At 39.6% G+C, this 72089-nt stretch overlaps 2 protein-coding genes across 2 annotated transcripts; one reads left to right on the forward strand and one right to left on the reverse strand.

Annotated features, from left to right (window-relative positions):
- LOC109225340 (probable polygalacturonase) lies at nt 26776-31832 on the forward strand. The gene is made up of 6 exons (XM_019389967.1): nt 26776-28489; nt 28615-28944; nt 29823-29943; nt 30056-30230; nt 30443-30513; nt 30593-31832. Exons 1-6 carry the CDS (start codon nt 28460-28462, stop codon nt 31285-31287), a joined length of 1422 nt encoding a protein of 473 aa, XP_019245512.1. The 5' UTR covers nt 26776-28459; the 3' UTR covers nt 31288-31832.
- LOC109225341 (glutaminyl-peptide cyclotransferase-like) lies at nt 31731-36365 on the reverse strand. Its single transcript, XM_019389968.1, has 11 exons — nt 35943-36365; nt 35775-35831; nt 35654-35689; nt 35441-35505; nt 34398-34461; nt 33893-34010; nt 33715-33812; nt 33164-33234; nt 33047-33074; nt 32503-32557; nt 31731-32059 (listed from the first exon to the last, which is right to left on the reverse strand). The coding sequence occupies exons 1-11, from the start codon at nt 36093-36095 to the stop codon at nt 31929-31931; spliced, it is 876 nt and encodes a 291-aa protein (XP_019245513.1). The 5' UTR covers nt 36096-36365; the 3' UTR covers nt 31731-31928.

Raw genomic sequence — 72089 nt, forward strand, 5'->3', positions numbered from 1 at the left:
ACAATGAACAATAAAAGTGAAAGAGCTAAGTATACAAAATCTGCAGTAACTCGTTCAAACTTCTAGAATTAAAAAGGCCAAGAACAGTTAAGATGGACAACTGAACTATTTAAATTAATCTAAAGCAAAACAAACTGATTACATTCTAACACTTACAAATCTGGCGAATTATAATACAATTATCAGTAATGGTAATAGACATAAATCCTTAAATATATACATGAATTGTTCATAATATTGACTAAACTTAACACAATATAATCAATCTTCTACTTAACCTCCCTCCATAGATGACTCCAAATCCACCCTTTAGCCTTAGAGTTCAACAATCGGACCAACCGGTGGTCAGATCAGCAAACCATAGCCATGTATTCAATAGTAACCATCTCCTGGCATTCCAGAATTTATACTTCTTTGAACATTAACTACCAATCTACTGAATTCATATAACTACATTCATGAATTATTACAACTTTGTATCAAGAACCATGTTAATACCCATATTACTGGAATTCAACAATTACAATAGAAGACCACTCAACTGATAAAACTTAAAATAAGGCCAAGCACTGGCCAGATTTCTAAGCTTATCTCCAACACTTCAACTTCTCACCTCTTGGCCACAAATCTAATAGGAAATCTCCAGAACTTCACATGAATCCAACAACAGCAAAATAAATTTCAGCAATCATGAGTCAAAATACATAACTGATAACTATTTTATCACTCAGATTACTAAAATGTACGAAAATTCATCAAACCATTTTCTTCAATCTAAAACTCAAACTTACAACAGAGGAATATCAACACAAATGTGACTAACAAAACAGCAAAAATTTCAAAACTAAGTGATATTCAGATAACTATTACATTATTTGAAGTTGTCAGCACATACCTTAACAACAGCAAAGAAAAAGAAGAGAATAAGTCTCTGAAAATTGGGAAGAAAGTAGCAGCAAGAAGAAACAGCAGTAGCAAATAACCAATAACAGCCTTAAATCTCAAAGCCAGAAATCCAGAAAAAATCTCAGTAATACAGCAAAGCAACAGGAGATTAAGCTGATCTTAAATCTTCATTTCATTTCTTCTTAAAATGGAATTCTAGACTGTCTTTTGGAGAAGAAAGCAGTACGAGCAGAAGAATGGAAAAATCCAAAGTGAATTCTGAATCTTTGTGAGTGAATATGTTGATGATAACGTGTGTTTTTTTGAGGGAGTGTGAGTCCCTTTTTATGGTGTAGGAGTGAGTGTCTATGAAGGGAATAATCAGAATGTGTAAGGGAATCTTTTGGGAATTCTGTCAGTTGAAATTTAGGGATAGGGCATATTTTGTACCAGAAAATGGACAGCTATCTCAACAGCCGTCTATACAGATTTTTCTCATGTATTTAAGGTCCATTTACTTCTGAACTTACTCATTTTTTACCCCAATCTGACCCAGTTTCAGTTATTTTATTACACTTAAATCCCTTCTAGATGATTCCTACACAAATACCTCAAAAACCCCTGATTTTCTGATTTCTTTTGGCCCCTTTAAAGTTTCTAGTATTACCCTTTCACCCATTTAACTTCAAACATCAGAAATCAACCACATGAAACCAAATTGAGGCCAATAAACAGAAACGAACTAACTATTTGAACCTACCTTAAATCAACTGATTCCAATAAACAAAAACACATACAATTAACTTAATTAATTATGCAACTAAATTGAATTAATCCTATTTATAATGAAATTATACAGATCAATAACAACAAAACAACAAAAAACAGAAATAAAAACTAACAAATAAACACAGAAAAACATAAATGAAGGGAAAAGAGAAGAAAGATACTGATTTTGGCCGAGATGAAGGAGCGATTGAGGTGAACCACGAACAATGATGGCGACGAACACTTTGACTGGTCAATGGTAAGTTAGGCCGGAATCTGACGACCTCGAAATGATCCAAAATTGGTATCAATCGGTTGTTCTTGTTGAAGAACAGTCGATCATTATGAATTTTAGGCCAAACGAGCCAGAAACTCAAAGAAAATAGAAAGGGAGGCGGATTAGGGTTTATATTTGTTTTTTGCAATCTCATATTTGAAATTGAAGAAGATGGGTGGGGATTCTGGGGAAATTGGTGGTAGGATAGTGATGAGGGGAGGCTGGAGATTGTGTGGTTAAATTTTGAGGTGGTTTGGGGTGTCGCCACCGTCATAGGCGATTTCCGGCGGCGATTCAGGGCGGAGGTGAGAGAGGTGAGAGACGGAGAGTGAGGGGCTCTTTGGGGGATAGGGGGTCGATTAGGACATATATAAGGGGTTGGGAAATTAGTTCCCAGCCGTTACATTTTAATTGATCAGCGGCTGAGATTAGGAGTACAGAAACGGGGTGGTTTGGTTAGTTGGGGAGACGGGCTAGGAGTGGGGATTGGACTAGGTGAATGGTTAAGGATTTGGGCAAGTGCATTTAAGACTTTGGGCCATTATTTTTTGGCCCATTCCGAACAAGACTAAAAAAAACCTTTCTTTTTCTTTGTTTTTCTTTATACATTTTTTTTTACCTTAAATCCTAATTAATTAAAACCTAAATTGAGTCCTAAATTAATCTAATTTGTAAAAGTTAAAATTATTTATCTTTTTCTACAACTAATTAACTTAAAACTAAAGAAAAAGTACTAATTTTAAAGACTAAAAGCTAAATATGTGAAAATGGCCGTTTTTGTAATTTTTGCTTAATAATGCAATTAACTCAATGAAGTTAATTCCTAAATGCAAATAAACCTAAAATGTTATGCAATGAATATTTTAGGCATTTTTGGTATTCTCTTATAATTTTAAAATATTAAACATTAAACTAAAATGCAAACAACAATTAGCAAAAAAATCCTAAAAATTCTATAAAAATCAAAATAACTAAAAACAAATCTATTTTTTTGTGAATTTGTAAGAGTATTTTTTAATCGAGCAAAAATCACGTGCTCACAATTACCGTCGGTTTGTGGAGGGGTTTTCATCTATAGCAGCCCCGTTGACCAGGTTGACCCAGAAGGGTACCCCGTTCAGATGGTCAGACGAGTTTGAGGCGAGCTTTCAGAAGCTCAAGACTGCTTTGACTACGGCGCCAGTGTTGGTGTTATCCACAGGTTCAGGATCTTATATGGTATATTGTGATGCATCTCGTATTGGACTTGTGCGGTATTGATGCAGGATAGCAGGGTGATTGCATATGCGTCGAGGTAAGCTGAAGATTCATGAGAAGAACTACGTTGTTCATAATTTAGAGTTGGCAGCCATTGTTCATGCACTGAAGATTTGGAAGCACTATCTTTACAGCATGTCGTGTGAGGTATTCACGAATCATCGGAGCTTGCAGTATTTTTTCAAACAAAAGGAGCTCAATTTGAGGCAGAGGAGATGGTTGGAGCTATTGAAAGACTATGATATCACCATCTTGTATCATCCCGGGAAGGACAATGTGATGGCCAATGCCTTGAGTAGAAAGTCAGTGAGCATGGGCAGCCTTGCGTTCATTCTAGTTGGTGAGAGACCGCTTGCATTAGATGTTCAGGCCTTGGCCAATCAGTTCGTAAGGTTGGATATTTCTGAGCCCAGTCATGTTCTAGCTTGTACAGTCACTCGGTCTTCCTTGTTTGAGCGCATCAGGGAGCGGCAGAATGACGACCCTTATTTTCTTGTCCTTAGGGACATAGTGTGGCACGGTGATGACAACCAGGTTACTGTTGGAGATGATGGAGTTTTGAGGATGCATGGTCGTGTTTGTGTGCCTAATTTAGATGGACTTTATGAGTTGATTCTTGAGGAGGCCCACAGTTTCCAGTATTCTATTCATTCGGGTGCCGCCAAGATGTATCAGGACTTATGGCAACATTATTGGTGGAGGAGGATAAAGAAAGATATAGTTGCATATGTAGATCGTCCGTCTTCACGGTGTGCTCGCGCCTATCATTTTTGATCAAGGTACGCAGTTCACCTCGCATTTCTCGAGGGCAGTACAGTGTGAGTTGGGCACGCAGGTTGAGTTGAGCACAGCATTTCATCCTCAGACGGACAGAGAGTCCGAGCGCACTATTCAGATATTGGAGGATATGCTCCACGCTTGTGTTATAGACTTTGGAGGCATTTGGGATCAGTTCTTGCCACTTGCAGAGTTTGCCTACAACAACAGCTACCTGTCGAGCATTCAGATGGCTCCTTACGAGGCATTATACGGTATGCGGTGTCGAAGCCAGTTGGATGGTTCGAGTCGGGGGAGGCTCGGTTGTTAGGTATAGATTTGGTACTGGATGCCTTGGATAAGGTTAAGATTATTCAGGATCGGCTTCACACAGCTCAGTCAAGGCAGAAGAGTTATGCCGACCGTAGAGTTCGTGATGTTGCATTCATGGTCGGAGAGAGGGTATGGCTCCGGGATTCTCCCATGAAGGGTGTGATGAGGTCCGGAAAGAAGCGCAAGTTGAGCCCTAGGTATACCGGACCTTTTGAGATTCTTCAGAGAGTGGATGAGGTGGCTTACAAGCTCGCATTGCCACCTAGTTTATCAGCAGTTCATCCGGTATTCCATGTTTCCATGCTCCGAAAGTATCACGGTGATCTGTCCTATGTGCTAGATTCCAGCTCTGTCCAATTGGACAAGGATTTGACTTACGAGGAGGATCCGAAGCCTATTCTAGCCCGACAGTTTCGACGGTTGAGGTCAAAGAGTTACCCTTCAGTTTGAGTACTGGAGAGGCCAGCCAGTCGGGGAAGCTACTTGGGAGTCCGAGTCGGACATGTGGAGTAGATATGCACACCTTTTCACCATCCCAAGTACTTTTCTATGTTTGTTCGAGGACAAACGGTTGTTTTAGAGGTGGAGAATGTGATGACCCGATAGGTCATCATATGTTTTTAAAACCCAGTTCTGTGCTTTGAAGCCCTAAATATATCATTTTAGCCTCCTCGATTTGCGTGCGTAGTCCGGGTGTTTTTCCAAAAAGCTTTTATGTTAAAAACCGATAAAATAAGAATTTAACGGTCACGGTGGGTCCGTATCGTAATTTGGGACTCGGGCGTATGCCCGGAATCGAATTCGGAGGTCCCTAGCTCGAGTTATTAATTTTTGTTAAAAATTGAAAGTCTAAAAGTTTAATTATTTTTAAAATTTACTGATGTCTGGTCTTGTTGATACCGGGTCCGTATTTTCATTTCGAAGCTCGGTACAGGTCCATTATTAAATTTATGACTTGTTTGTCAAATTTGGTGAGAAACGGAGCTGGTTAGACATGATTCGGACGTCCGATTGTGAAAATAGAAGTTTTAAAGTTTTCTTGAAAATTTTCTTTGATTTGTTGTCCGATTTGTAGTTCTAGGCGTTATTTTGATGTTTTGATCGCGAGCAAGTTCGTATGAGGTTTTTGGACTTGTGTGCATCAATGGTTTGGATTTCCGAGGGCTCGGGTGAGTTTCGGATAGGCTTCGGGTGTTTTTGAAACATAGAAAAACTGGTTTTTAAACTTCTGTTGATATCTAGTGTGTCCTTCTTCGCGTTCCCGAAGGTACTCCCGCGAACGCGAAGAGTGAACTGGGGCTGGGTGAAATTCTTCTTCGTGAATGCGGAGGCTGGGTCGTGAACGCGGAGCAATGGGGGCATTACCCTTCACGAACGCGACCAGCCCCTCGCGAACGGGTAGCTTCAGGGACCTGGGGGAGAGGACAGTCGTTCTTATGCGCGATCGCGAGCACTGGCTCGCGAACGCGGAGGCCAGGGGGAGCAGCCTTTGCGAACACGATAAAGGACTCGTGAACGCGAAGCCACTTGGGCTGTTGTTCATCGCGAACACGGCAGGCCCTTCGCGAACGTGAAGAAGGCCTGACGCCCAGACCTTTAAACATTTCAGAAACGGGATGTCTCCCTTTTTTCATAACCCTTCCATTAGAGCTCGGCCTAGGTGCGATTTTGAAGAGAAAACTCAACACCAATTCATAGGTTTGTACTCTTTAACTCATTTTCTTCCATTTCTAACATCATTCATTAATTCCTAGCCCTAATCTTTGTTCTTCCATGTAGAAAACTAGGGATTTAGGTAGAATTGGGGGTTTTTGCAAATTGGGATTTAGACCTCAAATTGGGGTCGGATTCCGAAACTAATTACATAATCGGGCTCGGGGTGAATGGGTAAATTGATTTTGGTCGGAACCTCGAGTTTTGGCCAAGCGAGCCCGGGATCGATTTTTGACTTTTTGGGAGAAAGCTTGGGAATTCCAAATTTATGCATTGTAATCGATTCCTTAGGAAATATTTGATATTATTGAGTCAATTGTGGCTCGATACGAGTGGCTTGGAGGCGGATTTAGGGGAAAGGCCCCAGTAGAGCTCTGATGTGAGGCCCCGTGAAAGATTCTTACTCTAAACCCGAAAGCTCGTAGTGCCAAATTAGGAATACGTGTTAGAAATTTGCAAACTGATGTATGCATTAAAAAGTGAAGAAATAATGTTTTCCAAAAAAGTGTGATTCTGCGGTCAAGAATGCAGTCACATAACAGCTATGCAGACCGCATAGTCGCCGCAGAGTGAAACAGTGTGTTGGTCAAATTTGAGGTCAACTATGCGGTCAATTATGCGATCGCATAATCGATATGCGGACCGCATAGTCGTCGCATAATCCCCATGGGATTTTGTAAGGGGCAGTTCTGCGGTGCATTATGCGACCGCAGAACGGGTATGCGGACCGCATTTCTGTCGCATACCCAAACAGTGTCTACAGGTTTTGAGGAGTATTTTGCGGTACATTCTGCGGGCCGCATGTCAGCTTTGCGATCGCAAATGCGATCGCAGATTTGAGTCGGGCTCCTATTTTCTAATTTTTAAAACCCGACCCCACCCCATTAAAAACACCCCATTAGACCATTTTCCTGTTATTTCACGACATATAGAGTAAGAGGGGGAGTTCTAGAGTGAGAGAGAGTAATCTTCATCAAGTCCTCTCTCAATCCTTGCCTTAAATCCTTGAAGATTGTCAATTGAAGCTACTAGGTCTTCATACTAAGAGGTAAGAACTGTACCCTCATCAATAATTTCAAAATTTCTGTTAAAATAGGTAATTAGCAAGTAGGTACACGGGTATAAGGGCTAGTAATCTTGCATGCACAAGAGATAATGGGGTATGGGGAGGATGAGAACTAAAGAGACAACAATTGGGGTATAATATTGAAGAAATTTCTTTCAAAAGGGGCCTAAAATCATAATGCAACTTTTATGTTTGATAATATGCTCAAACGAGCTAGAATCTTAATCTCGTCTCTAATTCTTGGTTCGATTGTAATTCTTATACAATAGATTGAAGTGCTAAGAGTCCCGGAATTTTATAAGAATTAGGGGAAAGCTTTATTGAGGTATGTATGGCTAAAAACCCCTCCTCTTAGAAATTGAGCTTCCATGGTGCCCGTGTAAGTGTTGTAAGTTCGAAACGTGATTGATGCAGTGCTTGTTATGTTAAGTGAATTGATGTTGTGAAAATGTATGTGGTAAGTACTTCTTTATGTGTTTAATGTGTTATTCTTGTAAATGGAAGATGTGTGGAGAACATGATTTATGTGCTAAATGCCTAACTGTCATGCCAAGGTTACTTTGGGACTAATATACCAAACTTAACGAATTCCCCTCTATGCTTATGACTTAAATTGCTTTTGTATATGCCTATGACTTTAAGTGGCAAGTTAAATGTTGAAAATAGGAACAATGTGAAACGTGAGTTATGGAATGTGGAAATTGTGGCCCCAAGTGTCGGTAAACTAATACATGTGTAACCAAAGATTGGTGTGAGATGAATAACGGAAAATGGTAACGTCTCGGGAGACGGCTTAGCCGATCGGGCCGTGATCGGACGCCATGATATATATACACATGGTGGTAATGTATTGATGATTGAAACTGGAAAGTGTGAATGAAATAATGGTAACGTCTCGGGGAGACGGCTTAGCCGATCGGGCCGTGATCGGACTCCGCTCACGGAAGCGGTGGTAATATGGATAATGATGCAACAGTGTGGGATGCTCCAATCTAAAATTTCAAGAACTATGTGAAAATCATGTGAACCTCCTTATATTGTTGGCATGGTGCTTACTTGAAACTTTGTTGTCTTTACGATTTCCTCTTTACTCTTGTATGGTTGTTCTTTCTAACAAGATGGTGTTTAGTTATACATACTAGTACTATTCCATGGTACTAACGTCCCTTTTGCCCGGGGCGCTACATTTTTAAATGAATGTAGGTGGCTCCATAGCGGATAGTGCTGATCGTGTGTAGCGGAGCATTCTCTTCTAGAAATCTTGGTGAGCCCCTTCCTCCTTCAAGGGGTTATGTTGTACACCTTTTGTTATAGATCTCAATTTTGAGGTATAGCCGAGGCCTTGTTGTCGGCGTTGTTATCATTGTCTTTTCTATCCTTAGAGGCTCCGTAGACGTTTGTGTGGGTTATGTACGGGTGTTGGATAGGTCAATGAACCATGTTGTAATCTTGTACTCTTGCTTTCTTCTAAACTATAACTGTATGGAATCTTGGAAGCCTAATTACGGTTAAGGTTGTGTTATATTAGCTTAGCTATCCATGATAAATGTGCAACCCCTCTTATTGTCTAATTAAATGGAAACCGGATTCCTTAATCACATTGAGTTGGGTAGAAAGAGTTTGATAAGGCTTGCTCAATTGGGTTCACTCGATTGTGCGCCGGTCGCGCCTCCCGAGGTTGGGGCGTGACATCTAAATTGACTACGGAGTGAGGTAAATATTGTGTCTCACCTTGACATGGGGGAATTAGGAACCCTCGAACTATGTGTTATGTTAATTCCATGTGAGCGAAATTATCTATTTTCCCTGATTTTCCGCTTTTCCTTAATTATTTCATTTACTGTCTTAACTGTTATATGATCTAAATGCTTTCCATGCTTAACTGCTACTTGTTAAACAATATCTTCTCCTGTTAATGATGTTATCTCTTTTCATAGTTCCATGATTCCCTGCTATTTGCTTAAATTGACTTACTTTCACCTTCTAACTGTCAATTACTGGATTGGTCTCGCTGTGTAGCATTACTTATGTAGATTCCTATGTTGTACAAGGCTTCCCTCTCTGGTTCAGTTCGGTATTTATTTATCGTAAAGGTTTTCTTGGTTTGAATTGTTAATTTGACTGTGTACATTGAGTATTTGGTACTGATATGGTAAGATCGGGTTGCACGTCGCAACAGGTGGAATAAGGCTGAATTGATATGGTGGAATAAGGGTTAATTTGCACTATACGATGGGATCGGGTTGCACGCCGAAACAAGTGGAATAAGGGTGGATTGATATGGTGAAATAAGGGTGAATTATGATACTGATAGTGATATATGGTGGGATCGGGTTGCACGCCGCAATATTTATATATTATCTCTATTGTTGACTTTACTATGGTGAAATAAGGGAGGATTCTATGTTGTACGATGGGATCGGGTTGCGCGTCGCAATAACCTATGCGTTTCATTTCTTGAGCTGTGTTGGTTTTCGGTATTCTCATTTGAAATGCTAAGGATTGGTAATTCTGGACGACACTTGTTTATTTCTTGTGGCTGTAGTTGTTGTTTTCAGTTGACTGTTTTATCCTGTTCCGTATGTCCATTTTCTGTCATTATTATGTACTGCATACAGGTTGTAGTATAGGTGACCCGCCTTAGCCTCGTCACTACTTCGTCGAGGTTAGGCTCGGTACTTACAGAGTACATGGGATCGGTTGTACTCATACTACACTCTGCACTTTTTGTGCAGATTTTGGAGTCGGTATCAGCAGCGGTTATCAGTGAGCTCGGATTGGACAGCGTACGGAGACTTGAGGTACAGTTGCTCAGCTTCCACAGCTCCTAGAGTCCCCTTCTCTTCCTTTTATTTAGCTGTGTATTTTCATTCAGACAGCTTTTTATTTATTTCAGATCCTTGTATGTATTATTGTAGTAGCTCGTGCACTTGTGACACCGGGTTCAGAGATTTGTAGCAGATGTTTGGCAGTTTTAGCTAACGCATTTCTAATTTGGATTATTTCAGTAATTTTAGTTCTTTCTCATTAATTATTTTTAAACTGTTAAAATGGATATGTTGTTTTAACGTTGGCTTGCCTAGCAAGTGAAATATGTTAGGCGCCATCACGGTCTCGATGGTGGGAATTCTGGGTCGTGACAAGTAACCAATATCGCATTCTACACTTCTTGGCCTTCGGATGAGGTATGTAATTCTCTCTGTCGGCGCGACGAAATCAAGAATGTAAGCACCCCATTCCTCGTCCATTGGCTCCTCCAAAGGCTCAAATGACTTGATTTCCATGCCATCATCCAAACACAATGTTGAAAATGTATGGAATGAGGACCAATATGCCCTAACTCTAGAATTGTATTACTCTTTACATCCTTATATTTACATGCACTAGACTCTTCAAATATAACATTATCTGCTTCCTCGCATGGCACTAGGGTACTTTTCTCAACATGGGCATCATCAACAAACATATGCTCGAATGATAGGCTCTCCACTTTTAGCTCCTCAATTTGGCGTATAAGCTCATTTTCACCTTGACACAACTCATTACTATTTTGTTGGGCGTTAGACGCATCAAACTTTGCATTCAATTGAGCATCTATGTCGTGAATAGCACTGCCAAATTTATCGATCTCTTGTCCCGGTTCAGCTCTTCCTTCTACAAAGTGTCTCATCCCATCAGTAATTTCCTCATGTTGAGCATCATATATTTGCCATGTTTAGCTCAAAATCTCCACTTTTTCAAACAATTTCTTCTGTTGGAACTCGCTCTCTTCATTCAATTCTTCCATATTGGCCTTTATTCTTGTGATTGCTGCCCTCATTCTTTTCATATATTTTTTGAGTTTATCATGTTGCTCTGCTACTTGCCTCAAAATATTCCTAATATATGCATCACGTTTAATATCCTGCACTTCATTTCCCCTATCAAACTCACAAACACTGTTAGAAAGATCATAATAAGGGCTCAGAGAAGGATAAAAAGAATTAGAACAATCAGCCCAATGTCCATCTTGACCACCACACATATTACAAATATTTCACTCAAAGGATTGAGATTGTGCGCACAACTGGCTCCCGGGAACATTCTGACAATTTTTCCACCAGTGGGGTCCTCCACAATATGGACAAGGATCATCAAAATAAGAATAACCATCATTCGAACAATTTTTATTCCAAGATGCCATGCTAAAATAAATAAAAAAAATACTAACTAACTAAAAAAATTGAATAGATAAAAAATAAATGTCTAATCTAGAAAAATTGCTAATTCTAAGTCCCCGGTAACGGCGCCAAAAACTTGTTGCGACCAAACGCACATGCCAGTATACACGGTCGTCAAGTAATAAAGTGATAAGATAGAGTGTCGAACCCACGAGGACTTGTTATCAACTATTACTTAAATTAAACTATCCCAATTATCTACACAGGAATTGAACCCAAAAGTAGTGATGCTAAAGTAATTAAACTAAATTGAAATAAATAATGAACTCTGAACAAAGGAAGATTAGATTTTTATGTTATCAATGTAATGAAAACGATCCAGGGTTATGGGCTATCTAACATTCCTATTGTATTCTTCAACTGAACTGACTAACTAATTCATCTAGTTCATTGGTTGACAGGGTTAATATTGCTCATAAGAATCACTCGAGTTCTTACTCTCCTATTTAAGCTAACCTAATGCCTATATGTCTATGGAATTAGAACTAAATAGAATGCATTTATAATTCCTGTAAATCAACCAAGAAGGGTAATTAGGTATATGTCTATTCTAATTGCGAATATGTTCCCCGATGCCCAGGTTCAAGAACTTGCTCTACTCAATCCTATATGCAATTCCAACTTTCAAGTTCAATTCTAGATTCGTAGATAGTATTCAATTGGTGATCAAGCAATCAAATTATTAAGTGCAGGATTGAATAAATAAACTAATACGACAAATCAAGAAATCAAAATCAATATCTAAATAACCATAGTCATGAAAGAACCACAACCCTAGAACGTGAAGTTTATCTCCACATAGACATGGTAGCCAAACAACAAATCATACAAAGAAACATAAAATTTACAAAGTTTGATAGAAGAAAGATGAAACACGGCCTCCACGACAACTCTGTGCTCTCTCTCGATCAAAAGTTCTCTCAAAAACATCCTCCCATCCAAAATAGATATAGAACCCCTTACAAGTTGGGACCGTGTAGGACCGAAATAACTTTGTTCCGGGCAAAATAGAAAAAATCCCGCAACATAGGGTCCTGGCTAGCGCGAGGCGCTGGACCTGGCGCACAAACCAGAAACGTTTCCACGATTTCAATTCCAATTCAAGAATTCTATTTCCTCCTCTCTCTTTTTGTCTTGCACTTGGGGGGACAAACACCAAAGGGTGTCCCCCCTTTGTCTCTTCTTATCTAATTGTTTTTTTTTTTGTTTTTTGTTTCTTCCACATTTTATCAATTTTACTCCAAATCTCTTCATCTTTCACAGCTTTATTCCTACACAATTAAAATATAATATTAAGCATAAAATAATATAATTAATACTCAAAAGACGATTAAAAGTACTAGATTGTAAGGCAACAATAGTTAAATATATGCATTTCTTAGCCGAACATTATGTACTATTTGAGTTATTATTGCCTGGTTAATTATTTTAATTCGCACTACGACCTGAGACTAGACTCACATAGAGTAATGGACTCGCTGTTTTAGATACTTGATTAGCCGTGGAAAATTATGCTTCCTTACAAATTTCTCCCGCATTTTGCGTATTCATCGAAAACTTTCCTTAAATTTCTTAACTCGCACGTATACTCGTGAATGGATTCAAGAACCCATTAAAGTTTCTTATTCTAATGGGATCGGGTCTTTCGCCTCGGCAGGAATATGTATCACACTCTTATGGGATCGAGTCGTTTGCCTCGGTAGGATTATGTACCACACTCTAATGGGATCGGGCCGTTCGCCTCGGCGGAATATTATTGTAATGCACTCTTATGGATCGGGTTGTTCGTCTCGGCAGTAACATGTATCACATTCTTATGGGATCAAGTCGTTCGCCTCGGCAACTTCATGAAATACTCTTATAGGATTGGGTCGTTCGCCTCGGCAGAATCATGCGTAATATTTGACGAGGATCCAGTTTATCCGTGAGTTTTCCTGACTTGAGTTGTGACGACCTATCTGGTGGGGACTGTATTATATAATCCATTTGAGGAGGTAATCGATATGTGAGGACTTGTATTTACTGTTCAAATGAGGATTGTATCATGTACCTATATTTGTTTTCACTGTTCAATTACCATGCTTCATACTTGTTTACTTTGTACTGTACTTTATTTATTGGACCACTAGTAAGTGTCGATGTCAACCCCTCGTCACTACTTCATCGGGTTAGGCTAGATACTTACTGGGTACGCGTTGATTTACGTACTCATGCTACACTTCTGCACGTATTGTGCAGATATATATATATATACACACATTTTTGTGGTCTGTTGGCGCAAAGGCGCAGCAATTGTGGGGACTTTACAGTGAGCTGCATCCCATGTTACGATCTGCAGCATACGGAGTCTCCATCATAATTATTTACATTATCCTTTCTATCTTGTATTCCATACAGATGTTGTATTGTTATTGTACTTTCTACTAGATGTTCATGCACTTGTGATACCGGGTTTGGGGGATGTTCTTGAATTTGTTTATGGTTTGCTTTACATTGACACATTATTACTTTATATTGCAATTAAATTGTAGGTATCTACGATTTTTGTTAATGCATTGATCTCTCTATCTATAAGATTCATGATTTCAAAAATAATAAAATGAATAACTAAGTTGGTAGTTCACCGTTGGCTTGCCTAACGGCGTTGTTGGGCGCCATCATAACCTATAGTGGGTTTTGGGTCATGACAGCTTGGTATCAGAGCACTAGGTTCACTTAGGTCTCACGAGTCATGAGCAAGTCTAGTAGAGTCTTGTGGATCGGTACGGAGACGTCTGTACTTATCTTCGAGAGGCTACATGGCTGTTTGGAGAACTTCCTTTCCTTGATTCCTCATCGTGCGATTTGATTTCGTTGAAGCTTATGCCTTCGGTTCCTTCCTACTTAGTCGTACGCGACATCGGGCATTTGTTATTAGTTGAGTAGCAACGAGTTGTGAAGATACTACATATGCGATGCATGTTGCTTTTCCCTACGAATGCGGGTGGACTATTATCGTCACTTTGTGGAGGAGTGTTCTGTCATTTCAGCCCAGTTTTGGAGTTGCCTACGGTCGAGATTTGATATTTCTGAATTTGGTGGAATTCTTGTTAATATTGTGGTGTCGTCGTCCTTGATTGAATGCATTGAGGATCATCGGCATGTTGGCCTTCATTTGCTTGCCTCTGGGCACGGTGTTGTGAGATAGAATGTACGAGGAAGTTATCAGAGATGGTTGTGTGTTGTGACTTCAGGATCGAATCAGCGTTTCCAGTGTTGATGGTTCGAGGGAGATGATCTCTAAAGTGGTCTCTGTTCTTAGGAATTTGAATGTGACGAGAAGGGCATGATTGGAATGTAGGAAAATGTAAGTATTTGATTATTGTTTTTTATGCAATACGGCTTCGAGTTTCAAACTCGTTGTTGGACCTTCGGGTGATGTTAATGAATGAAGGGATTCTTACGGCTGGCAAATCAGTGTGTACCCGGGGAGATTAAATGATTTCATGATGGAGGTAACTATAGCAATGATGTTAGAGGAGGTCGATATGAGGTTACGCAGGTGGACTATCTCCTACAAGCAGTTTAGTGGTTGTGTGGTTTTGAGGAGTTCCTACAAAGAGTTCTACTTTCTGCCCAACATAGCATGCATGTTGTCACGACCCAAAATCCACTATAGGTCGTGATGGCGCCCAACGTCGCCGTTAGGCAAGCCAATGGGAACCATCTAAATAATTATCCATTTCTAATTTTTAAAATCAGGAATTTCATTAAATAAAAAGAATAAAACGTGGCACTCATAGGAACATGTGCTTTTCTTTACCAATTTTCGAATGTAAATAAATCGCAAAGTGAAATGATAAAAAATAACGTGAACTACAATAATGATCATCCACTAGGAACCCCCAAAACCCGGTGTCACAAGTATATGAGCATCTACTTGGAAGTACAATAATAATACAACATCTATCTGGAATACAAGATAGAAAGGATAGAGTAAATAAATATGATGGAAACTCTGTGTGTTGCGAATCATAGCATGGAAAGCTCACCATGAAGTCCCCCCAACAGCTGCACCTACGCACCCAAATGACTACCAAATCAACCTATCAAATCCTGCACATTTAGTGCAGAAGTGCAACATAAGTACGTAAATCAACGCGTACCAAGTAAGTATCTATCCTAACCCTGAAGAGGTAGTGACGAGGGGTCGATATTGATACTTACTATGGTCCAGTAAAGCAAATATAATAAAGTAGACAGGTATGAAACATGGTAAGTAAACAATGAGTGCAGATATAGGCAAATAATCCGGTCTACAGGTGAACGGTGAACTCAAAGTCCTCAATTATCGGATACCTCTTCAAAGGGAATACATAATGGTCAATACCAAATCAACGGTCACATCTCAAGTCAGGAAACTCATGAGTACACGAACTTCTTATCAAGTATTCGCATGATTCTGTCGAGGCGAGCGTCCCAATCCCATAAGAGTGTTTCATAGAAACGCCGAGGCGAACGGCCCGATCCCATAAGAATATGATACTGGCAAGGCGAACGGTCCAATCCCATAAGAGTGTGTTACAATATCCTGCCGAGGCGAACGGCTCGATCCCATAGGAGTGTGTTACAATATCCTGCCGAGGCGAACGGCCCGATCCCATAGGAGTGTGCTACAATATCCTGCCGAGGCAAACGACCCGATCCCATAGGAGTGTGTTATAATATCCTGCTGAGGCGAACGACCCGATCCCATAGGAGTGGTAACATCCCATAGGAGTGTGTTACAATATCCTGCCGAGGCGAACGACCCAATCTTATAGGAGTGTGTTACAATATCCTGCCGAGGCGAACAGCCCGATCCCAATAGAATAAGAAGCTTTAACGGGTCCTTGACCCCACTCACGAATATACGTGTCAGTTATGAAATTAAGGGAGTTTTTCGACGAATATCCACAACACGGAAGAAATTCATAAGGGAAGCACAATTTCTACGGCTAATCAACTAGCTCGTCAAGTATCTAAAATGGCGAGTCCATTACTCTACGCAAGTCTAGTCTCAGGTCTAATGCGAATTAAAGCATTAAACAAACAAGAATAACTCAAATAGTGCAACTAAGGCATGGCGTGAGTCTAAGTCCACCAGGACATGATCAGGAATTCTAGCATACACATGGGCACTCGTCACCCCATACGTGCATAGCTCCCACAAAATGTAGCACATAATAGATATAACACATATGGGGTATATTCTCCCTCACAAAGTTAGACAGGAGACTTACCTCGCTCTGAAGTTCCATAACCTTCTCCAACGCCTCTCTAACACCTCAAACCGATGCCCATCGATCCAAAACTAGTCAAACAATCTGCAAACCAATAAAAATATACTCTAATACTCATAATTAATCAATTTGTAACATTTTCCAACATCGCTTGAAAAGTCAACAAAGTCAACCCTCGGCCCACATGCCCGGATTTCAAATATTTTTATAGAAAAATATTACCCATAACCTCACGAGTCCATGAATGCATTTTGTTTCAAAATCCGAGTTCAAATCGACTCTCAACACTCAAATCCTCATTTCTCAAAACATAGCCAAAGTTTCTCAAAATTTCACTTTGATTCTCAAAATTTTGATGTTAAATCTCATGTATAATCATGTAAAATAGTAGGAAGTTGAACAAAATTACTTACCCAAAGATTGTAGATGAAAATCCCTCTTCAAAATCGCCTCTTACCGAACCTAGGGTTCCAAAAAAGAGAGAATGTCTCCAAAATCCCGTCTCCCAACCCTTTTACCAGGTGCAAATGTCGTATTTTGTAATGACCTGGCCGGTAATTTTTAGAATTTATGCCCCGATCCCCTATTAACTGCTTTTCCCGTGTTTGTTTCCGCTATTGTGAGTTGCTGGGAGGAACTATTTGGAGTTTCGGAGAGTTTTGGGACACTTAGTCCCTAAATGAGAGCTTAAGTTTTGGAAATTTGACCGTAGTCGGAACAGTGTGAAGACGGCCTCCGAATGGAATTTTGATGGTTCAGTTAGCTCCGTTGGGCGATTTCGGGCTTAGGAGCGGGTTCGGATTGTGTTTTGGAGGTCTGTAGCTAATTTAGGCTTGAAATGTCGAAAGTTGAATTTTTGAAGTTTTCGGTTCGATAGTGAGATTTTGATCCGAGGGTCAGAATGGAATTTCGGAAGTTGGAGTAGCTCCGTATTGTTGAATGTGACGTGTGTGCAAAATTTCAGGTCATTCGGACGAGGTTTGATAGACTTTTTGAACGAAAGCGTAAATTTTGAGTTTTTGAAGTTCTTAGGCTTGAATCCGATGTTAAATTGGTGTTTCGATGTTGTTTTAGGTGTTTTAAGGATTGGGATAAGTTTGGATAGTGGTATATGACTTGTTCATGCTTTTGGTTAAGGTCCTGGGAGCCTCGGGGTGATTTCGGAGGGTTGTCGGAAGGATTGGAAGTGCTTTGAAGTAGTTGAAGCTGCTGATCTCTGTCATAACCGCACCTGCGGTTAGGTCCCGCAGGTGCGGAGCCGCAGAAGCGGCGCTAGGATCGCAGAGGCGGAAAGGGAGAGGATCAGCAGGAGCCGCAAAAGCGGATCCGCATCTGCGTAAGGGCAATCGCAGGTGCGGAAGCCAGGCCTTAGTGAATTGTCGAAAATCGACTTTTGGTCCGCAAAAGCGGGACCGCAGGTGGGGTTTCATGGCCGCAGAAGCGGATTAGCTGGGCAGATCATATAAATAGTTGCCTTCGCGAAATTTAGTTATTTTTACCTCTTTTCAAACGGGAAGAAGCTTTGGGGAGCATTTTTCAAGGGGATTTCCAGAGGAATTCATTGGGATTTGGGCCATTTGGAGTCGAGTACTCGTGGCAAGAACGTGGTTTCGGGTTGATTTTGAGCTGGTTCGAGGTAAGTGGCTTGTCTAATCTTATGTGCGGGAAGCTCCCCTTAGGATTTGGTTGTTGATAATTGAAATGCCCTGTAGGTGAGGTGACGAGTGCGTACTTGTGCCAATTGTTGAAAATCCGTTTTTCCTTAAGTAACTATAAATGTGATTTCTTGTTTCCTGTTCATATCGTGTGTAATTTAAGCCTGCTACTAGCTTAGGGAAGCATGTTTAGTTGACTTAATTGCCTTACTTGCTCAAATTGCCTTATTTGGATTATGTGCAGCATGCTAGGCTAAAAATACCAGTTTTATTTGGTATGGAAATTTGAACCGAATTGAGTATTCTTTTTGTGTTGTTGTTGTGTGTTTACTTTGGGACTACGGAATTGTATTCCGGGAGATCTCCCTGCACTTTTATATTGGAACTACGGGACTGCACCCGGTAGATTCCCCCAGTATTGAGTATTTATATTTGGTACTACGGATGTGGTATTCCGGTAGATCCCCGCGCATTTATGAGTTCGACTACGGGACTGCACCCGGGAGATCCACTGGATATTTATATTTGGGGACTACAGGATGGTATCCTGGGAGATCCCCCGGTTGTTATCTCTGCGTTGAGCTGTATTTATTTTTTCATGATTACTTTGTTTCTGTTAAAAGTTGTTGTTGTTCCTCTATCCTGTGTTACCTATTTACCGTTGCACTTAAGTATACTGTCTTATTCTACACTGTTATTATATCTTGTATTTCATTTAACCTCAGTAGGGACCTGACCTTCCTCGTCACTACCCGACCGAGGTTAGGCTTGGCACTTACTGAGTACCGATGTGGTGTACTCATGCCCTTCCTGCGCATGTTTTTCATGTGCAGATCCAGGTTCTTCGACTCAATCCTACCATCCTTGAGGCGGAGCGATCCATCAGAGACTTCGAGGTATGTCTGCCGCGTCCGCAGACCGAGGAGTCCCTTTCCATTCTAGCTCATAGTATTAGGCCTTCTGTATTTACTTTTGTTTAGACACTCTGGAGTTAGAACACTGTAGTTATTCCATAGCTTGTGATTTCATGAGATTCTGGGTTTTGGGAAATTAGTTCATTATAAGAGTTTGATTTGTATTATTTCTGTAGTTTGGATAGTTTATTCTGTTTTCTTTTTTCACAAATTGTTAGGCTTACCCAGTCGTTGAGACTAGGTGCCGTCACGACAGTTCACGGAGGGCGAACATGGGTCGTGACACATTTATGACATAGGGTTCGGATTTGTAGACCCTCGCAATTGCGGACAAGTGTTTGCCATTGCGAACCAAGGCAAAAATCTACAGGCTTCGCACTTGCGAACAAATGTTCGCAATTGCGAACCAAGGCAAAATTCTACAGGCTTTGCAATTGCGAACAAATGTTCACAATTGCGAACCAAGGAAAAAATCTACAATCTTCGCAATTGCGAACATTTGTTCGCAATTGCGATACCTGAGCACTAGCAACACCAGCAATCTTTCTCGACACCGAAATGGGCATAACTCTCTCATACCATACAGATCTACTGGTTCAATCAAATCACAAATCAAAGGTCGTTTTCTCAATATAGTATCCTTTATACCGAAGAAAACGATGTCGAACATCAAATAAGAGCGCGACACAACCCAAATACATTCGAGGCCCTCGAGACCCTATCCAATCACAAAAACCAATCTAAAAGTATAACACAAACTCGCTCGCGCGATCAAAACACCAAAATAACCTCTAGAATCACGAATCGGACGTTAAAACGCATGAAAATCGCAATGAACTTCAAGAATTTCTAAAATCGCAACCAAGCGTCCGAACAACATCAAATCAACTCCAAATGACACCAAATTTTGCAGACAAGTTCCAAATAATGAAACGGACCTATTCCAAGTCCCAAAACAAAAATTCGAGCCCGAAAGCCTTAAAAGTCAAACCATGGTCAAACTTAGGAAAATTTCCAAACCTTTAAATGTCAACTTTCCACAATAAGCGTCGAAATGCTCCCAGACCATTCGATACTTAACCCGAGCATACGCCCAAGTCCAAAATCATCACACGAACCTATTGGAACCTTCAAATCCCAATTTCGAGGTCGTTTACTCAAAGTTCAAACCTTGGCCAACTTTTTCAACTTAAAACTTCCGAATTGAGAATTTTCCTTCCAAATCAACTGCGAATTACCGAAATTCAAATCCGGCTATACGTACAAGTCATAATGCATGAAGTGAAGCTACTCAAGGCCTCAAGCCACCGAACAATGTGCTAGAGCTTAATACGACTGGTCGAGTCGTTACACATGTATTGCAATGCGAGCTTGGGTCGCTTGAAGAAGATGGTATGACCCCTAGGAGGTTAAGGGTGCGATGGTGGCTGATAATTCGGGATGTGGTATGATTGGTGCAACAAGATCTTGCGAGAAGTTGGCCGAGTAATGGTGCAGGATCATGGTAACTAGGAAGAAGAAGTCGTTGTGGGGTATGGATCTATGTGATTGTAGCGTGAAACTAAGTGGGGGAACCCACTGTCTACAATTGGGTCACGTGGTTTTGTAATTGTGCAGTTTCTGGTCATCGGTGCATTGATGGATTAGTTATGACCAAGAGAAGAAAAAATATCATGGGTATATGTGCTAATATCACCTTATCGATTCATGTGCAGATGTTGGGGATGAATCAGAATTTATGTTTCTTGTGGATGTGATGTGCAAGGAATATAATTCATCTGGTTGCTTCTTTGGAAGTGTTCATGTGTTAGCAGAGCACTAGAGTTTGATTATATATTCGGGACCAGGTCAGAGTGGGTGACTCTCAACAATGGTTCTAGTGGATACAAGAATTAAAGTGCGGTGTTTAAGGATTTTGGGTTCGTTATGTGGTTGAGGACTGGGTTTTGCAGCAAAGTATGAAGAATACTTGGGGAATTTATATGTTATCATCGGGTCTACGGTGAGAGGCAGGAGAAACAGCTTCTGATTCGCAGGAGGGCTTCCAGATGGGTGTATCAGTGGGAGATACTATTGAGTGCATGTGGATGATATGAGATGGATGATGGGTATTGAAACGATTTGGTCTTGTAATTTTGGTCACTCGTGAAGAGTGTAGTTTGGGGTCCATTATATGTTTGAATAGAACTATTAGTTCGAAGGCAAGTCAAGAGTAAATTGGGAGAAGTAGAGTGAGTTAGTAATGGTTTGAATTAGCAGGGTTGTAGAAATAATCAGTTCCTTCGGTATGGTAAGGCTATACCAGTGGTTTGTTGTTGTACGTATAGGTTTGATAGCTACAGTGGTTCGATTGATTTGGAGGTATTTGATTCTGATGGCTTGGTTATGTGTGAATGGATCCCGAAAGAGTTAAAGCAGTTTAGACCGCGACTTGAGGTTTGCGTTTTCTGCGGTTATGGGAAGTTGGTTATGAGTGGTGATTCTTCTTCTAAGATGAGTTAAGTGAAAGGTATCGAGCTGATGAAGTGTTAACTCTACTGATGGTTCGGGAGATTATGATGAAATTCTTGTACTCCCGAGTAGCAGCATGATATGTGTAGTGAGCGGTATGGAGATTAAAGTTGAGGATCAGGGTTGCGGTTCAGTTTTAATAAGAATGTCACGAGCTCGAAAGAGCAGAGAGGGGGGGAAGATTTCAGATGTTCAGAGTATGTTGGTGCTATCTTAGTGTCGCCTGAGAATGGTGTTCTGTGTAAGAGGCATGGAGTATTGATTTGGGAATTCTTGATTTGCATTACAAGATTTGTACGGTTTGTGGTATGGATGTTCAGACCTTGCTACCTAGTGCAGGAGGTCGTGGAGTGACTCATGCGGGATGGTTGTATAAGGGTGGCGTGTCGGCCATTTATGTGGTAGAGATTGAAATTAGGTATGGAGATTCTAGTACTGTCACAGATGGGAGAGTTTATGTCTGAGAGGCGCTCTATTTCTCTGGTTGCCGACTGTGGAAGTTTATTCCTAATCTAACGGTTGATCGTATGTGTCATGGATATGGTCATTGTGGATCTTTGGGAGGTTATAGACCCATTTGAAGATGATCGGAATCGACTTGAGGTCCGTTGTTAGGCCTAATATGAACGTATATTTTATACCGGATCAGATATACTTATTCGGCATAGCATCACTTATGGACGGGTCTTCGGGCGTAGTGGATGGTATTCCTGGCGTCATTTATTTCAAGTGCTACTCTTTTATACCACGTGGGTTGTGAGACGACTTGATTATTCACACCTGTGTTGTGGTCCTGTGTAGCTTGTCGTTTATTGCACCTTAGTCAAGCTCGAATTTTGTAGCGCATGGCGCTATCCGTCTCCCCAAGGTTGTATTTACAAACTTAGCATGCTCGTGGTCGATATTCGGGCATTTGTGGGTATGAGCATTTTGGCTCGATGGGTATTTCCTTATTGATAGCTATGTGTGGATCGGGTGGCACGCCGTCACGGGTATGATGTGTAGATTGGGTTGCACGCCACAACAGTGAGATATTGAGTATGAATCCTTATACCTATTTTGTATGCCTTGTTTCTCATCTCTGAGATAGGCTCATAGCATCTATTTGGCCATTTTATTTGTTACGCGGGTCGGGTAGTTCTTTGCCAGAGTTCATTCTTCCTTATAAGTCATATTCGAGTTGTAGTTTATTGGTGCATTGATGTCGTCGTAGGAGATTGTGGGTGGTTTTGATGTGGCTTGTTAGTCGAGCAGCTTGTACTGGGTGAGATGAGGTGGTTGGACCTGGAGTTAGTGCAATCAGATTTATATGATGTATATTAAAGAGAAAAAAATGTCATTATTCAGTTCAGAATGAGGTAATGGTTCTTGTCAAGTGGAGAGACTCTATGATTTATTAATTTGGCAGGTGGTTATGAGCTTCTACGAGGTCGCTTTCATCGTTGCAGTATCGCGAGGGTTGGATCAGGGCTTATACGCGTTATGAGGTATACTACGGGCATCAGGTTAGTGAATTTGCAGCTTCTACGATTGGAGGATGTTATTATGGGCATACTTGTTATGCGGTGCAATGTGTGGTTTCTGCATGGGTGCATGATCATATTTGGTACAGCAGGTTGAGATTGATACGGTGTTCGTATGTTAGAATCAGACGTGGTAGAGGATTCCAGATGTTAGAATCTAGTTTTAAGGCTTAGGGGCTAAGATGGCAGGAAGGATCTTCAGTCTGGCTTGAGCTAATGTGCTCACATGGGTTTTGGTGGCACGGGTAGGTGCACGAGGTGTTAAATAGTGGTTTTGGGCAATTCCGGAGTGGTTCTTGGCACATTCGAGGACGAATGTATGTTAAGTGGGGGGTAATGTAACGACCCGATCGGTCGTTTTGAGCTCTAGCGCGCCTTGAGTAGCTTCACTTCATGTTTTATGACTTATACGCGTAGTCGAAATTACATATCGGGAAGTTTGGGGTTGATTCAAATGGAAAATTCTCAATTCGGAAGCTTTAAGTTGGAAGAGTTAACCAAGGTTTGACTTTTGAGTAAACGACCTCGGAATCGAGATTTGAAGGTTCCAATAGGTTTGTATGATGATTTCGGACTTGGGCGTATGTTTGGGTTGAGTATCGGGTGGTCTGGAAATTTTGGCACTTATTGTGGAAAGTTGGCATTTTGAAGGTTTTAGAATTTCCTAAGTTTGATTTGAAGTGGACTTTGGTGTTATCGATGTCCGTTTGGGATTTCAAGCCTTGGAATAGATTCGTATTGTGATTTGTGACTTGTACGTGAAATTTGGCGTCATTCCGAAATGTTTAAGTGTAATTCGGACACATTCGGCGAAGTTTGAAAGTTTAAAAGTTGAAAGAAGGGGTTTGATTGTCGATTCGTAGTTTGGATGTTGTTTGGTGTGATTTGAGGCCTCGAGCAAGTTTGCATCATGTTTTGGGAATGATTGGTATGATTGGACGGGGTCCCGGGGGCCTCGGGTGTATTTCGGATAGGCTACGGGTCATTTCGCCATGTTTGAGCTACTGTTTCTGAGATCTGGTGCATCCTTCTTCGCGATCGCGAAGAAAGGGCCGCGATCACAAAGAGCAAAGTGTTGTTCCAGGCCTTGTGAATCGCGATCGCGGAAGGAAATTCGTGATCGCGTAGAAGGAATTTCTACTGTCAGTGGTTTGAATTCGGGAGCTTATATCTTACAACCTATAAGGAATTTGGGAATGATCCAAAAACTAAAGTTGTAGCCCTTTGAATCTAGTTTTCAGAAAATCAAACCGTTTGTTATTTGGAATTTTGTACAAAGAGTTATAGCCATTATACCGAAGAGTGTCGGTGAAGAGGAAACAAAATTTGTACATCGCGATCGCGAGGTTTGGCCGCGGTCGCAATGAAGGAAACGATGCTGGAACTTTTGTTAATCGTGATTACATGGATATTGACCGCGATCGCAAAGAAGGAGGCATGGCAGGTGTATTAAACATCTAATTTCGGGATTTGAGCTCATTTCATCACTTTTAAGTTCTTGGAGCTCATGTGGGGCGATTTGGGGTGATTCTTGAAGATCGTTTATGCCATATATCATAAAGTGAGTTATTCCTACTTGTCTCGAGTTAAATACATGGGTTATATATGAATTTTAACATGAAAAATTGATAGAAATTATGGAATCTTTGGAAGAAAACCTAGATATGATATTTTTAGATTTTGACCACGAAATTGGACATGGAATTAGGAATAAATTATATATTTGAGTTCGTGGTATTATGGGTAACGTTTATCTTAGAAAGTTTTTGAAATTCGAGCACGTGGGCCCGATGGTTGACTTTGTTGACTTTTCGAGCGGAGTTGGGAATTGTTATGAATTGTTAAATTATGAGTATTGGAGTATATTTTTATTGGTTTGTACGTTGTTTGACTAGTTTCAGATCGATGGGCATCGATTTGGGGTGTTAGAGAGGCGTTGGAGCCGGTTATAGAACTTCGGAGCAAGGTAAGTCTCCTGTATAATCTTGTGAGAGGAAATTTACCCCATAGGTATTATATTTGTTATGTGCTACATGTTGTGGGAGCCACGCACGTATGAGGTGACGAGTGTCCGTGCGTATGCTAGCATTCTTGTTTATGTCCGGATAGACTTAGACTCACGCCATACTTTAATTGTACTATTTGATTTATTATTGCCTGGTTAATTATTTTAATTTGCACTACGACATGAGACTAGACTCATGTAAAGTAATGGACTCGCTGTTTTAGATACTTGATAAGCCGCGGAAAATTATGCTTCACTTACGAATTTCTCCCGCGTTGTGCGTATTCATCGAAAAGTTTCCTTAAATTTCATAACTCACACTTATATTCGTGAGTGGGGTCAAGGACCCATTAAAGATTCTTATTTTAATGGGATCGGGACGTTCGTCTTGGCAGGATTATGTATCACACTCTTATGGAATCGGGTCATTCGCCTCAACAGGATGATGTACCACACTCTTATGGGATCGGGCCATTCGCCTCGGCTGGATATTATTGTAACACACTCTTATGGGATCGGGTCGTTCGCCTCGGCAATATCATGTATTATATTCTTATAGGATGGGGTTGTTCGCCTGGGCATTTCTATAAAACACTCTTATGGGATCGGCACGCTCGCCTCGGCAGCATCATGTATCATATTCTTATGGGATTGGATTGTTCGGCTCGGCAACTTCATGAAATACTCTTATGGGATCGGGCCGTTCACCTCGGGAGAATTGTGCGTAATATTTGACAAGAAGCCAGTTTATCCGTGAGTTTTTCTGACTTGAGTTGTGACGACCTATCTGGTGGGGACCGTATTATATACTCTATTTGAGGAGGTAACCGATATGTGAGGACTTGTGTTTACTGTTCAGATAATGATCGTATCATGTACCTATATTTGTTTTCACTGTTTAATTACCATGCTTCATACTTGTTTACTTTGTACTGTACTTGATTTATTGGACCACTAGTAAGTGTCGATGTCGACTCCTCGTCACTACTTCTCCGGGGTTAGGCTAGATACTTACTGGGTACGTTGCGTACTCATGCTACACTTCTGCACTTATTGTGCAGGTATATATATTTCTAGGGTCTTTTGGGCGCAAAGGCACAGCAATTGCGGGGACTTCACGGTGAGCTGCATCCCATGTTACGACTCGCAGCATAGGGAATCTCCATCATAATTATTTATATTATCTTGTCTATCTTGCATTCTAGACAGATGTTGTATTGTTATTGTACTTCCTAGTAGATGCTCATGCACTTGTGATACCGGGTTTGGAGGATGTTCTAGAATTTGTTTATGGTTTGCTTTACATTGACACATTATTACTTTATATTGCAATTAAATTGTACCTATCTATTATTTTTTTTAATGCATTGATCTCTCTATCTAATAAGATTCATGATTTTAAAAATAATAAAATAAATAATTAAGTTGGTAGCTCACCATTGGCTTGCCTAACGGCACCGTTGGGCGCCATCATGACCTATAGTGGATTTTGGGTCGTGACAGTTATCATCCATTTGTGATACAAACTGTGAGACGTTTCTAAATAATTGTGATACAATTGTGATCTCCATCTTCTTCAAGTTTCAATCACAACTCTAAACTTAAAATATGATATAATATTGTATTAGTATTGTATCAAGTATTTTTTTAGGTAGATGTATCATATACAAGTAACATACGATTTTGATACAATGGTGACACAATTCTAAAACAATTGTGATACATTTGTCATACAATTATCATACAATTCCTGAAACTTCGTTTTGTTTGAGTTTCAATCTGAAATTTTACCTAAACCCAACTTTAAACTTAACCAATTTCCCTCAAATTTGAGATATAAACTACAAGATTCTCCATCATTTGCAAGAACACCCAATCCAAATAAATCACAAATTCGTAAATCCCGAATATTGAATTCAATGTTTCGAATTTTGTTAATGGATATCAATGGAGAATCCTTTGCTGCTGCAATTTTAGAGACAAGATTTTTGCCATTTTCGTCTGCATTGTGAGAGAAGTACCGCTTTTGGGTGATAAGTATGAGGGAGAGAGAATGGGGTGTGAAATCTTTTGAAAAATAAATGAAATTCGAATTTTTAGGAGGACGATTGGTAAAGGAGAATGAGATGCTAAATTTAAGGAATCTTCTATTTTCTTCTTTTTTTATGATTTTGTACGTAAATGGTAAATATTAGATATAGAATGTAGTTAAGTACCAACCTAAATAAAGTGGTAAATAAGTTTCTATTATAACATAGCTAGGTAAATTTCACCAATGAAAACTTTAGAAAAGGCCAGTGTATAGAACACCAAAATCCATGGAAGCCCATATTAATTTGAAGCCTGGTAGATGCTCTTGCCAAATGGGCACCATCAATGTGTGATAGATAGCGGTACAATAGCAAAATTAGAAATTTCACTGATAATGTTCAAGTTTTAATATTTATGTATAACAAGTGGAGTAACTTTTAAGTTATATACGCACTATATAGATTTTCTTATAAATAAAGTATAATCATACAATGAAGGGTGTTCGACTAACTACCCTTCGGTATATGTGGTTCCATCATAAGTTTGGGATTTTATTATATTTTTCTTTTGGGGAGGTTTGCTTCTTTGACTTAATGAATTTTCGAAAAAATACTCCACATAAAGAAGAGATTTCTCATGCAGTTGGCCTCATGACCGCTTAGAACTTACTGAACATTGACAACAATAACAATAACAAATTCAATATAATCCTACACATGGAATATTGGGTACACAGAAATTATCCCTACCTTACAAAGATAGAGAGGTTGTTTCATATGGCGCATAAAACTCTTTCACCATACCCTACATGTTACAGTGGGACCGGATTTATTTCTTCTTTTGTGAGATTGATTAATGACCTTGGTTTTAAAATTTTATTACCTTTTCAGTACCGTTATTTCTCTAATAGAAGAATACTTTGCAAATGCAGTAGCAAGAGGATTCTCTCCTTGGCCAAACTAATATAGGAGCACATCAAAATTCTTACCAAATTTGCATCGATAAAAAATTTATTTCTTGGAATTTAAAATCCAAAAAAATAATAATAACAGCTTCGAGTAGCAAAAGTTGCCATATTTATTGGAATCAAATAATAAACTTCCATACGTGAAAATCTCCCAAAATGGTTGAGACCCTTTGTTCATTTGGTTAATTATTAAATTCTAAGACTGATACAATCTAAGACCAAATGAATTTGATTTTAAAATGGTATTATAAAATACTACTACTATATAAGAGAATCTTTAGATCATTCACTCATTCAAAAGCTTTTTTTTCTCACCAATGGAGTTTTATCAAACATTAAAATGCAATGTAATTCTTTCTCACCCTTGAACTTCTCTATTTAATTCAAGTGTTTGCATCGGTTATCATTATATTTCTATGTTGTTATTATTGTTTTATTGTTAAGGATTTGTTATTGAAAAATGTTGTAACAGCATTTGGCAAAAGTACTGGTCGTTTTGACATGGGGAATGCTATGCCTTAGAGCAGCGGAATGCAGTGATGATACTGCAGGATCAGTGGACTATGAAGCAATAAACTGTAGAAAGCACACTGCAGTTTTGACAGATTTTGGAGGCAAAGGAGATGGATATACGTCAAACACAGAGGCTTTTAGAAGAGCAATTAGTGAATTGAGCAAATTTGCAACAGATGGGGGAGCACAGCTCATTGTTCCTCCTGGGAAATGGCTAACAGGCCCTTTCAATCTCACTAGCAATTTTACTCTTTATATACACCAGGATGCTGTCATTCTAGCTTCTCAGGTTTCTTTCATTCATTTCTTTATGCTCTCTTAAATTTTTTTTCAAAAGAAATGTTTGAACTTTTTCTTTATGATTTTTTTTAAAATTCTCATCTGAACGTCCAAATCAAAGGGAAAGGAAATAAAAAAGGATATCAATTGCAATAAAAGAAATCACCAAAAAAATATTAACATGAAAAAATCACTGTTATATTTCTTAACGACATGAAAAAACCAAAAGCTTTGCCCTTCCGCTCTATCTATTCAAGGGACGGAAGGACAAATAGCTTTGGTGTCCCATGATTATTTTTTCCCCTTATACCCCTCTGGAAAGTGTCAATCGAAGGCCTAAAAATGCCGCTCAACTTTCAGAAATGGTCTATCCATGTCATCCGTTAAAAAAATGCTCATTTCATGCCACTGCCGTTACACATTTGGCCCATCCATGCCATTATTGACTAACGGCTCAATTTTTATTTGGCCCATCCATGCCACTGTCATTAGTCAATAATGGCATGGATGGGCCAAATGTGTAATGGCAGTGGCATGAAATGAGCATTTTTTTAACGGATTGCATAGATAAACCATTTCTAAAAGTTGAGTGGCATTTTTAGGCCTTTTCCGTTTTCTGAATAATCAATTGTTTATTATCAAAATTAGATTATTTCAAAATTGTCCCCGTGTTTCAAATTTTTCTTCCTATATTAGTTTTGTTTAGTCTGTTTAGTTAATTTCGGTATCTTATTTTATAAAAAGACATAAGAATCTCCACAATGGGACATCTCATTTAAAAGCACAACATTAACATTATACTTGTGACTTGACCTAGCAAATCTAGACGAGGTTCTGTGACGTAAGATGCAATATTTCTTGTTAAGATACACTATGTGATGTGTATAGGATGAGGCAGAGTGGGATTTAATTCCACCATTGCCATCTTATGGAAGAGGAAGAGATGCTGCAGGACCAAGGTTTATAAGTCTCATCTTCGGAACAAACTTGACTGATGTAGTCATTACAGGTTAATATCCATTGGTTACTCCCTTTTTGTTCGATCAACCCAAACTAATATGCCAAAGACAGAGGCCAACACTTCTGATGTTCTTTGTTAAATTTATGCTGAAAATGAACAGGTGGAAATGGGACGATAGATGGTCAGGGTCAACAGTGGTGGACTAAATTTTGTCAAGGCCAATTGAACTACACGCGACCTTACCTCATTGAGATCATGTTCTCCGATCATGTCCAGATTTCCAATCTTACCTTGATCAACTCTCCTTCGTGGAATGTTCATCCAGTTTACAGCAGGTTTAGTTTCTTCTTCCCCTCATTTAATCATATCATATTCTACTAACTTGTTTAAATAGAGACACAGAAAATGATGATTTTATAGCTGGCCTCAACTTACTTAGGATTGAGACATAGTAACAGTAATTGTAATTGTGGTTGTTGTATATTCCAGTAACGTGCTTGACATTTACTAGTCGGTTCTTAAATAATTTGTTCCTTTAAAAATGCAGTTTTGTGGTGATCAAGGGATTAACAATCCTTGCACCAACTGATTCACCAAACACAGATGGGATTGACCCAGGTTTGTTAAAAGAACATGGTAAATATGTAAGAAAAATGACTGTCATTTGTAAGTAATTCAGTTTTTGGTTGTTCGGCAGATTCTTGTTCAAACACCAGAATTGAAGATTGCTTCATAGTCTCAGGGGACGATTGTATAGCAGTGAAAAGTGGTTGGGATGAATATGGAATAGCATTTGGAATGCCTACACAGCACCTAATCATAAGAAGACTTACCTGCATATCTCCTGATAGTGCAGTCATTGCTCTTGGAAGCGAAATGTCCGGTGGCATTCAAGATGTTAGAGCTGAAAACATTACAGCAATCAGTTCTGAATCAGGTGTTAGAATCAAAACTGCTATAGGAAGAGGGGCATACGTTAAAGACGTGTTTGTGAAAGGAATGACATTGCAGACAATGAAATATACCTTTTGGATGACAGGCGATTATGGGTCTCATCCTGATGATCATTTTGATCCAAAAGCACTTCCTGTCATTCAGGGAATTAATTTTAGGGACGTTGTATCTAAGAATGTTACAATAGCAGGGAAATTAGTGGGGATAAAAGATGATACCTTCAGCGGAATTTGCATTTCAAATGTGAGCATCGAGTTGTCAGAACATGCTAAGAAACAACCATGGAACTGCAGTGATATACAGGGGGTTTCTAGTCAAGTGAGTCCTCAGCCGTGTGCTCTGTTGCCTGATCAGAAAATTGATTGTCCTTATCCCAGTGATAAATTGCCTGTTGATGAGATTCAGTTCCAGACTTGTGCTGCAGCTACTTACTGTTGAGTAAAAGATAGAGAGACATCCAGCTAGTCTCTTGTTCTTGTTATGCTTCAAAGTTTTGGAACCATTTTGATTTTTAATTAAACAACATTTGCTCCAGTACATGTTTTCCAGTCTTCTGGTTAAAATCAAGTTATAGATGTTACCTCAAATGCTTCACTCTTGGACTTAGTGTCCTTGAGCATACATTGGCAAGTAATCTTTGAAAGGACTAAAAGTAGCCATAGTAGCTGTTGGGACAGCAATTAGATTAGCTCCTTGCATCAGGTTTATTATAATCTTCTAGATACTAGCGGCATAAAGCTGTAGCTTTTAATTCACTAATATCCTTATATTTCCTGCCATTTATCAGTTGTCAGCCATTGATGTCTGTACCGCAATTAGTCCCATTTCAGATCATCTTTGTAGTTCATACTTTAATACAAAATTGCTGGAATTGTTAGGGGTACTGAAATACCTTTGCATCTCATAATTACAAACATATTCTGACGTGCACTGCTTAATTCCACTTTTAGTTGACTGGCATTATACACAAATAGCTGATCTTATACAAACCAATAGACGTAAAATGTAGGAAGAGCTGATCAAGAAATAGATGTTGCTAAAAATAGCTCCAAAAGCTTCATAAGAAATGATAAGCATAATCAGCTCTCGAGTTTTCCAAGAAAGAACGGTTTTGGGATGCATAAATTATTGATTTCTCCAATCAGTGGAGCATTCGGTGGGAGAGGAAGCAACTTGATCTCAAACAACTTTGGCCATAGTTTCCCTGTCACTGCAGTGAAGGACAGAATGATGTTATTCACAGAACCATCCAAATGCTAAGGATTACTAGAAGAGATTGTTAATACGCAATTCAACAGCTGCCGAAAGTCCTCTATTGGACATTTTACTTTGGTATTAAATGTATACTATGTTTTTCTGTGTCTCACAAATTGAGGTTTTTGTGCTTGGATTGCATGATAATAATTGAGGGAGAGGGATGACAACTAAACCAAAAGTGCAGATTGTGTAACAACGTTGAGCAATAATATGATATAAGAACATAAAGGGAAGATAAAGCCTTCAAGATTAGAAACATTCTACTGATACTCGTTCAATGAAAATTGAAAATTTATTATGCATTATACATGAAACATTAAGGGGCTACACTTAAGTGTGGATTTATCCAAAAAGCTGATGCGGGCCACAGAAAATTTCATAATGATTAATTCTTACCAAAAATACGGTCACCATCTCTGTCCCATGCGATTCCATTCAGTACCTCAAAGTCCTGCAATGAAGTGCAATAGAGGATTTAGCTTTCGCTCTATAACATCAAAGAACCTGGAGGGGGGCGGGGCAAAGGAATGTGAAGGTGCAGGGGTTAAAGTTCTTTCGCTGATGGAAGTAAATGACTTTACTAGTTCCTTGTTATTTAGTAAAAGGAGGGGATGAAGGTAGTAATCAATATGGTTACAGTATTATCCTTAGAATCCTGGTGTAACTAATTTCATATATGGAAGCACGTCTCACTTCCCATCAGTATAGCCTCCTTTCCATCTAAGTGGAGAGGTTGGGAACTTCTCTTTCATCTTCACTCCTAACTTACTCTGAATAAGGTACAGCTAATTATCCTCTGCTTCACTTCTCATCATCCATATCATCAATCAATGTTACAGCCATCCAAGGCTTTATCAACAGAAGATTAAAAAAAAAGGGAGAGAGGAAGAGAAACAGATACCAAAATAATGCATCTTACACGCAAAGGTAAAAAAAGTACCTTATAGCCTCTTGATATTAGATCTTCCCTGAAAAGAGCCATAGAATCTATCATTTAATAAATCTCGAGCAGAACTTGTGAACAGCGATACATTAGGACAAAGAACAAAAGCTAAACCTCAAAGATTGGAGGAGAATCCACCCAATCACAGTTCCATCTTTTGGTGAGATTCTAGCAATGCAATCAGTCTGCAGAGAAATGCAACACCGACATTACTTCGGCCTCTAATTTAAACTCAAATCTGGAGTTAAGAAATATGACACTAAATGTCGAAAAAGAAGAAGATTGTCTGCCACCTTCTAGCGTCATAACAAAATCTTATTGGAGTATGCTTATGAAGAGGCTTGCCGAGACAGTTGCTCTAACTTACTTCAGACTGGATAAGAACAGGATCGGACTTAATTGAGTCACCAAATAGACTCTTGGTTCATACAGTGATTCCATACACAACATATCTTTATTGAAAACTCAATAAGTCGAACAAAACTATATGACATAATAAAACTAGCTTCTCAAGAAAGGTTGTTTTCTGGAACTATATCCCTGAATACTATAACCAAAACAACTATTTGATAAAGTTGCTCAGAGATGTTTTCCTAAATATGTGGATAGTGTAGAAAATAATGGGAAAAACACAAAGCCAACTCAGTAAAAGGAGCAGTTCATACCACATAAACATTTGCCCAGACTTCATTTTTCACATACTCCAACTCATTGAGGTAGGGCACTTCATGCCCTTGAGACTTGACAACTTGTTTTCTGATGACTACACCAAGAAAAGGAGAATCACCATCTTAAGTAAGGAAAGAAGCAACTAAATTTCACGTAGGCTGTAGATGGTAAAACCTTTCATTGCCTGAGGATCAATCTCATATAATGTTGATGTTCCATCACTTCCAAAAAGAACTCCCCCATCAGTTGCTAATCCCCAACCATCTTGCATGTGATGAGTAAACTTTTCAAACTGCATATAATTTCAACTGCGAAAATTACAACACAAGCTAGTGAACTAAGCTAAGATATAAATAAGAATTTGGTTGCTCCAGTAGAAGACGCACCAGTCAGGTCCAAAGAGAAGGATTTATCAAAAGTCTATCAATATTATCATAGTTTCATGAGAAGTTACAATAAAAGAGAACTTTGGATTTGAGATGATAATTTTAAATTGAAAATTAAATCAAAATAGAGGACCTAACACCACATATCAAGATGACAAACAGTTCGCTAACACATGGAGGTTGTGAAGTGAATTGAGGCAATAATCCTACAAACATTACTTTTCTCATAGAACGCATCAGGAGCTTTAAGATGATTGAACTAAGAGCACATGAAGTAATGGGGGAAAGCATACTTTGCTCAAGTTGTATCGATCATATATGAAGCCGGTATCCTGCAACCATGTTAGTTGGAACAACCTACAAAAGTCCATTTGTTATACAAGAACTAGGGGCCAATGTAAATTCAAAACTAGCAAACCATCATTATAAGAACAAAGGAAAGGACATAAAAAGACACAACAATCAAAAAGGAAAAAACTAAATAAGAGAAAACCTGGTCTGGTCTAATGTACACCATCTACATTATGAATATCTATCTTTGAAGTACTCCTAAGATTAGCTTCCTCTCACTTCCAAATGAAATGTTCTAGTTTTCATTTTTGGCTATATCTAGCATTTGTTCATAGGGAAGCTTTTTCTCTTTTTTTTTTCTTCTTCATACACACTTTTACAGAACTAAAATAAAATTTTAAGTCTTACTTCTTGTATGTACCTAGTCCAAGTAGGATAGCTGAATTGGACATAGAGAGAGCAACAATTGCCATTTTTCTCATAGAAGGAAGCCTGATACTTAGACCGAGGATCTATCAGAAACAACTTCTTTATCTCTCACACGGTAGGAGTAAGGTCTACGTACATCCCACTTTCCCCAGACCCCACTTGTGGGAACACACTGGGTATGTTGTTGTTGTTGTTGTTGTAAGGAAGGCTGCTACTTCGAAACACAGTTAAAACTTCAGATTTTGAAATACGTATAATGAAATTCTTCCAACCAGCATTAAGTATCAGCAGTTTCATAATGAAAACTGCCCCCAAATTAATACAAAATCCAAATGCACTTAATATATAAGCATCATTAGGCTTACATAAACTTCCTACCAAAATTTGATATATTCATAACCGTGAATGAAAAAGATGTCGCGATAGTCAGTGCCAAGTTTAATTGCGAGTTTGCAACCATTAATAGGAGACAGTAGAACAACATAAAAGTCCTACATTCTTACATACTTATCCTATCTGATAAATGCAAGTTTTTTTACTTGGCAGGTTAGCACAACACATTTTCCACTAATTTGCAGAATCAGGAAAAGATGCATGGATCCATTTACTCACGAACCTCTCACCAATAAGAGTTAAACCCTCTCCAAAGTCAGAAGACTGCATTTCATGAACAGCCTCAACCTGTGGAGATTTCAGCATTAGAAACTTGTTCTTTTCATGCAAAACATCACGATAAACTTCATAAAAAGCAGATAACACAGCTTATAAATATAATTGTTGGGATTTGGCATTATGTTAAAAACTTTCAGTAAGCAAGTTGTAGCTGTACCTTACCGTTCCTCAGTGCAACTTTTCGAACGGTTGACTGCATTTAAAAAATAGAGAATTAACCATATTTACTAAGCCTAAAAAATAATCATGAAATCACATTAAGTCTAAAGGCAACTCACACGTCCGTACAGTCCAGTTGATTCAAAGAGAGTATCATTTTCTGCATAGAGAAGCCCCTGAAGAGGATAAATACATGGCATTAGGGATCAAAAGCAACTCTAATTAAATTATTAATAAAATTAAGCTGAAATTATAGCTACAAGTAAAAGTAATTACTAGAATTTAACCTGAGTGTAAGCCTTGGGGTCGTGGGGGAATTCATTGACCACTTTGATTTTGTAAACTTGATATGATGCTTCAGCTTCACTGAACCCCAATACGATACTGCTCAGTAGAACTATCAAGCTTACGAAAAGGAACTTTGGAATTAGTAGAGACATTTTTGTGTAATTGGTAAAAAAATAGATGAAGCAGAAGAAGCCATTAGTGGCTTTTTGAGAATAAAAATAGGAAAATTGGTTGACGTGAATCGTGATGTCGTTGACTGTATGGACTTCTTTCCACCGTCCGATCGGATCCAATCGCGTTTCACGTGTATCGCATTTCCCCACCTACCTGGAGTCCATCCTATTGCTTAAACTCCACGTGCGTCACGTTTTGCTAAGAATGGTCAAATGGAATTTAAATAATGAGGTGAACGTGAAAATCATATCCCCTCCAGTAATTTTATAATGTAATGACTATTTTCTTCTCTCTATTAGTATTTTATTGACACCCCGATCTGCCATCTCTAAGGCTAATCTATTTTGTATCATGAAACTTTTTGTCTTCTTTTGTTTATGTGTGGCAATATTTTAATGCCCTTTGGACAAGTGTTTTAGCCTTTCTAGAAAGTTAAGATTAGTGGCAAAAGAAGACTAAAAAGTGGCAAATGTTTAGCCACGTTTTTGCCATGCAAAAGCCAAGTTTCATGCAATTTCAACTATAAAAAGGCTCTCACTTGACAAGGAAATATTCATCAGAAAACAAACATCATTCCTCTCCTTTCCTTTCACTCCTCTCTTCTTCCTTTATTGTCCAATATTAAATATTAGTTGTTTCCTTTCTTATTTACTTTTTCTACTAGCTAGCTGCGTTTGTAATTTAATATTTTGCTGATTCTTGTATCCTCCGAAATAGAGGTAGGTTTGTTTAATCCTGGAGAGACATTTCACACTGCTGAAATAGTTTCTTAGGACAGTGCCCAGCACGACTCAAGTCAATCCGTGTATCCGTTTACAAATAATATTGAAGCAATGTTATTATTGAAATTATTGCTCTCAATTACTACAATTTAAGAAACTGTGGCAAATAACACTGATGCTGAAAATACTACTGATACCGCCAATGTTGGCGTTACGTCCGTTGCTCCAGCCCCAGTTGCACTGCCATATGCCAGGCCATTTCCAGATGTGTCAAATATTGAAATTTTCGCCAATGAAAATTTCAAGCGTTGGCAAGAACGTATTTTCTCACTACTTGATGTCCATGGTGTTGCACATGCACTGCTGCATCCACAACCTAGTGCAGACGCTGATAATAAAATAGTGGAATCATGGCAACACGCCAACAAGGTATGCCGTCATACCATATTGCAAACTATTTCTAATGAACTGTTTGACGTGCATTGCAGTTATAAAGAAGCAAAAGCTATATGGGAAGCTTTAATTAAAAAATTCACTGCTGAAGATGCTACAAAACAAAAATTTGTAGTAGGAAAATTTTATCAATGGCAGATGAGAGATGATAAAGAGATGAACGTACAAATCAATGAATTTCAAAAATTGTTAGAAGACTTAAAGGCCGAGGGAATGTCTTTACCAGAGAAGTTTGCTGCTGGAGTGCTAATTGAGAAGGTGCCTGACTCATGGAGTGACTACAAAAATAACTTAAAGCACAAATAGAAAAATTTCACCATTGAGGAAATTGTGACCCACATCCTAATTGAAGATTCAAACAGAAAAAAATCTACCAAAGCTAGGATGACAGCTCTTAAAGCAAACTTAGTGCAAAGCAGCAACAACAATCGCAAAAGGTACGAGAATAAGTTTCAAGGTTGCAAGCCTAAAAATCCTAACCTTAAAAGAAAAAAAGGCTCTTGTTTTGTTTGTGGAAAACCGGGCCATCATGCCTCACAGTTCAAGTACAGAGCAGGAAATGACAAAGGAAAAACTAATACTCCTAAGGTTAACTTAGCCGAAGGAGGTGATATTATTGCAGTTGTCATTTCTCAAGTAAACATTGTAGCACATGCAAAAGAATGGGTGATAGACTCTGGGGCTACTCGGCACATTTGTGCAAATCGAGAAGCATTTTCCTCTTATACTCCTGTAGAGGATGATAGAGAAGAGGTCTACCTTGGAGACTCAAGTACTACCAAAGTCTTGGGTAAGGGTAAAGTTCTCCTGAAACTCACTTCGGGAAAAACTTTAGCCCTTGTTGATGTACTGCATGTTCCTACTATGAGGGAAAACTTGATCTCTGTATCCTTGTTGGGAAGAGCCAGAGTAAAAGTGTCATTTGAATCTGATAAGATCATAATGATCAAAAATAATGTATTTGTGGGAAAGGGCTATTGTAACCAAGGACTCTTTGTACTTAATATTTCTGATGTTATCAATGGAAACGTATCTACTTCTGCTTATATGGTTAACTCTATTTCTCTATGGCATGCTAGACTAGGACATGTTAATGTCACATATATAAAGAAAATGCAGTCACTAGGATTAATATCTGGTTTAGACTCAACTAATATTAACAAGTGTGAAATATGTGCTGAAGCTAAAAGTACTAGAAAGACATGTTTTTCCGTAAATAGAGAAACTGAATTGTTATCTTTAATTCACACTGATTTAGGCGACTTGAAGCAGACTATGACTAGAGGTGGTAAAAGATATTATGTGACTTTTATTGATGATTTTTCTAGATATACTAAGTTGTATTTGCTTAGAAATAAAGATGATGCATTTAATGCTTTTATTTCTTATAAAACTAAGGTTGAAAATCAACTTAGTAGAAAAATCAAAAGAATCAGATCTGATAGAGGTGGAGAATATTTATCTTTAAATAATTTTTGTGAAAAAGAAGAAATAATTCATGAAGTAACTCCGCCTTATTCACCTGAGTCAATTGGAGTAGCTGAAAGGAAAAATAGAACATTAAAAGAGATAATGAACTCTATGTTAGTTAGTTCTAATGCTCCTGATAATTTGTGGGGTGAAGCTATTTTATCTGCATGTCACTTACAAAATAGAATACCACATAGAAGAACTGGCAAAACTCCATATGAATTGTGGAGGGGCTATAGACCTAACTTCAAATATTTAAAAGTGTGGGGGTGCCTTGCTAAAGTTCTTTTGCCTGAACCAAAAAAGAGAAAAATAGGTTCTAAAACTACTGATTGCATGCTTATTGGATATGCTGAATATAATGTTGCATATAGATTTCTTGTTTTTAAAAAGTGATGTGCTTGGATTGCAATACTATAATTGAGACAAAGAATGCAGAATTCTTTGAACATATTTTCCACTATCTGATAAAATTTCTCATTTCACCTGTTGAAAACAAATAGTGAATTATCTCTAATAAGGAACTGAGAAGCATAAAAGGCCTAGAAAGAATATTTTTCTTAATGGAAATGATTTCAGACTTTTCTTGTTGATAATGAACCATCAAATTATTTTGAAGCAATATCTTCTTCAGATGCTAAATATTGGAAAGAGGCAATAAAAATTAAAATATTAAGAAAAATAATACATGGATTTTAACTGATTTACTTCCTGGTGCAAAACCTTTGTAAATGAATTTTCAAAAAGAAATTTTAATCCTGATGGATCTTAGTAAATATAAAGCTCGGTTAGTAGCAAAAGGTTTTTCTCAAAAACAAAATATAGATTATTTTTAACATTTCACCAGTAACTAGATTTCATTCTATTCGAATTTTAATTTCCTTAGCTTCAATCCGTAAGCTTTTTATCCACCAAATGATGTGAAAAACTGCTTTTAAATGGTGATTTAAAAGAAGAGATTTATATGGTTCAACCTGAAGGCTTGGTTATTCCTGGACAAGAAAATAAAGTTTGTAAATAATTAAATCTTTTAATGGCCTTAAACAAGCTCCTAAGCAGTGGTATGAGAAATCTGAACAAGTCTTACTAAGAGACAATTTTTCTTCAGTTGAGGTGGATAAATGTGTTTATACTAAAGTGGTAGACAATGATTATGTGATAATATGTCTGTATGTTGATGACATGCTTATATTTGGTACAAGTTTAAATATTGTGCAAAGTACTAAATTATTTCTGTCTGCTAATTTTGATATGAAAGATTCTGAGTGAAGTAAATAATGATATTGGGAATTAAAGTTATACTGAGTAAAGATGGCATAATATTGTCACAAGAATATTATGTTGAGAGACTTCTTAAGAAGTTTGAATATTTTAATGTCACATCTGTGAGCACTCCTTTTGATGCTAACTCTAAGTTGAAAAAGAATAATGGTGACCTAGTTGCTCAGTCTAAATATGCTCAAATTATTGGGAGTCTGATGCATTTAATGAATTTTACAAGGCCTGATATAGCCTATGCAGTGTGTAGACTGAGCAGATATACTCATTATCGAAACAGAGAGCATTGGTCTGCATTAAATAGACTAATGAAATATTTGAGAGGAACCATGAATTATAATATCCTATATAGTGGATTTTCTTCTACTTTAGAAGGGTACAGTGATGCAAACTGGATCTCTGATTCAGATGAGACAAAATCCACTAGTGGATATGTATTCACCCTGGTGGTGGTGCAATATCTGGAAATCAGCTAAACAGACGATCATTGCTAGAGTCGACTATGGAAATCAGAGTTTGTGGCTCTTGAGTTAGATGTTCTGAGGCTGAGTGGCTAAGAAACTTCTTAACAACATCCCTTTAATAAAGGATGTATTGCCTCCTGTTTTGTTATACATTGTGATTTGCCTGGCGCAATAGCTATAGCAAAGAATAAATCTTATAATTGTAAAAGTAGACACATGAAATTGAGACATGATGTCATAAAACAGCTGTTGAGAGATGGAATAATTTCCATTGACTATGTGAAGTCAGAGATAAATTTGGCCAATCCTCTGACTAAACCCGTGGGAAGAAAATTAATTCTTCAAAACTCAAAAGAGATGGGGTTAAGGCCAATATGTTGTCAATAGAGATGGTAACCCAACCTATGTGATTGGAGATCCCATGAAGTAGGTTCATATGGGTAATAACAAGTCGATATTGGCACTGAAGCACTAAAAGAGAGTGCTTGACTGCTACTTATTGAGAGGCCGAGTTATAATTCTTAATGAAATTCATAGTCCTTATGAATGGTGTATTTAAAAGCAGTATACACTTGATGAATTCACCTATATGAGAGTGGAGTGAGCCGCTCCTATGAGATTTTGGCCTAGTCTCTAGAGCTCTCATGAATCACCAGGCATGCGCATGGCCTAGTGGCGCAAAACCGCGTTGAACAGCAAAATTGTGAGGGTCGAAATGTGATTGATAAAATCTCTGACTTACAATGAGAGTTATTGGTTCATAGAAATATTATATTTCACCAGTAATTCTGTGAGTTAAATTTTTATTGATCTAAGTTTGGTTCATAGTCCAGAAGACACCAAACCTATTACATTTAGACCATACAAATCCAGCAAGTTTATTTCCAAAGGTCTTTAAAATAGTGGGGGACTGTCATAATATTTTAATGCCCTTTGGACAAGTGTTTTAGCCCTTCTAGAAGGTTAAGATTAGTGGCAAAAGAAGACTAAAAAGTGTCAAATGTTCAGCCACGTTTTTGCCATGCAAAAGCCAAGTTTCATGCAATTCCAACTATAAAAAGGCTCTCACTTGACAAGGAAATATCCATCAGAAGACAAACATCATTCCTCTCCTTTCCTTTCACTCCTCTCTTCTTCCTTTATTGTCCAATATTAAACATTAGTTGTTTTCTTTCTTATTTACTTTTTCTACTAGCTAGCTGGGTATGTAATTTAATATTTTGCTAATTCCTGTATCCTCCCAAATAGAGGTAGGCTTGTTTAATCCTGGAGAGACATTTCACACTGCTGAAATAGTTTCTTAGGACAGTGCCCAGCACGACTCAAGTCAATCCGTGTATCCGTTTATAAATAATATTGAAGCAGTGTTATTATTGAAATTCTTGCTCTCAATTACTACAGTTTATATCTGTGTGATGGACTCGTTAATATAAAGAAAATCGCTCCTAATCATGACTTGAAAATTAAAGAAAGGGGACTCAAGTGATCAATGTATCTCTTACTAGGAGGGTGTTTGGCTAAGCTTATAAGCTGGTCAAATTAGCTTATAAGCAATTTTCGGCTTATCTACGCGTTTGGTAAAATTAAAGTGCTTATAAGCCAAGTTGTTTAATCAGAAAATAGGAATTTCAGTCAAAGCTTATTTTTAGAAGAACTCGGGTTATTGATAATCAAATAAAGAAATAATTGAATAACGAGAAAGGAAAAATTAGACTAAGTAGTAGCCGAGTAAGCAATATAAAGCGATGTAAATAAGTATATTCCAATAATAATCAGTGTGTCCATACAAATGTTCTTTTTCTCCCTTTTATAGTTTTTTCTAAGTACAACGTTTCTTCCCCCTTTCAATCATGTCATAATGAGCAATTAATGATATTAATGAAATGTTATAATTGGCAATCGTAATTGTTTCATGAAGATCTTGTAACGTATGCTCATTAATTGAAGGCTAACGAATCTGTACTTTTTGTTGTCTTGGTTCATTCTGTCGATATCTCTTCAAATTATGAAGAGACTCAGGCGACCGTTTCTTCTTGTCTTTTAGACGTCTTGCTCGTACCTGTTAAGACTCGTATCTCTTTTTAAGTAGTTTCCTCCAGTTGTTGCTTTTCTAATGATCCACATGTCTTGCCATGTCAACCACATAATTAATTCCGCGTGTAATATTTATTTTCCCCAATACAGATAGTCCCCCCACTTGCCATTTATTCAGCAATTGAATATTTGGAAAGTGGATCTTATTAAAGCGGGAATTTTTGCCGTCGTTTCCCTCATATCTTTATACTTTCTTCTGAACTGACGCATCGTATGTCACTTCCATTTAATGCGTGAGACATATGGTGCCCTACGACTGGTTCTGCAATTCCTCAGCGTCTTTTAAAGCTTTTTTACGGCTGCATCAATCACGAAGTGACAGTTTTCATAATGACGTTTCCATCATTACCTTTTTGTTTGACGGTTGCTTCTGAGTATAAATACATCCTTTGTCTTTTCTTTCACGAAAAAGTTTCCCATATTTTGCCGTTCAACTCTTTATACTTTTTCACACAACTATGTCTTCTTCAAACTCTATCCTCGAAAGGTCCTTATTGTAGACGAACTTCCTCCTGCTCCTACCAGAAGCAGAAGAGGTGGTAGGCTACGTAGCTTAGGGTCGGTTTCCATACGAGGTTCTTCTTCTCAACCTAGTTCTAGTCCCCCATCATCTTCTAGAACTAGGGCTTCTTTTTCACACAGGTCTTCTGCTAGAAATAGGGATTCCAATGAGCCAATTCGTGAACCCACAGTAGACGAGATTATCTCTGCTAAACTTTCCTTTTATTCTGATAGAGAGTCGATTAGAAACCAGGTTTCTTCTATGTCCTCTCATGATCGTGCCGATGTTTATCCTTCATAGATTACTGAAGGTTTGATCTCTGTGGTTCGTAGAGATTATCATTGGAAATTTGACTTCCCAATTATCATCCCTAATGCAAATCAAAGGATCACTTCTTTTAAAGCTGGTTTTTCTTTTGTGTATACGTATCCCTTCACATTAGACTTTAGACCTCCTATTGACCCAGTTATTATTGAATTCTGTCACTTCTTCAATGTGTGTTTAGGGCAAATTGGCCCTATTGTATGGAGGGTTGTTGCATGTTTAAGGTATTTGGCGAATTTGGCTTAACTGCCTTTTACCTTTTATCATCTAATCCACATCTACTCTCCTAAATTATTCCGTCATGGGATTTTTATTTTGGTGGCGAGGAGTAAGAGAGTTTTAGTCAGCCTTGAAGATGAAAAAGATCGTGGTTGGTACGCCTGATTTGTTGTTGCTCCTACAAGTGGGTTAGTAGGTGAAGAGAATATGTCCTTCCCTGAGAAGTGGAACTTTACACGTAAGTTTTTACAACTTTATTTCTCTCTCTTCTTTTTTAGAGATCGTATTCCCCGTGACTGTTTTATTTTTCCTTTTCAGTAACCATGGGAACTGTCGAGGAGATTCCCAATTTTCGTGGTTGGGTAGAAAAATTGTTAAAAATTGCTCCGATGGAAGTAAAGTCTTGGAAGCATCTTTCAAATAGATTTGGCTGGAAGGTTAAGACTCACGGTAATATTTTCTTCCATCTTTTCCTTCTCCTCTGTTCATTCTATCTTTAGAATTTATTAACCCTTCTTTTTATCAGGGTTTCCTATTCGAGGTGTGAGTGTTGAGTCAATCGCGGCTTCTAGACTTTCTTTACCAAGAGCTCAGGAGATAATCTTGAGTTCTTCATCAAATGGAAAAGTCAATAGGGCACAGGATTCTGAGGATGAAGAGGAGTGAGATGGAGGCTCGTTAATTCGTAAGCCACGAGCCAGAAGACGTGTCATTTCGGATGATGAAACTACTCCTCCTCCTCGTGCTATCTCTGTGAGCCTGCAGAAGCCACTTTAGTGAGTTCTGATGAAAAGACGCTTGTGGCACCTCGTGACTCTGTTGAACACCTCTTTTCACGTGGGTTTTGATGATGAGAGTTTTGACTTGATTTCTGAGGAAGCGCCTCTCGCTTCTTTTCCTGTGTCTGTTCCAATGGAATCCAACTTGGCTGTTCCTACCGTTGTTGCTACTGCTCCGCCCGGAGCTATTTTGACTTCTTCGACTGTTCCTGCTACTAATACTTCTCGTACTGAAATTGGTTCTTCAAGTGGAATCAGGGAAATAAAGCAAATTACCATTGAGGTTCCCGCCGATGGTAATCTTCTAAAGAAGTCAGGCCAGGCTGATGTGTGGTTGAAACCCTTGATAGGTCCGGTTGAAAAGTCAAAACTAAAAAGTCATAGTTCTTTGACTTGGATGAACGACATTGTGCAATCATCATTGAAGGTATATATTCCTTTTTTTTTATCTTATGTAATTTCCCTTTTACTAGGATTTCATCCTCTTCTGTTATGTATATCAATCTCATCGGTACGGAGATGATGAAAAGGGTTTCCCATACGAAGTAGTTGATGCATGAATACCATACTGAGGCAGATAATTGCAAAGAGCGGTATGAAAGTCTCCAACTTGAGATGGAAATTTTAGAGGAAAATAATGTTGATACCCAATTTTTCCCTATATATTTTTCAATATGCAAAATAACTTCAAAATAGCACATATATGCACACATAAGCATGTCCAAGTGTTTTATTATTTTTTCCATAATTTTTTAAAGGTTTAAATTGATTTATTTCCCCCTTTTTATCCATAAAACCCCCAATAATTGTTTCCAAGATGATTATCTTGAGAATTCTTCTATTGGATTTTTATATTTATGCCAAAATATGGCAAAGTCCATTTTACATATTTTTACAATTATATTTAGTATTTTTAAAGCTAAATTGCACATAATTGCAATATTAGCCATTTAAGGTTTAATTATGTTTTATACGCATAAAATTGGATCCTATATTTTTAAATTGTTAATTATGTACTATAAATCACATTAGTACTTTAAATTTATTTTTCAGAAAACTATTTACTATTTTTTATAAATTAAAAAGGAAAACTGGCTATTTAAATAACAGCCCATTTGTATTTCAATTGTAGCCTAAATCAAATCCCAATTTCCCAGCCCAATTTCTAATTAAAACCGGACCCCAACCCAATTGAAAACCCACCGGACCAAGCCCAAACCGGGATCTCCACCTACCCCATTCAATCTGGACCGTTGATCATTCAGATCAACGGTCCCCAGCTCCCCTTCCTAAATTAAACCCAAACGACCCCCCCCCCCCAAATCCCTTTCACTTCTCCACTCAACCGACTTTCATCTTTCTCTCTCTATCTCTGGTTCTCTCTAGAACCTTCTCCCCTCCCCTCCTCTCCGATGAACTTCACTCACCTTCTCTGGCCATCTCCTTGCCTGAATCTATAGTGGTCTCACCACCTACCAGCCTTATGGCTCCCTCTTGAACATGCGTCACTGTTTTGAGGCCTTCAAGTGAACCAGAGCGGTTCACTCACCTCCCATGGTTTTCCATGCCATTTTCCGGCCATCCATGGCCGTTCAAGTAAGATCCGTGACTTTTTCGGCTAGATCGGTAATTTCTCGAAGTTTTCTCACTTTTCTGGGTTCTCCGAAACCCTAACTTTAAAGACTTTCTGATTTTTACTTCAAATTTGTCTTAGATTTGTGTATGTTATGAACTTCTTAAGTGTTTTCCTTAAAGGTTTCTCCGATTTTTTCAAAACGACTCTTCGTCTTCAACGATTAGGGTTTTTCTTAAATCTCTTTTAAAAGATTTCTCCTCTGATTTTCAGTATTGTCTTATGATTTTACTATGTTTAAATGGTTTGTTTATGTTGTCTCCCACCTGGCTCATCGTGCTGTAAACCCTAAGGATCTTTGGTTTTATCCGGGGTTCTGGAGCTGTCCTTGTTTATTTGTTTATATGCCTGTTTTGATTGGGTTCTTTATGGTTAAATCCTTTTTTTCTTTGTTTGTCTTTAATGATTCTGAGCTCTTACCGCTTTTTAACTCAACTTTGTTAAAATCCTAATTTCCTAAAATTTTCCACATTTGTTACTATGAGTTTAAATACTTTCTTTACTTGTTTCTATGTGTTGGTTTGATCTCCTTTACCTGTTGCTATGCGTTAGAATGGTTTCTTCATTTTTTGTCCTATGTGTGAGCCATGACTGTTTGACCTTGTTGATTACCATGCTTTGAGTAATCCTTAGCCTATTCATGTCGCTTATGTACGTCTATGTTCATCTAGTTTGATCCTTTCAGTCAATATGTTTGACCCTGCATGTCTCATACGCCTGTTCATTCTTTTCTATTTATATGCTGAATTACAGAATCATGATTCCTTCTTGATTGATCTTTATTTCCTCAAGTTATGGTTTGATTGCAAGGTTTTCTTATAAACCCCTAATTTTACTCGTTTGATTAAGTTAATTAATTCCCATTCCTTTATTTGTTGTTTCACCCCTACTGAATCCTTTCCCCAAATTAAGTATATTATGTACTTAGACTCAATTGTATACTCTATATTCTTACTATCCCTTATATGGTCAGAAATCAATCTTCTTTAAATTGATTTTTCTTTCCTTAATTATCCTGTTAGTATCCGTTAAGCAGTAATTCCTTGATTAAAGGGAAGTACTTGTACTAATGGGATTCTGATTGTGATTATTTCCATACTTGTGTTAAAACTTTACTTGTTACCTTATTTTCTACTCGTTTTCAAAGCTATAAATACCCTACCCTCTCTTCTCTAAACACACGAACAACTGAGTTCAAAACACACACTTACACATTCAAACTCTCTTTCTTTCTCTACTATTTGTGCTCCTACTTTGTCTAGCCGGCTGAAAGCCAAGGCTAGACTGTGGAATTCTGATTGCTTTACTTTTCTTTTCCTGCACTTTGCTTCTTCAACTAGTATGTCCCTAGTTTAAATTCTGAAACGCAAACCTATGTGTTCCCTTGTTATCGACCACTGTCTCTTTCTGCGCTGACTTAATGGCTCATGTTGTTGCACTTTTTGTTTACTGCTTTACTCAACATGCTTAAAATTCTGCCCTCTTTTGTTCAAATATGTTTACTTGTTCCTGCTTGTGTCCCTCAACTAGCATGTCTTCTAATGTACTTGATTCATGACTAATTATGTGTTTCTATTTTGGGTCTTCTATGTCCCCAACCCCCTACTCCCTGTTTGTAACTTCTAAAGCATGTACCCCTCCCTGAATTTGTTCTGTGGTTTTGTTGTTCCTATCCCTTGCCCCCTTTCAAAACTCTTCTGTTGTTCTACAAACTTATCTCACACATGTTTCTTTTATTTTTTATTTTTAAAACTATTTCAAGCACTCTCACATGCACTCTTAGATCATTAGGTTCTGCCCCTCTTGTGTGAGCCTTGCTTTGGGACCCTTGAGCTCCCTCTGAACCTGGACACAAAAGGGCTGGCCCTTCCACACTGCACCCACTCTTGGTTATGCAATCTGGGTGTGAGCACTGCCCGGGATCCCTTGAGGTCCTTAGGGAACTTTGACACACCAGGTATGAGGAAAAGCTTTGGAATGATATTAGCATTTGAGGTGGTTTATTATGTAACTCAGAGAGGAAGTCAGAATCAGGCTTCCTATAGTTGTAACTTCTTATTTTTTATTTCTGCTTATGCAATTCAATCACATGGTCTATACTAATTTGTAAAAAACAATTCCTGGGTCGCTAGTAAAAAGGGATGGGGAAATATGCATGCTATAGTTGTTAAAGGGTAGAAAGCATGTCATTAGGTTTATATTCTTAATTGTGCAATAGAAACCATGTTTAGGATTCATTATGCATTAGAAATCATGCTCTTAGGACCTTTGTTTCTCGCTTCAGCATTTCATTCATTAGTCCATGCTTTATCACTTAGAAATCCTGCTCCTAGGGCAATAACAACACTGGTTAAAAGGTTGTTATTTCAATATCCTGCAACTCTTATGTACATTTAGAAATCATGCCTTAGGGATTCTGTTTTTTTTTCCACAACCTATGCAATTTGCATATTAGATACCATGTTCTAGGATCCCGTTTGCATTTTGCTTAAAAACGCCTAGTTAAACTATTGATTCATGAAAAGGTAGTAAAGTAATAATTTTCATATTGTGATGGTTCTGAATAAAAATTGGTAACCATCCCTACAACTAGAACAGCATGCTCTTAGGATAAAATAATCTCCAAACTGATCTTAATAACTTGGGATAACTGCTGTATATCGCTTTACACCTAGGCAAGCCTTAGGTAATAACTTTAATAAAACTAGAACTGCCTTTGTTTAATTATCAACTATTAAAATCAGTAGGCAAACCTGATTCGGACTTCTTTTCTGAGTCATGTGATAAATCTGGTTCTGATGTTATCACTCAAACACCCTACTTTAGGATTTTAAATTCAGACCTTAATTGTGTATAAGTCATGCTGTCTATGTGCATTATCTGGGGGGGTATGTCTGAACCTTCTATTCGTTTTCTATGTTTTCCCCTTTAAATGCAGTCCTACCTGTTTTGTATGTCGCCTTAGTATTTTATCTTTAAACCTGAGGGTCTGCCTAGAACCTCCTTCTTATAGGATAAAAGTCCTAACCTCCGGGACTGATAAGAAGGGACGGGTAACAGCATGCAATAAGAATCGAGACCAACCCTCGCTTTAATTACCTTCACGGGGGGGGGGGGGGGGGGGGGTTTGAATATGGATATGATGACCGGTGCGCTAATGCCACGCGTAGCCCCTTTCTAAGGAGTGATTACCGGGCATTGTACTGATGTGATCCATATTACAAACAAACCTAGGACCCGTTTTACATTCATAAGCATGCTTAGATTATAACTCTTTTCAAAACCTTATTTTCTTTTATTAATCTTTTTTCAAATGCTTGTGTATTTTAACCTAAATCCCCTGCTATGTGAGCCTTACTTATCTATTTGCCAATTGCACAAATTCACAAAAAACTGTCTGACCGGGAACCACACTAGTGGATCCTGAGGGGTGCCTAACACCTTCCCCTTAGGATAATTTCAAGCCCTTACGCTATCTCTGGTTATCAAACGTAGTTGTAGATAAACCCTGTAGGTGCCCTAACGCACCTTAAAAATCGTTAGGTGGCGACTCTTCAAAAATGCAATACCCAATTCCCAAAAGGAAATGAGTCATTACACCTCCATGAATGTCGAAACCCGGACTCCTCCCCGCGGAGGGAAAAAGGGGGTGTGACAGCATGGCGACTCTGCTGGGGATTTTTTTAGGCTTTTACCATTTCAGATTGTTCTTGCGAATTTGTACCCCCTTTATGTGCAATTACTTGTTTAATTTCTTTAAAGCGTTTAATTTCTTTTCAAAAGCGAAACTGACATATCTTTCTTGTTTCCTTCCTTTATTGCTGCTCTAATTTATAAAACTGCTATATTTATTGTTTTCTTAACGTGCAAATACATGTCAACATGCTTTAATTATTGCATAATCATGCTCAACATCATACTCCACTCGTGCCGAACAAATACTATAGCAACGCTTGATGAGTAGTTGCGCTCTTCCTATATCATTACCCCCTAAATTCGGAAAGGCATATTTGCGGTAAAACCAGTCGATCAGCGGTGCAATCGACAGTTCCGTGCCTTCCCCCTTGAGTTGTCTGCTCAAGGTACCAGTCTAAAACCCCATAGAAACCTTATTCTGTTAAATTGTGCATGCATCATAGTCAAACCTAGCCGGGTCAGTTATGTTGTCCACATAATGATCCTTCAAGATAGCCTTGTCCAAAGTCCACTGGGTTTCCCTAAAACCCAAACGGACATCATCACGTTCTGTGCATTATTTGGAGAAGTGAATGCATCATGCTAATTGTTGATATTAAATAGTCGAGTCTGGTGGGGGTAAGGGCCTAACCTTATTTGTCTTGTAGAAATATGAGGCACAAAGTCCCCAGGTTCGGCATGGTCACCAATATCCACCCAAGATTGCTAAGTTGGTGGAGAGATTTACATTCTAGTGACCAAACCCTCGTCAGAAAATACCTGGGCAATCTACCATCCCTCCTGGAGATTCAACCTAACAACATGATCATAGAAGCTGCTACGTTGTTTTGGGATTGTGAAAGGGCCGTGTTCCGCTTTGGGGACATCGAGGTGACACCTTTGCTAGAGGAGATAGGAGGACTGACTGGTCTAGTGTGGGAAACTCCGGGTCTGCTAATGCCCGAGAACCGCACAGGCAGGGGTTTCCTTAAGATGATGGGTTTGAAGAAGAATGCAGAATTGACATGCCTAAAGGAATCATACATCCCTTTTGACTACCTGTATGAAAGGTACGGTCACAGCAAATCCTACTGTACCTACCCTGACGAGTTTGCCATCACGTCCTTGGGACACGTCCATCGCAGGGTTTTCGTCTTCATGTTTTGCTTCCTGGGTCTGATCGTGTTTCTGATGAAGAAAGGGAGAATTCATACCAGGCTGGCTATGGTAACTAAGACCCTAATGGAGGGGATTGGTGGGCAGACATTCAGCATTGTACCCATGATCATCGCAGACATGTACCGAGCCTTAGAGGAGTGTCAACAAGGAGCAAAACACTTCGAAGGCTACAATTTACTACTTCAACTCTGGCTCATGGAATATCTCCAAAAGGGCGAATACTGACAAGAAATTCAGCGAAGGGACTGGGATGATCACATCGCTTTCCACCATCCAAAGCGAATGAATTACATCCCCGACATGTTCGCTCAGCCTGAGAGTGCCAAAGGATGGGTTGAGCTATTTGATAATCTGATCGAAGAACGGGTTCAATGAATGTTCGAGTGGTTTCCGACAGAGGAGTTCATCGCCTGATCCAGAGATGCACCTTTCCTGATACTAATTGGTCTAAGAGGAACATACCCTTACGTCCCTCTTCGAGTTATGAGGCAAGCTGGTAGGAAGCAAGTCATACCCAAGGTCGACAAGATGAGCCACTTCCGAGCTGACTTCCAAAACGATGATTGTCCCTACAAGTGCCAAGCCCAACACATGTGGCATTGTAAGATCGTAATGGGGAAAGACACCATCGAGCCAGACAGATATCATGCCGGTTGTACTCCTTTTTATTCAGGTTGGTTGGAAGACAATCATGATGGTCTGGGCCAGCCGGGGTTCGTTCGAGGTCATAGAATTATAGATGAAAAGGCCGAGGCACAAGTCAAGTACAACCAGCTGCGCAAAAGGATCCGTGAATGCGAGAGCGAACACCGCGAGATACAAGAGTCCAACCAGAAGCTGATTGAGGAATGGAAAGACATGGCTATCAACGCCAACAAAAGGCTAGGATACTTGGAGCGAGGCATAGTAGAACTGGAAAGAAAGTTTCTCAAAAGAGTTGAAGATTGTCAAGAGGCTGAAGGGACCGAAGGTGGACATCTAGCGAGAGCGTACCTGTTGCTGGGACTTCGCGAGTTGGGGAAGCTGTTCGACGGAGCCAAGGATGCCGAATCTGGGGAAGGTCCTTCTGGGACCAAGTAGATAGGAGTTTATCTTTTTCACTTTATAAATGTAATAAGGCCAATGGCCATTAGTGACTTTTATTTCTTGTTTATTTAGTGTCAATTTGGGATTCGTCTTATTTTTATCAATAAAATGAGGCATTTAGCATTCTAAGTTCTCCAAATCAATCTGTCGCTAGGCCTACCTCGGGCACAACGAGGTTTCCAAATTAGGACACGCTTTACATTCCTGTACTATGTGTTTAAATATCACAATACTTTCATCATCCTCACTGACTTGGTTACCTTTTGTTTTTGTTTTTATTATTCCCCTCCCCAAAGGTTAGTTAGTTCACTCTGGCATCGTCATCTTATTCCACGAGATCCAGGGGCCCTCCACCCACTCCTCCTCTTAGTCCTGTTAAAAGCAAGAACAAAGGCAAGATGGAAGATTTGAACAACATCAGGAAGGAGAACCCAACTGAGCGGGTTGAGGCCACTAATAGTCATGGTATTCGGGTCCCTAACGAGAACGTGTCACAACTTGAGCAGAAGCTGTTGAAATTTCAGGAAGAGCTCGATCAGGTTCGAAACCTGGCAAGCCTGTCATTTTCCCTCAGCACCCCAGATGTCAACTTCCCTAACACTCAAAACCCCACACCTCCTCAGAATATCCCAAAACAACAGAATTATCCCGCTCCACACTATCACGTTGCTCCACCAAAGAACCAATGTAACACCTGTCATACCCCAAACCACACTCCACTACTCATCCCAGAACCTCAAAACTCCACAAACGACCATTTCCACACCCATACACCAGGCCACCACAACAATCCTATCTACGTGGAGACCATGCCATACTCCACCCAACCTATCTCATGCACACCTGAGTCTGACGAAAAGCATCTACTTATCAAGAACCTGGCTGAGGAACTTAAGAAACTGACCAACAGGATTCAGGGCGTTGAGGGAAGCAAAGGAATCGAAGGGCTGAACTATGAGGATCTTTGCATATAGACTGATGTCGAACTGCCCGAGGGGTACAAAACTCCTAAATTTGAAATGTTTGATGGTACGGGTGATCCAAGGGTCCATCTGAGGACATACTGCGACAAGTTGGTTGGAGTAGGGAAGGACGAGAGAATCCGCATGAAGCTGTTCATGAGAAGTTTGAAAGGAGATGCATTATCTTGGTACATCAGCCAAGATCCCAAGAAGTGGTCAAGCTGGGTAGGCATGGCATCTGACTTTATGGACAGATTCAGGTTTAATACGGAGAATGCACCAGACGTGTTCTATATACAGAATCTGAAGAAGAAGCCCACGGAGACATTTCGCGAGTATGCTACTCGCTGGAGGTCCGAAGCTGCTAAGGTCAGACCTGCCTTAGAAGAGGAACAAATGAACAAGTTCTTTCTCCGGGCTCAAGACCCACAGTACTATGAACGGCTGATGATGATTGAGAACAAGAAGTTCTCCGACATTATCAAATTGGGTGAAAGAATTGAAGAAGGAATCAAAAGCGGTATGGTTACAAACTTCGAGGCCTTGCAAGCTACAAATAAGGCCTTACAGTCCGGTGGTGTGTCCAAGAAGAGGGACGTAGGGGCCGTGATGGTTGCACAAAGGACCAAGTCTCCCCTCAAATACCAAACTTACCCAACACCTCCACTCATATATCAGTCAACTCCAAATTACCAGGCACCCTCACCCTCGTACCAAGCTCCTCCACCAACTTATCAGTCATCTCCACCTCCTACATATCAACCTGCTTCACCCAGATACTCCCAACCCGCTCATGTCTACCAAACCTATAATGCTCAACCCTCCCACTATCAATCACCCCCTGCACGCCAAAACTTCCCTAGACCTCGACCAAATTTTGATCGCAGACCTCCAAAACAGTATACAGCCATTGCTGAACCCATTGACCAGCTGTATGAGAGACTCAAAGCTACTGGTTATGTCACCCCCATCCCTGCTGCAACCCCTGAGAATCCTTCTCAGTGGGTTAACCCAAACAAATCCTGTGCATACCACTTCGGCATGAAAGGGCACACCGTCGATGAATGTCGTTCCTTGAAAGACAAGATACAGTCTTTGATTGATAACAAGATCATTGTGGCAAAAGAACCCGCTCCAAACGTCTGCAACAACCCTCTGCCAGACCATAAGGGTGGAGGTATCCACATGATTGAAATAGAAGATGACTGGGATCCCGAGGGATCAATCGGGTTGATCACAGAAGGTGATGACCCAAAGAAACCAACAATTACTCTCAATCCAATCATAGTCCAGATTCAATCGTCTGAGGGCGCTGAGGTGAACATGTCTGTACCACTTGAGTTTGAAGCAACATCATTCGCAAAGACACCAGCACCAATTGAGGTTGAATTCGCATCTCTGGAAAATGCACCCGCGCCATTTGAGGTTACAGTCTTGCCACCCAAGGCACATGTTCCGTTCGGAGTGGGGATAGCCATGCCTATCCCAGTGGCGATGTCAACCACGCCACCATTCTATACAAATGCTGTACCCTGGGACTACACAGCCGAGGCGAGAAGGAAGGGCAAGGTCAGAATTGAAAAAACTATCCCAGCACAGGGTATGACAAGAACTGGTAGGGTCTATACCCCTGAACACCTAGCTGAATCAAGCAAGCAGGCCTCCAATCGGCCGCCCCTCATTGAGACAGGTATGAATGACCTTTGGAGGAAGATACAGGCCAACGAATATTCAGTCATCGACCAGTTAAACAAGACGCCAGCACAAATATCCATTCTCTCTTTGCTGCAGAATTCTGAGGCACACAAGAATGCTTTGTTAAATGTGTTAAGTGAAGCATACGTACCAAGTAACATCACTGGCGGGAAAATGGCTAATATGGTAGGGCAAGTTCTGGAAAGCCACAAGATCACCTTTCATGAGGACGAGCTGCCACCTGAAGGGCTGGGGCACAACAAGGCACTGCACATCACCGTGCAATGCGAAGATTATTTTATCACCAGAATCATGATCGATGGAGGTTCCAGTCTTAACATATGTCCGCTGGTAACACTCAAGAAGTTGGGTAAAGGGCTGCATGAGATAAAAGACGGAGCAATCAATGTGAAAGCCTTCGATGGTTCTCAGAGGTCCACCATTGGTGAGATTATTCTATTCTTACAGATGGGACCAACCTGGTTCGATGTCGATTTCCAGGTAATAGATGTACCAGCATCTTACAACTTGCTGCTGGGACGGCCATGGATTCATGTTGTTGGGGCCTTTAGCATCAACGCTGCATCAGGCAGTAAAGTTCGAATGGAATCACCAGGAAGTGATCATTCACGGTGACGGTAGCAACCCTATATACAGTCGCCAGACCATTCCGGCAGTCGAGGGAAGAAGGAGGCTGGGTGGAGAAACTTACCACCACATCGAGCGGGTCAATGCTGTCGACAAAGACAAATGGTGGGATAACAAAATCAAGAGTACACTGATTAGAGTGGGTACGAACTTGGCAAAGGGCTCGGCAAGAATCTCCAAGGAATCTCTAAGCCCATAAAACTCAAGAAACATAGCACTACCTTCGGTTTGGGATATGATTACACCTGGGAAGAATTCAACAACTGGTCGCCACCATGGCACGGTCCTTACTATCCACTAGAGCAGCCAATACCGTATTTGGAGCAGACTTTCCAACAAGCTGACGTTATTTATGGGTCAGATGAAGAAGAAGCGCTTGCCGCAATGAAGAACTTGTTCCTAGAAGACAGTGATATGGACTATTGTGTCATTCTCGAGGAGGAGGGGGAGGAAGGCCCTTCCATACAGGCTGTGAGCAGCGGGGCATATCTCAAGAATTGGACCATCAGAACAACCAGAGCCCGACGAGCCTCGGGGTAGCAAGGCTAGAACAAGCATTATTCACTGCTTTATTTACTAAATGATTCGCTTTTTGCATTTTTCAATTCCCACAATAAGATCTTTGATGTTCGAAACAATTATTCAATTTATCAAAAGCATTTCTGATTTTTTTTATGAATTAATTGGTATCGTTTTCTCTCCTTACTTTACCAATACAACATTACTATTACTTATCTTGATGAACCAATGACTGTGACATGCAATGAGACAACGCAACAAACAGACATTGATTCAGAGGAAGATGACATACCTGACGAGATTGTCAAAGAAGTTGAGAACTTTGAGAACAGACCTAAGTCCAACCTGGACGAGACCGAAGTTGTCAACCTAGGAGATGCAGAAAACGTCAAGGAAACACGAATCAGCATTCACCTATCGCCGTCAGAGAAGGAAGAGTATACAGAATTTCTGAAAGAATATGAGGACATATTCGCCTGGTCGTATGATGACATGACTGGTCTGAGTACGTCTATTGTGGCTCACAAACTGCCAACCGATCCAATGTGTCCACCGGTAAAGCAAAAGCTCAGAAAGTTCAAGCCTGATATGAGTTTGAAAATCAAGGAAGAAGTCAACAAGCAGATCAAAGCTAAGGTTCTCAGGGTAGTGGAATACCCGACATGGTTAGCCAACATTGTGCCAGTGCCGAAGAAGGATGGGAAGGTCAGAGTCTGTGTCGACTACCGGGATCTCAACCGGGCCAGTCCGAAAGACGACTTCCCTTTGCCAAATATACACATCCTGATCGACAATTGCGCCAAGCATGAGTTACAGTCATTCGTAGATTGCTTCGCTGGTTATCATCAGATCTGGATGGATGAGGAAGATGCTGAGAAAACGGCTTTCATTACGCCGTGGGGAGTGTACTGTTACAAGATGATGCCATTCGGCCTAAAGAATGCAGGGGCCACCTACATGAGGGACATGACTACCATTTTCCATGATATGATACACAAGGAGATAGAGGTATATGTGGACGATGTTATTATCAAATCCAAGAAGGCCACTGACCACATGGAAGATTTGAGGAAGTTCTTCAATAGATTGCGGAGGTACAACCTAAAACTAAACCCTGCAAAGTACGCATTGGGGTTCCTGCTGGAAAATTGCTTGGGTTTATTGTGAGCCGCCGAGGAATAGAACTGGATCCATCAAAAGTCAAAGCCATTCAAGCACTACCACCGCCAAAGAACAAGAAGGACGTGATGAGTTTCTTCGGAAGGCTTAACTACATCAACCGATTCATAGCACAGTCCACAGTTATGTGTGAGCCAATCTTTAAGATGTTGAAGAAGGACGCCACTACCAAATAGACTAATGACTACCAAAAGGCCTTCGACAAAATCAAGGAGTACCTGTCAACACCACCAGTCTTAGTCCCTCCCGAGCCAGGTAGACCCCTATTACTCTACCTTGTAGTGTTAGATGGAGCTTTCGGCTGCGTTCTTGGGCAGCATGATGAAACAGGGAGAAAGGAACAGGCCATTTATTATCTTAGTAAGAAGTTCACCCCGTATGAGGCCCGATATTCTCTATTGGAACGCACCTGTTGTGCTTGACTTGGGTAGCTCAGAAGCTGAGGCATTATTTCTGTGCATATACTACATACCTCATATCGAGAATGGTTCCCTTGAAGTATATCTTTTAGAAGCCCATGCCCACTGGCAAGCTAGCCAAGTGGCAAATCCTATTGAGTGAGTTCGACATTGTTTACGTAACTCAGAAAGCGGTCAAGGGACAGGCACTGGCAGACCACCTTGCTGAAAACCCCATGGATGGAGGGGATACGAACCCATGAAAACGTATTTTCCTGATGAAAGAGGTATTATTCATAGGAGAAGACATTGCAGAATCCTATGACGGTTGGAAAATGTTCTTCGATGGAGCGGCAAACTTCAAAGGAGTTGGCATAGGAGCAGTCCTAATATCAGAAGCCGGTCAGCATTATCCGGTATCTGCCAAACTCAGGTTCCCGTGCACCAACAATATGGCTGAGTATGAAGTCTGCATCTTAGGGCTCAAGATGGCCATTGACATGAACATGCAAGAGCTGCTAGTGATTGGAGATTCAGACTTACTTATACACCAGGTACGAGGAGAATGGGCAACCATGAATTCCAGATACTCCCGTATCTGTATCATATATAGGAATTGAGAAAGAGGTTCACAAAGACGGACTTCCAGCATGTTCCCAGAATCCAGAATGAGTTCGCCGATGCATTGGCCACCCTATCATCTATGATACAGCATCCGGACAAGAATTTCATTGACCCCATTCCAGTAAGAATCCATGATCAGCCAGCTTACTGCGCCCATGCTGAAGAGGAAGCAGACAGAAAGCCTTGGTTTCATGGTATCCAGGAATATTTGGCAAAAGGAGAGTACCCGGAGCTTGCTAATCCTATTCAGAAACGCACACTTCAGAGATTGTCCAACAACTTCTTTCACAACGGGGGATCCTGTATAGGAGGACTCCTGATTTAGGACTATTAAGATGTATTGACCCAAAGGAAGCGTCCAAGTTGCTAGAGGAAATTCATGCTGGTACTTGCGGTCCACATATGAACGGTTTTGTTTTAGCAAAGAAGATACTCCGGGCTAGTTACTTTTTGATGACTATGGAAACAGACTGCATCCAGTATGTCCGAAAATGCCACCGTTGTCAGATACACGCAGATATGATAAAGGTACCTCCGAGCGAGCTCCATGCAACAAGCTCACCGTGGCCATTCGCCGCCTAAAGAATGGACGTTATTGGACCAATCGAGCCTGCCGCTTCCAACGGACACAGGTTTATCCTGGTAGCCATAGACTATTTCACCAAATGGATCGAAGTAGCATCTCACAAAGCAGTAACTAAGAAAGTCGTGGCAGATTTTGTCCGCGACCGCATTGTTTGTCGGTTCGGGATTCCAGAGTCAATCATTACTGATAACAGCTCCAACCTCAACAACGACTTGATGAAAGCTATGTGTGAAACTTTCAAGATCAGACACAAGAATTCCACAGCCTACAGGCCTCGAATGAATGGAGCCGTAGAAGCCGCCAACAAGAATATCAAGGAGATATTGAGGAAAATGATAGAAAAGCATAAACAGTGGCACGAGAAGTTATCATTTGCTCTATTGGGATATCGCACCACAGTCCGCACATCAACCGGGGCAACCCCCTATATGTTGGTTTATGGTACAGAGGCTGTCATTCCCATTGAAGTAGAAATTCCTTCCCTAAGGATCATACAGGAAGCTGAGCTCGACGACGCAGAGTGGGTGAAGAGTCGTTATGAGAAACTAGCTCTTATAGACGGAAAGAGAATGAATGCAGTTTGCCATGGTCAACTCTATCAGAACAGAATGTCTAGAGCCTTCAACAAGAGAGTCAAGCCCAGGCAGTTCACACCGGGGCAGCTGGTGTTGAAGAAAATTTTTCCGCATCAAGATGAAGCTAAAGGGAAGTTCTCTCCCAACTGGCAGGGCCCATACATTGTTCATCGGATTCTGACCGGAGGAGCCCTCATACTTGCAGAAATGGACGGAGAAGTCTGGCCAAAGCCGATTAATTCAGATGTAGTCAAGCGTTACTATGTGTAATCTTTATGCTTTCCTTACATGATGTAATTGAACTACGCCTGACCTGATTCCCATTTAAGAGGGGATACGTAGGCAACCCTATGGGTTCGGTCGCAATTCAATAAAATTTTCATTTCCCCCTGAAGTTGGGAAACTGGGGCAGAATTTTGAGGAGGACCCTCAAAATTCCGAAGTCATTTCAGCCGTTCGCTGCACGAGCAACAGTCAGAAGTGTCAACCCATCAAAATGGGGCAGAATTTTGAGGAGGACCCTCAAAATTCCGTAACAAGAGAGGTTGCAATGTCTCGAACCACGTCACAGTCGTCAGTTCATCTAAAAACTATTTTTAATTGTACATTTATGTCATACTTTTACAAAACCAGGCATGTCTATTATTGAAACTGCTTTGTTTAGCAATGCTACCCCAATGATACAAACGATATCACCATCAAGGCCGAACGAGTCAAGCAAAGCCAGCAGGGATGCGAACTAACCTCCCCCCTTTACAAAACTCACCATTTTTCTTTGTATGCAGGCACTAGGACTGTGAAATCATTAAACATACTATACACCCAGGGAACAAACATTGTTCAAGAATACGATTCTCAGAACCGTTGCACTTGCCAACATTTGCTATCAGCACGCGCCCATAATGCTCTATATGTCACAATGCTCCCAGTAGTCACAACGCCGCAATCCGCTATCACCTAAGAAAACCCTACTGTCATTTGCTATTTGATTTCTTGCATAAGGCTACTATTCTGCCTTCCAATCTGCATAAGGCTACTATTCTGCCTTCCGAGGTTAAGCTCTACCTCCAACTGCATCTGCATTTCATAAGGCTACTATTCTGCCTTCCAATCTGCATAAGGCTACTATTCTGCCTTCCGAGGTTAAGCTCTACCTCCAGCTGCATCTGCATTGCATAAGGCTACTATTATGCCTTCCAATCTGCATAAGGCTGCCATACTGCCTTCCGAGACTAAACGCTGTCTCCACTGCATCTGCACGGCTAAAAGATCGCCGCACATTGCATCTCATAGGCTGAAATATCGCCACACACTGCATCTGCACGGCTGAAAGATCGCCTCATACTACATCTGCACGGCTGAAAGATCGCCACACACTGCATCTCATAGGTGGAAAGATCGCCTCATACTGCATCTGCACGGCTGAAAGATCGCCACACACTACATCTCATAGGCTGAAAGATCGCCACATATTGCATTGCACGGCTGAAAGATCGCCTCATACTACATTGCACGGCTGAAAGATCGCCACATGCTATTGCATCCTTCATGGGATGAAATATCGCCAACTCATCCAAATGCGTCATCGTTCGGAGGCACCATCTTCATAGCCCGAGAACAACATGTCATGGCCTGAGGATCTCTTTCAGACTTTTGCATATCATTATTCAAAGGCGTCATGGTTCGGAGGCACCATCCTCATAGCCCGAGAACATCATTTCATGGCATGCGAATCCTTTATCATATGCTTCATGGCCCAGGACATCATGGTCTGAGGACGCCATTCCTGACCGTCCAAAGACAGCATTCATGGTCCAACGGAAATTTGCATCATGTTCGAATTCGCGCACAATATATGCTTGCATTGCTTATTTGCAGGTAAACCGGCGAGCAACGGCCACCCCGGAAGGAGCAATTCCGCTCCAGTGCCCGCAGCCATATCAAACTTCACCATTCCCGTAAACCTATCACTCACCCGGCTCTAGATATTGCGTCCGTCCTTGAAGAGCCTACACCGGTATACTCCGTCGACGGATTCTGAACTACATACGGCCTGATTCCTGTAAAACCAGGGATATGTAGACAGCTCAGAAGCCAGGGTGCGGCCTAACCTTTTCAAACCGTTTTGCTCGATCAAAATTGGCCATCATTTCTTTACCCAGAAACTCTTTCATTCTTCCCGGGTAAAGAGGGACAGCTGTTGATACCCAGTTTTTCCCTATATATTTTTCAATATGCAAAATAACTTCAAAATAGCACATATATGCATACATAAGCATGTCCAAGTGTTTTATTATTTTTTCCATAATTTTTTAAAGGTTTAAATTGATTTATTTTCCCCTTTTTATCCATAAAACCCCCAATAATTATTTCCAAGATGATTATCTTGAGAATTCTTCTATTGGATTTTTATATTTATGCCAAAATATGGCTAAGGCCATTTTTACATTTTTTCACAATTATATTTAGTATTTTTAAAGCTAAATTGCACATAATTACAATATTAGCCATTTAAGGTTTAATTATGTTTTATACGCATAAAATTGGATCCTATATTTTTAAATTGTTAATTATGTACTATAAATCACTTTTGTACTTTAAATTTATTTTTCAGAAAACTATTTACTATTTTTTATAAATTAAAAAGGAAAATTGGCTATTTAAATAACAGCCCATTTGTATTTCAATTGTAGCCTAAATCAAACCCCAATTTCCCAGCCCAATTTCTAATTAAAACAGGACCCCTACCCAAATGAAAACCCACCAGACCAAGCCCAAACCGGATCTCCACCTACCCCATTCAATCTGGACCCCCCCAAACCCTTTCACTTCTCCACTCAACCGACTTTCATCTTCCTCTCTCTATCTCTGGTTCTCTCTAGAACCTTCTCCCCTCCCCTGCTCTCCGATGAACTTCACTCACCTTCTCCGGCCATCTCCTTGCCTGAATCTATGGTGGTCTCACCACCTACCAGCCTTATGGCTCCCTCTTGAACATGCGTCACTGTTTTGAGGCCTTCAAGTGAACCAGAAGCGGTTCACTCGCCTCCCATGGTTTCCCATGCCATTTTCCGGCCATCCATGGCCGTTCGAGTAAGATCCGTGACTTTTTCGGCTAGATCGGTAATTTCTCGAAGTTTTCTCACTTTTCTGGGTTCTCCGAAACCCTAACTTTAAAGACTTTCCGATTTTTCCTTCAAATCTGTCTTAGATCTGTGTATGTTATGAAACTCTTAAGTGTTTTCCTTAAAGGTTTCTCCGATTTTTTCAAAACGACTCTTCGTCTTCAACGATTAGGGTTTTTCTTAAATCTCTTTTAATTTCTCCTCTGATTTTCAGTATTGTCTTATGATTTTACTATGTTTAAATGGTTTGTTTATGTTTTCTCCCACCTGCCTCATCGTGTTGAAAACCCTAAGGATCTTTGGTTTTATCCGGGGTTCTGGAGCTGTCCTTGTTTATTTGTTTATATGCCTGTTTTGATTGGGTTCTTTATGGTTAAATCCTTTTTTTTCTTTATTTGTCTTGAATGATTCTGAGCTCTTACCGCTTTTAACTCAACTTTGTTAAAATCCTAATTTCCTAAAATTTTCCTCATTTGTTACTGTGAGTTTAAATACTTTCTTTACTTGTTTCTATGTGTTGGTTTGATCTCCTTTACCTGTTGCTATGTGTTAGAATGGTTTCTTTATTTTTTGTCCTATGTGTGAGCCATGACTGTTTGACCTTGTTGATTACCATGCTTTCAGTAATCCTTAGCCTATTCATGTCGCTTCTGTACGTCTATGTTCATCTAGTTTGCTCCTTTCTATCAATATGTTTGACCCTGCATGTCTGATATGCCTGTTCATTCGTTTATATTTATATGCTGAATTGCAGAATCGTAATTCCTTCTTGATTGATCTTGATTTCCTCAAGTTATGGTTTGATTGCAAGGTTTTCTTATAAACCCCTAATTTTACTCGTTTGATTAAGTTAATTGATTCCCATTCCTTTATTTGCTGTTTCACCACTGCTGAATCCTTTCCCCAAATTAAGTATATTATGTACTTAGACTCAATTGTATACTCTATATTCTTACTATCCCTTATATGGTCAGAAATCAATCTTCTTTAAATTGATTTTTCTTTCCTTAATTGTCCTGTTAGTATCCGTTAAGCAGTAATTCCTTGATTAAAGGGAAGTACTTGTACTAATGGGATTCTGATTGTGATTATTTCCATACTTGTGTTAAAACTTTACTTGTTACCTTATTTTCTAATTGTTTTCAAAGCTATAAATACCCTACCCTCACTTCCTTAAACACACGAACAACTGAGTTCAAAACACACACTTACACATTCAAACTCATCTTTCTTTCTCTACTATTTGTGCTCCTGCTTTGTCTAGCCGACTGAAAGCCAAGGCTAGACTGTGGAATGCTGATTGCTTTACTTTTCTTTTCCTGCACTTTGCTTCTTCAACTGGTATGTCCCTAGTTTAAATTCTGAAACTCAAACCTATGTGTTCCCTTGTTGTCGACCACTGTCTCTTTCTGCACTGACTTGATGGCTCATGCTGTTGCACTTTTTGTTTACTGCTTTACTCAACATACTTAAAATTGTGCCCTCTTTTGTTCAAATATGTTTACTTGTTCCTGCTTGTGTCCCTCAACTAGCATGTCTTCTAATGTACTTGATTCATGACTAATTATGTGTTTCTGTTTTGGGTCTTCTATTTCCCCAACCCCCTACTCCCTGTTTGTAACTGCTAAAGCATGTACCCCTCCCTGAATTTGTTCTGCGGTTTTGTTGCTCCTATCCCTTGCCCCCTTTCAAAACTCTTCTGTTGTTCTACAAACTTATATCACACATGTTTTTTTCATTTTTTATTTTTAAAACTATTTCAAGCACTTTCACATGCACTCTTAGATCATTAGGTTCCGCCCCTCTTGTGTGAGCCTTACTTTGGGACCCTTGAGTTCCCTCTGAACCTAGACACATAAGGGCTGGCCCTTCCACGCTGCACTTACTCTTGGTTATGCAATCTGGGTGTGAGCACTGCCCGGGATCCCTTGAGGTCCTTAGGGAACTTTGACACACCCAGGTATGAGGAAAAGCTTTGGAATGATATTAGCATTTGAGGTGGTTTATTACGTAACTCAGCGAGGAAGTCAGAATCAGGCTTCCTATAGTTGTAACTTCTTATTTTTTATTTCTGCTTATGCAATTCAATCATATGGTCTACAATAATTTGTAAAAAAAATACCAGGGTCGCTAGTAAAAAGGGATGGGGAAATATGCATACTATAGTTGTTAAAGGGTAGAAAGCATGTCATTAGCTTTATATTCTTAATTGTGCAATAGAAACCATGTTTAGGATTCATTATGCATTAGAAATCATGCTCTTAGGACCTTTGTTTCTCGCTTCAACACTTAATTCATTAGTCCATGCTTTATCACTTAGAAATCCTGCTCCTAGGGCAATAACAACACTGGTTAAATGGCTGTTATTTCAAAATCCTGCAACTTTTATGTACATTTAGAAATCATGCCTTAGGGATTCTATTTTTTTTTTCACAACCTATGCAATTTGCATATTAGATACCATGTTCTAGGATCCCGTTTGCATTTTGCTTAAAAATACCTAGTTAAACTACTGATTCATGAAAAGGTAGTAAAGTAATAATTTTCATATTGTGATGCTTCTGAATAAAAATTGGTAACCATCCCTGCAACTAGAACAGCATGCTCTTAGGGTAAAATAATGTCCAAACTGCTCTTAGTAACTTCGGATAACTGTTGTATATCGCTTTACGCCTAGGCAAGCCTTAGGTAATAACTTTAATAAAACTAGAACTGCCTTTGTTTAATTATCAACTGTTAAAATCAGTAGGCAAACTTGATTCGGACTTCTTTTCTGAGTCATGTGATAATTCTGGTTCTGATGTTATCACTCAAACACCCTACTTCAGGATTTTAAATTCAGACCTTAATTGTGTATAAGTCATGCTGTCTATGTGCATTATCTGGGGCGGTATGTCTGAACCTTTATTCGTTTTCTGTGTTTTCCCCCTTTAAATGCAGTCCTACCTGTTTTGTATGTCGCCTTAGTATTTTGCCTTTAAACCCGAGGGTCTGCCTAGAACCTCCTTCTTATAGGATAAAAGTCCTAACCTCCGGGACTGATAAGAAGGGACGGGTAACAACATGCAATAAGAATTGAGACCAACCCTCGCTTTAATTACCTTTACGGGGAGGGGGGGGGAGGAAAGGGTAGATATGAAAATGATGACCGGTGCGTTAATGCCACGCGTAGCCCCTTTCTAAAGAGTGATTACCGGGCATTGTACTGATGTGATCCATATTACAAACAAACCTAGGATCCCTTTTACATTCATAAGCATGCTTAGATTATAACTCTTTTCAAAACCTTGTTTTCTTTTATTAATCGTTTTTCAAACGCTTGTGTATTTTAACCTAAATCCCCTGCCATGTGAGCCTTACTTATCTATTTTCTAATTGCACAAATTCACAAAAAACTGTCTGGCCGGGAACCACACTAGTGGATCCTGAGGGGTGCCTAACACCTTCCCCTTAGGATAAGTTCAAGCCCTTACCCTATCTCAGGTTATCAAACGTAGTTGTAGATAAACCATGTAGGTGCCCTAACGCACCTTAAAAATCGTTAGGTGGTGGCTCTTCAAAAACGCAATACCCAATTCCCAAAAGGAAATGAGTCATTACACCTCTATGAATGTCGAAACCCGGACTCCTCCCCGCGGAGGGAAAAAGGGGGCGCGACAAATAAATGTACCTTGGAGCAGCAGATAAGAGTTATGGCAGCGGAACTAGCAGTGGAGAAAGCCTCTTCCAACCAAGCGGGTAAGGACAAGAATCTCCTTGAGTCGTCTTTTTCCGAACAACTTTCCAAGGCTACAGAAGAGATCAGAGGTCTGAAGGCCCTGTTGGATGAGAAAAAAGTTTATGCTGGTGAGCTTGTTCAATCACTCACCCAGGCTCAAGAAGATCTTCGAGTTTCTTCCGATAAAGTTAAGTTTTTGGAGAGTTCGATTGCCCCCTTACAGTCCTCTTATGATGTTGCTTTAGCCGAGAAGGAAGAGCTTAAGAATGAAATTGATCAATGGGAGAGGGATTATGAAGCTCTTGAAGACAAGGCTGATGTTGAAGTAAGTTGGGCCTTTTTAAATGCATGCCATGATACTCTTATGGAGGTAAGCCAGGAAGGTTTTAACTTGGAGGCTGAGATAGCAAAGATTAAAGAAACAATTGAAAAGACTCAGCAAAGCCAAAGTTTTTCTTCACCCGTGGCTGATACTCCCGAAGGTGTTGAAACTGATCCTGGCGTAGTGGTTGTTCAAGACCCTTCTGATCAAGTTGAATCTTCTGCTGTTGATGATGCCATCTTGAATACTGGTTCAGGACCTGCCTCATAGTGAAAGTTTGATTGTGAAGTTAACTAGTTTTTTTTTTGTTTTGGTGGTGGAATACTTTGGTGGTTTACCCCTGGTCCCATTTAGGGGTAATGTTTCTTGGTAATATCATACCCCCAGTCCTTTTCGGGGGTTTCTGTAAAGACAATTAAGTTGGAACTAAGTTCATACTTAGTTTTAACTAAGTTATTTAAGATATTATAAAGTTTTTGCTCAACTTTTATGTTACCTTTGATTTTGAGTTTCTGTTTAACTCTCTTAGTGGTTTGCCCTTGTCTTTTTCTTTATAAGTTTAGGGCCTTGTTTTCCACTTTAATTTTAATATGTGGGTTTTTGTTTTACCCTTTTAACTTTTGCATTTAAAAATGCTTTGTTAATTTCATGTCTTTTTGAATCAAGCATGAATTATAAAAGAGGGCCCTTTTATGCACAACACTTAATGAAGAAGACGTCTCAACTTCATAATGGTGTAAACATACGAAAGAAGAAATAGGAAAACACACGTTTCTTTGAATAACATTGAAGAAAGTTTTGTCTCCTTCGTAACTGTTCTCTTTACAACAGATTTGAAAAGTTTCAAGGATATGTTTTAACAACCCATGACTAAATATTACCCTTAACCTAAATATTCGAGCGTATTCTTCATAGGTTTCTAAATCAGGCTTGTGTTTTTGGCTCGTTGCTTTGCTCTAAATTTTTGATTTGTTGGGGTAGACTTCTGGCTTTGACTTTAATTCTTCTCTATTTGTTCCAGTCTTTCTTGCCTTCCTTACATATATATGATATAGTCCCCCAAGTATTTGAGCTTTGAAGCATAAAATCTTGAGCACTTGATTATTCCTTCCATGCGGTCCTTTTCCTGAAAAGGAAAAACATACGGGACTCGGAGGTATAATTTTAGATGAAGACTACTTAACCCATTATGTTTCCATCAGAATATTTGTAACCTTAGACCGGGAATTATGTTTCTTCCGCGTGTCTTTCAGGTCTAATTTCATCATTTGGTGTGGGCTAGCTTTTTGCCTATCATCTAAAATTGTTAGTATAACTTTAACAGTTCAAAAATAAAAATCGTAACTAAAGGTGCCTGATCGTGGGTATTTCTTTCCTTTAGAAATAGTACTTCTTCAAATGAACAACATTCCAACTCGAGGTAGAATCTTGTCATCCATGGTTTCAAGTTCATATGCATATTTTCCTACGACACCACGAATCTTGTAAGGTCCTTCCCAATTTGGGCTCAACATTCTTGCATTGGCTGCTCTTGTGAATTGGAAAGCTTTCTTGAGTACGTAGTCTCCAATCTTGAAGTATCTGAGACGAGCTTTCGATTGTAATATCGCTCGATAACTTGCTTCTGCGCAGCCATCCTTATCAAAGATGTTTCTCTCCTTTCTTCAAGCAAATCAAGATTTACCCGCATCTCTTCTTCATTTGACTCTTCAGTTGCTTGTGCATATCTCGTACTTGGCTCCCCTATTTCAACTGGAATTAAAGCTTCAGCACCGTATACAAGCGAGAATGGTGTCTCTCCCATACTCGTTTTTGCTGTTGTTCGGCAAGACTCCAGGTAACACCTCTGGCCAATTGCCTTTGGACTCCTCTAGTCTTTTCTTCAAGTTATTAATAATAACTTTATTTGTTGATTCAGCTTGTCCATTAGCCACTGGATGATAAGGTGTCAAAGTAATCTTTTTAATTTGCCAACTTTGAAAGATTTTATGATCTGTGCACCTATGAACTGCGGGCCATTATCGCACACGATCTCTTTCGGAACTCCAAAGTGACATATAATGTTTCGCCAAATAAAGTCTCTAACCTCTTTTTCTCGTACCTGTTTGAAAGCACCTGCTTCTACCCACTTAGTAAAATAATCAGTGAGCACTAATAGAAATCGTACCTTGCCTTTGGCTTGTGGTAGTGGACCCACGATATCCATCCCCCACTTCATAAAAGGCCATGGTGCAACAACCGGATGTAATAAATTCTGCTGGTCGATGCATATTGTTACCATATCTTTGGCATTTCTCACATTTAGCCACGAATGTTTCTGCTTCTTCTTCCATTTTTGGCCAGTAATACCCTGCTCTAATTAAAGTTTTTATCAAAGATCTTCCTCTGGCGTGATTTCCACAATGTCCCTCGTGAATTTCCCTCATCACATATTCTGTTTGAGAAGGTCCGAGATACCTTTCTAGAGGGCCACCGAACATTTTCCGATATAGATTGCCTCGATCTAAACAATAATGAACAGCCTTTCGACGAAGTGCCTGAGCCTTTTTCTTGTCTTCAGGTAATGTTCTGTACTGCAAAAAATTGACAACCTCGTTTCTCCAATCCCAAGTTAAATTATTGAAATTTACCTCATTTTTATCTTGGTCAAGTACTGAATGAAACAAATGAATCACAGAACATTCTTTTCATTTGTTACTTCTGCAGCGGATGCAAGATTAGCTAAGGCGTCTGCCTCGGCGTTCTCTTCTCTTGGAATCTGAACAATTTTCCAAGTTTGGAATTGCCTAATCAAGTCCCGTGCCTTTTCCAGATATTGCTCGATCCTTGCTTCTCTAGCTACGTAAGTCCCCTGCATTTGGTTAACTACAAGTTGCGAGTCGCTTTTGATTATAACCTACTCTATTCCGAGCTCTCGTGCCAATTCTACACCTGCAATCACAGCTTCATATTCCGCTTCATTATTAGTAATAGGATGGCATTTTATGGCTTGTCGTATAGTCTCTCCCTTGGGTGGGATCAAGACGATGCCCAGACCCGCTCCTTTTACATTTGAAGAACCATCGATAAATAGGGTCCAAGTACCTGGATTAGACCCATTGAATACCTGCAGTTCTTTTTCTACTTCTGCTATTATCCCTGGGCTAAAATCTGCCACAAAATCTGCTAAAACCTGTGACTTTATTGCAGTTCTGGGTTGATATGTGATGTCATATTCACTCGGTTCTATAGCCCATTTGGCTAACCTACCTGATAACTCTTGTTTATGCAATATATTACGTAAAGGGTAGGCAGTTACTACAGAGATAGGATGACATTGAAAATAAGGCCTTAATTTTCTAGATGCAATAATTAGTGCTAGTGCAAGTTTTTCTAAATGAGGATATCGAGTTTCAGCATCCAATAATGACTTACTAACATAATAAATTGGAGATTGTTTACCTTGATCCTCTTGAACTAATACAGCACTTACTGCCACTTCTGAAACAGCGAGGTAGAGGAGTAATTTTCCCCCGTCCTTTGGTTTGGCTAACAATGGTGGATTTGACAAATATGTTTTTAAATTTTTGAGTGATTGTTGACATTCTTCAGACCACTCAAATCGACTTTGTTTTTTCAAGGCTGAAAAGAACTTAAAGCATTTTTCCGATGATTTGGAAATAAATCTTCCCAACGCTGCTATTCTGCCTGTTAATCTCTGCACTTATTTTTTGCTCGTTAGTATATATGGTATTTCTTCAATAGCCTTAATCTGTGCAGGATTTACTTCAATGCCACGGTTAGAAACAAGGAATCCCAGGAACTTACCAGACGACACGCCAAATGCACATTTCTCATGATTTAACTTCATGTTGAATTTGCGGAGAATCTGAAACGTGTCTGACAAGTGTTGAATATGATCCCCTACTTGTTGTGATTTGACTAGCATGTCATCTATGTAAACCTCTATGGTTTTTCCTAAATGTTCTTGAAACATCTTAGTTACTAGGCTCTGATACGTGGCACCAACATTCTTTAGACCAAACAGCATAACTTTATAACAGTAGGTCCCCCTGTCTGTAATAAAGGAAGTTTTTTCCTCATCTAGAGGATCCATCTTTATCTGGTTATATCCTGAATAGGCATCTAAAAGACTTAATAGCGCATGTCCTGCAGTAGCGTCAATTAGTTGATCTATGTGCGGTAATGGAAAAGAATATTTAGGGCAAGATTTATTTAAATCAATATAGTCTACACAAACTCGCCACTTACCATACTTTTTAGGCACTACTACAGTATTAGCTAACCAATCAGGATATTTTACCTCGCAGATAGACCCAATTTTTAAGAGTTTTTGTACTTCATCCTGAATCACCTGATTCTTGAATGACCCTTGCTTCCTCTTCTTTTGTTTGACAGGTGGATATGTTGGATCTTCATTCATGGGTCATTACCGCTGGTGGTATACCCGTCATATCTGAATGCGACCAAGCAAAGCAATCTACGTTAGCTTTTAAAAATTCAATCAACTTACTTTTCATCTCCGGGCTGAGGTTGGCTCCAATGTAGATTTTTCTGTCCGGCCAATATATAAACAATACCACAGCTTCCAATTCCTCGATTGTTGTTTTGATGTTTTCATTTTCCTCTAGTTCTTGAATAGTATCGGGCCTTGAGTCTACATTTGTTTGTCTGTCTGCAGTTGAGGCTCGCATTGCCAAATCCTCAACTGAATTCTGTAATTGTTATTTCTCATCGCTTTTTGCGCTTGAGTCTGCCACTGAGTTAATGCTTCGAGAAGCCTGTTGGTCACCACGAATTTGTCATCCCCATTATGAAGGAAACTTGATAACTTGATGTAGGGTAGACGGAACAACATCCATTTCATGAATCCATGGTCTGCCAAGAATCATATTGTAAGCCATATCCATTTCTACCACTTGAAATTTGGTGTCTTTGACTACTCCTTCTGCAAATGTGGCGAGTATTATCTCCCCTTTTGTTACGACGCTCGAGTTGTCAAAACCAGATAAGGTCCGTGCTTAGGGTACCAATTTATCATTGGTTTGCATCTCATTTACCACTCTTAACAGAATGATATTTATGGAACTACCTGGATCAATCAAAACTCGCTTTACATTAGTATCATGTACAAGTAAATATATTACCAATGCATCATTGTGTGGGGTCAGCACGCCATCTGCATCATCATCATCAAATGTTATACTATCTTCTTCTAAAACTTGACGAACTCGCTTTCCGTGGGTGATTGTGATTTTTGACACCTTTGCTGCCGTGTATGTTACGCAATTGATCTCCTCCCCTCCACTTATGACATTAACTGTTCTTTTTGGTGATGGAGGTTTCGGTGGTTCTTGCCTATTCTTCATATATGCCTGCTTTCCCTTTTCGCTAAATAATTCAGTTAAGTAACCTTGTTTTAATAGATGCTCTACTTCACCTTGTAACAATCTGCAATATGCCATTTTTTGACCGTGATCGTTGTGAAACTCGCACAAAAAGTCGGGATTTCTCCTGTTTGGGTTCGATCTCATTTCTTTTGGCCATTGTACCTTATCTCCCATGCCTCTTAAAACAGCCACCAACTCAGATGTGCTAACATTAAAACTATAACCACCAATTTTTGCTTTCAAACCTCTGTCGTCATCCCGGGTGTCTCGCGTGTTTCGATCCTTCCCGTACCTTGACGACCAACCTGATTCTCTATCCCTTGATCTAGGGTTATACCGTGGATTTTCCTGTT

The sequence above is a fragment of the Nicotiana attenuata genome, chromosome 5, assembly GCF_001879085.1.
Source record: "Nicotiana attenuata strain UT chromosome 5, NIATTr2, whole genome shotgun sequence".
Lineage (NCBI taxonomy): Eukaryota > Viridiplantae > Streptophyta > Magnoliopsida > Solanales > Solanaceae > Nicotiana > Nicotiana attenuata.

Bases quoted from the DNA above. Each gene is read 5' to 3' on its own strand.
- LOC109225340 (XM_019389967.1), top strand. From the start codon at position 28,460: ATGGAGTTTTATCAAACATTAAAATGCAAT. The intron at 28,945-29,822 runs GTTTCTTTCATT...TGATGTGTATAG, and splicing joins CTGTCATTCTAGCTTCTCAG to GATGAGGCAGAGTGGGATTT. The intron at 29,944-30,055 runs GTTAATATCCAT...GAAAATGAACAG, and splicing joins GACTGATGTAGTCATTACAG to GTGGAAATGGGACGATAGAT.
- LOC109225341 (XM_019389968.1), bottom strand. From the start codon at position 36,095: ATGTCTCTACTAATTCCAAAGTTCCTTTTCGTAAGCTTGATAGTTCTA. The intron at 35,690-35,774 runs GTGAGTTGCCTT...TTTTAAATGCAG, and splicing joins CAACTGGACTGTACGGACGT to TCAACCGTTCGAAAAGTTGC. The intron at 32,060-32,502 runs GTAAGAATTAAT...CCTTCACTGCAG, and splicing joins AGATGGTGACCGTATTTTTG to TGACAGGGAAACTATGGCCA.